The sequence below is a fragment of the Homalodisca vitripennis genome, unplaced genomic scaffold (genome assembly GCF_021130785.1).
Source record: "Homalodisca vitripennis isolate AUS2020 unplaced genomic scaffold, UT_GWSS_2.1 ScUCBcl_7178;HRSCAF=14743, whole genome shotgun sequence".
Classification (NCBI taxonomy): domain Eukaryota; kingdom Metazoa; phylum Arthropoda; class Insecta; order Hemiptera; family Cicadellidae; genus Homalodisca; species Homalodisca vitripennis.
The window spans coordinates 1-64,962 of record NW_025783297.1 but is presented as its reverse complement, the minus strand read 5'-3'; the positions used below and the strand labels follow the sequence as shown (position 1 = coordinate 64,962).

General features: G+C 34.5%; 2 protein-coding genes across 2 annotated transcripts; one reads left to right on the top strand and one right to left on the bottom strand.

Annotated features, from left to right (window-relative positions):
- The first annotated feature begins 9,661 nt into the window (after positions 1 to 9,661).
- Positions 9,662 to 43,322, top strand: LOC124374073 (regulator of chromosome condensation-like). Its single transcript, XM_046832369.1, has 11 exons — positions 9,662 to 9,861; positions 13,623 to 13,738; positions 15,741 to 15,946; positions 17,980 to 18,159; positions 32,268 to 32,342; positions 33,284 to 33,425; positions 35,148 to 35,297; positions 35,413 to 35,526; positions 38,503 to 38,661; positions 40,630 to 40,709; positions 42,946 to 43,322. Exons 2-11 carry the CDS (start codon positions 13,642 to 13,644, stop codon positions 43,036 to 43,038), a joined length of 1,296 nt encoding a protein of 431 aa, XP_046688325.1. The 5' UTR covers positions 9,662 to 9,861; positions 13,623 to 13,641; the 3' UTR covers positions 43,039 to 43,322.
- Positions 43,323 to 54,069: 10,747 nt separating this feature from the next.
- Positions 54,070 to 59,217, bottom strand: LOC124374071 (synaptotagmin 1-like). Its single transcript, XM_046832368.1, has 3 exons — positions 59,113 to 59,217; positions 58,002 to 58,207; positions 54,070 to 54,249 (listed from the first exon to the last, which is right to left on the bottom strand). Exons 1-2 carry the CDS (start codon positions 59,215 to 59,217, stop codon positions 58,016 to 58,018), a joined length of 297 nt encoding a protein of 98 aa, XP_046688324.1. The 3' UTR covers positions 54,070 to 54,249; positions 58,002 to 58,015.
- Positions 59,218 to 64,962: the final 5,745 nt, after the last annotated feature.

Genomic DNA, 64,962 nt, shown 5'->3' with positions numbered 1-64,962 from the left:
TAAAACTTGAAAATAGTGTTAATAAACACTATTGTTTTTATTTGTGGAACTAAAAGTTAATATGTTTACTAGGAGACTTACAAAATAAATCAATACCATACATTCCACAAAACATTACATAATTCACTATGAATCATGATTAACAAACCTGCATATCAAATTTATTTCAGATTTGACTTATTTAAATAATATCTGAAACCCTGATTTAAAATTAAATTAAAATTCAAACAACGTAAATAAATCTTGAAATACATACTGGGACATAACTTTTATAAAAGTACATGATTGTTGTTTAATGCATATAATAATAAATTTGCGAGTAATTTTCGTTTGTTTTCGGCTTTGTAAATTTGATTTTTACTATCTGTACTAGTAAACTACTTTGAGGACAAATAAATATATTTTGAATTGACGAATTTAATTGAACTTGATTAGAATTTACAGTGAATCTTTGTTAGTCATTTTCTTGCATTTGACAATGCTCAGTACAGCCCCTATCTTGGTCGTTGTCACTGCTGTTATCAGTGAACTCACGTAAGAACAAGAGGAGATATATTAGGAATAGTTATACTTGTCAGTGCTACAGGGGCAACAACTAGAGTTAGAAGCAGAAGTTGATAATGAACTAAGATATGTTACTAACAAGAACGGGGTAGTCTCTAATAATTTGGTCAGCACCTCTTCTTCTTCTTCTATATGGGGCGGCCTATCGCAGGACAGTCAAAGAGCAGGTGCTCAGCAGTTTCCTCCTGCTTCTCACACATTCTACAGAGCGGATCCTCCCGAAGATTACCGACTCTATGAAGGTGCTTCTTCAGGTGACCATGTCACGTAATCTGACCCATAACATGAGAAGACACGATCTATTTAGTGAGAGATCAGACGCCACCCTAGGGTTCAGCACCTCAGTGTCCAGGTTGGGCACCGAATGTTTACCTACTAAGTAATACAGTGGAACTTGTATAGTAAGAAAGCTCAAGGGACCGGTGAAAATTCGAATTAACCACAACTTTTAATCACACAATCCTCTTAACAACAGAATAATTTTAACTCCATTATGTATGTATTTATGTCTTATTATAAAATGAAATATTTCTTTCTTTGAGGCGAAATTAGGGCCTCATGGTCCTTTCTTACATTTAACCTCACATAGAAACTAGAACACAGTATTTTTATTTTAAAATAATAATAAAACTAAATATCTTACTGTAAAAATTTTCAATATGAACGAAGAAGTATTACTTTATTGAAGAATATATACTAAAAAAAATGCATAATGATAATAAGGTATATAAAACATATTTATAAACACATAACTCACAAAAAAATAATAACATGTACTTTTATATAATGAATATTAGAAACACAATATCCTCACACACTCTACTCATGCCAGTGCAACCACAGCGAAGACACCTATGCCGACCTCGCCCCAAATCATCCACCTCAGAGAGTGCTTCCTCAGCGACGCCATGAACCGAGGATGACTCTCTAAGGATGTTATGCTACGAGGAGGGGAATTCTACAAACGACATGCCGTTTGTACAATGGCATATATTTGTAATATTTTTGTAAGAAACATATCTAAAAACTTGTTATAATCATATTCAAGGCACTCTTAATATATGCAACACACAGTAAAAAACCAATGAATTCTTGTTCAATAATAAAATACACCACTTGACAGATGAATCACAATAATGACAGTTAAACAAAAACATTATAAGTAGGTTATTAGGTATTGAGTGGTAGAGGGGTAGGGCACTGACTGTAAAGCGAGGCACAGAGAGATCAGATCATTCACATATGTAAGTTTATGGCAAGCGAACAGACGCAGTGTGGTGGGAGGTGCTCTCTGCGACTCGCCCATCTCAGTCAAGTACGACAGCATATACATGGCCATTGTAGCAGCGATCAATTATAAAAACATTTGTAGATGAATTATTTAAAGTATAAGTTGAAGACGGAAGATAGTAGCGCACTCTCTACAGAATTTTCTGGTACTAGCACTAAGGTAGCAGTGTACTGGTGCGGAAGGTGCCCATGTGAGGAAATGGTGATAACACTATCTGTAGGTGTGAGAGAGATAGTGAATGGCACTGGTACGACTGTTGTCTGTTTCTGAATTCTCATTCCTACAAATGTACTGGCTGCTGTCCTTACATTATTGTTGTTACAAAAATGATCATTTACAGTGTACAGGTTGCAGCCTATGTGTATAGTAAAATCAGATATATCTTATAAATAATAAAGAATCAGTATGTATATTTTTTATTTCATTAGCGTAATTTCACAATTAATTGTGGTTGACAGGGCCTTGTAAGTATAAATAAAAACATTAATATAAGGATTATTACATGTTTACATTGCACTGCTTATTTTGTGGCCAATAACAAAACTTCCAGTGAAATTATTTGTTTTATTGATTTCATAGAAATATCAATATTAATTAATATAATTTAGTGATTTGATGTAATAGTTGTGTTATGAACATAATTGGTTATTAGTTTTCAATGTCTTTTAAAGCAAGGCTCTTTTAAAACGTTTTTATTAACTCATTGTCATATCTGCCTATTTCTGTTAAGTACAAATTTTGAAAGCGATTTTTAACTAACTTTGCAAGATAAACTTTACCAAAATTACCATAGTATCAGAATATAATGCTACAATACAATGGAAATAAGATATATATATATATATATATATATATAAATTTTTTAGGAGGAACAAAAATACAATTTTAAAATTTTGAAGAAAAACAGGATTTTTTCCAGACATTTTCCCATCATACAGTGATACAAAAAAAAGATCTGTTTACAGAATAAAATTTAGTTGCAATAGGGAATACATAGGTGAGACAAAAAAGACCATTAAGCGTAAGGATAAAAGAACACAAAGAAAATAAAAGAAATGGCGTAGCAGAAAAGTAAAAAATTGCACACCATTGTTGGTCCGAAGACCATCATATGAATTGGGATGAAGCCGACATAATAACATCGCGAACCTCATTTCTTTAAAAAGAAATTAATAAAGGTTGCATACATTAAATTGGCAGACAAACCAATCGGTCGAGATTAGGCCACTTTGATTGCCATTCTAAAAAATGAACTAAAAAGAAAACCAAAAGTATCAAACAGATAAGATATTTGTAATTAAACCAATGTGGAGTCACAGTATGGTTTTAAGAAGGTCATCTAGCATGAACCAATAATAACAAAAATTCCCACTCCTGTTCCCTTCCTTTTTTTGCTGTCATCTTGTTTCTGCCGTGACGATTGCCATTTGCTATTGGCCTCTGGTTGGTCGGCAATACAGACATATTGTGACCTGTATTTTGTAGTTCAGTTTTAATAATTAGTGTTGTGTTTAGTTTTTATTAAGTGAAAGTTTTAGAGTTAGTGCAGTGGCATTGGTCACGTTATGGAGCTTTTAAAGTAATTATCTTGGAAGTGTATTTTTGTAAACTACATTAAAAGCTTCATTTTCTATCACCGGTTTAGTTGAACAAATTTCTTAATTTACTGCGGCCGATGCCTGCTCGTTGGATCACACAAATCACCAGACTGCCAAGAGCGGTTTTGCCACAATTCTGTGTAGCCCTTGTGTCCTTGACTATAGGAGGAAGCTGTATTATGAATGTGGTAGTATTAAGACACAAATTTTCCTTAGCGCTACATCAAAATCTAAACTGTAGCAATTCACAAAGAAATTGCGGTACAATCAGTTCTAGTACCTAATTCTTCTTCTTCTATGGGGCTGCCTATTACTATGCACTTAATTCTCAAGGGCCTTTTGCGCACCTCAGAAGCACACCATGAGGCCAACCAGTTTACGGCTTCAGCAGTTCTACAAACCATAGTTCAATAGTTCTTTGCCTCCGTTTTTGGCCACCAAACATCAATGCAGATCTAAACACAGAGACATAAAGCCAATACAAGAGCCTCGGCTTAAGTCCACAAGGTCCACCTACCTCACATCTGCATTGCCATTAAAGACCATTTCCCTCTGGTGATAGCCCTTTCCAGATGGGTTCCCCAGTTCAGGATCTTATCAAGGATTATGCTCAGATACTTAATGTCGGAAGAGCCTCTCTGTAAGAATGGATCAATACCCTTCAACTGATGCTTCCTAAGGCAGCCTGGGCGGGATTGTAAGACCCATTACACCATGTTCATAGCAGCATTGGTCAGTTCCGTGACTTATGTTGAACTTGCCGCTCACAAGAATCACAGTGGCATCCACGTACTCCTGCAGACACCACTGTTGTTAAAAGACACGAGTAGGTCTCCGCAACTAGGTTCCACAGAAGAGGAGAAAGGACAGCCACTCGTAGTCCTTGCATTGATACTTGCTCCCATAAGAGTGGTGGTAACCACGTCTCAAGACCTCATTGACAATCGCCTGTAATGTCAAAAGCTCCTTCGATTTCCAGAAAGGCACTAATGGCAACTTATTTTGCTGCCACCGCCTTCTCAATCCTGTATACCAGTTAATGCAGGGCTAAGTCGCATGATCTTCATGGAGTGTAGGTATGCTGATTTGGATATAGAGGATGCTCCAGGCAAGATCTCCCCCAAACAAACCTAGCAACCATCTTCTTCATACTTTTGAGAAGAAAGGAGGGCAGACATATCGGCACAAAGGACTTAGGTCGATCCATGCTAGATCTCCCCTGCTTTGGTATAAACACTACCATGGATTCCCTCCAGGACAGAGGAATTTATCTGATGGCCACAGAGGTCCTGAAAAGCCTGCACAGCAGGGGAAGGAGAATTTTCAAAAACCCCTGCTGCAAGCAAACCGCTCTCTCCGTCTCCCCCAGGAGCTTTATAAAGCCTAAACGAGTTAATCGCCCATTCAATCCGGAAGGTTATTACATGACACGCCAAACTCCATTGTGAATGAGCAGCGCGCGCCGCAGGTGTCTTCCTCCACAGTCGAGTGGTTTGATCCTTTGTCATAAATGATACAGTCCGGGAAGTGTTTGACACGCTGAACTCCATTGTGAGTGAGCAGCGCGCCCCGCAGGTCTTCCTCCACAGTCGATTGGTTGATCCTTTGTCATAAATTATACAGTCCGGGAAGTGTTTGACACGCCGAACTCCATTGTGAGTGAGCAAACGCGCCCCGCAGGTCTTCCTCCACAGTCGAGTGGTTGATCCTTTGTCATAAATGATACAGTCCGGGAAGTGTTTGACACGCCGAACTCCATTGTGAGTGAGCAGCGCGCCCCGCAGGTCTTCTTCCACAGTCGAGTGGTTGATCCTTTGTCATAAATGATACAGTCCGGGAAGTGTTTGACACGCCGAACTCCATTGTGAGTGAGCAGCGCGCCCCGCAGGTCTTCCTCCACAGTCGAGTGGTTGATCCTTTGCCATAAATGATACAGTCCGGGAAGTGTTCCCATCATGACTTTTAGAACTCCCTCCTGTTTAGTAATATGTATACCTTGATCGTCCTTGAGTCACCAAGCGGCGAGATGGGAGTTTTTTGCTAATAGCTACTAAAACTTTACAACACTGTCAACGTCAGTGCAGAGTTTCTTCCGGACTAATCTCTTAGCCGTATGGACCTTGCGTTTGTACAGTGCAAGAACCTCGTGGTAGGTATCCCAAGTTTTTTCTCTCCTGAATAAAGCCCTGACTCTTTCTCAAAGAGACCAGTTCAGAGCTCCACCAGGCTACTTAGGATCTCCTTATGTTAATAACAGGACAGAGAGATCAAATGAATCCACAATTGCACATGGCACATTTGTCCAGCTGCACTGTAATGCGAATCCGTTTCCGGTTATTATCGCCAGATTCTAGTTTTATCCTTAGGGTTTCCTTGTACGAGTATGACACTCAGTTTGTGTTTTTCTGATTCATATACTGAACTTTTCCAAGTTCCAGTCTCCGATTTTAAAACCGATGTGAGCATGATCAAAGAGGGGGCTCTTTAGACATGCCAACTGTTTATCCGATTAACCATATCCCCCGTCACCATGGCCACATCTATCGCCTCCCTACGAGTCCATGTGCGAAACGTAGGAACATTACCCACATTTGCATTCACTAGACTGCGGGACCTTATATACTTTAGGAGCTACTTACGTCTGCTGTTTGTGTTGGTGCTGCCCTACGCCTCATTGTGTGAAATAGCGTTACAGCCAATCGCTAACTCAAAACAGCTCCTCCCAACATAATCTACCAAGGTAACCATATTATACGGGAGATATGATGATGTAATAGCAGGGTTCGTCAAGCATCAGCCTAATCAACCGGACTGTGGAGAGATCCCTGAAGCAAAATTCCAGAACAGGAATGTTGTTCACCTTGTTGCTTACAACAATACAAACTCTGGCATTAATGACATGGGTGCTAACAATTTTGATACCTGCCATGGAAAGCCCAGATTTTTTACCCTTACAAATCTAAGGTTTCTGTATCAAGGCTACATGAAATTGTTATGTTAAAAAGCGTCTGTAGGCCATAACTGCAGCAGCTTTACTGTGCCGCAGATTGACCTGAAGGACCTTGATTCTCAGTATCAGTTGCATCACCTCGCATCCTCAGCTGGTCTGTTTGACCTCTACATTAACACCACCAACTACTGATCTTCGTCGATGGTAGTTGAGCACTCAGGCAGAGACACTCAAAGCCAAACTGCCAGATGCCACTGCCTGCTGTAATTTTTTCTAGATCAAGATCTGGGTTCTTGATTTCAGGATCAATAAAAGTCCCACGGGTTCGGAGGAAGTAAAAGGTCCACCGAGTCAGAGCCCTCCACGTGATCAGGCAAGGCTATTTACGTTTGGGAGGGCGCCAAACCCCCAGGGCTCCGTTCGTGATGCACTACCCCTGTTTTAGTATAACATAAAAAAATAGATTACAATATGTAGGATGGGCCAGCTTCTTTCTCGGCGGTCCTGTTCAGTAGTATTGGTGAAACACTGTCTAGGTGAAATTGTACCTCCAATCTTGTATATAATGAACAGAAGTTTCTGTCAGGGTTTATTTACATCCAGTTTGAAATCTTCAAGTTATTCCGCTACAAAAGAAATGAGCACACAGAAGTCGGAAAATTTTAGACTTGTACCATTAGTGTTTACCCTTTCAAAAATCGTAGAAAGATTGCTCTCGAAATAATCTTTACGAATATCGTACTGAATCAACATCATGACTTCCTACAAAAGTTATTTAAGCAAACAGCTTTGGCGAATATGGTAGATCATATTTTATACTAACTTGAGGAAAGAAAGAATGTTACTTGTTTTTTGTGGACCTGAGTAAGTCATGCAATTGTCTCAGTCATAGCATAATCTTGAGTAATCCCACCTTTGTCGGGGTCCAGTAGAATGCTCGGTTTTTGTTTGACAGCTGTCTTAAGAGCCTCGGTCAACTGTTTAACGTCAATAACATAAAATCAACAACAGTGATATTTTAAATCTTAGTCATACGAGGCGTTACCTTCATACTTGACGGCCTATACTGAACAATACTGTATATCTGTAATGTATGCTGATTATACGGTTCTATTAGTATCAAACTCAGGGACAGATCGCCTACGAGACACACTAGGCTAGTTATGTGCTTAGAAGTGACACGTCCTGGGGAGTGGAGGTGCAAAGTCTGCCGAACATCGGTTGTCACAAACAGGTGTATGAACACTGGCTGTCAAAAAGTACTCAATCACTACAGTTTTCTCAAGTATTTACATTCATAGCATCATTTTACGAGACGTATCTTCATAAGATTGCGCTTATTACTTAGAAAAGATGCCTCCTAGTTTTTGTTTCAACTTTCTATTACAAATATAAATAAGTCACAAGCATTGAGTTAAGTAGCATTCAGTTTAGTAGAGTTGTAATTGAAGAGCGATATAGAGAAACTAACCTTGTAAAACATTTAAAAAGGGTTGTCAACTTTTTAAATATCTTGATAATATCAACGAAAGTGGAGAAATGTGCTCATCTTGGCAAACAATACAGTGTCACATCTAGTGGCCCAGAAATTAAAAATAGTGATGAGGAAGCAAGTCTCACTGGAAACAATTTTACACCGAGTTACAGTAAGGAACCTATCGCTGTTATACCACCAAGTGAAAATTCACATTTACGTGTTTTAGTTCACAACAAACTGATAAGACATCTTTTAGTTATAACTACACATACTCTAAACTCCTATGAACATCTTTTGGTTATAGCAAATAAGGATACTTTTCTGCTTGGGTTTATTGCTCGAACAAGTCAGGTTTTAGATCTCTATGTACACCGATTATCCTCTGTTCTGTACAAGTCTCTCGTGCCCCCTTGTTTGATTACTGCTCAGTTATTCGGGACCCCTTACCAGGCAGGTCATATTGAGCTATTCTACAAAATTCAGATGCATTTCGTTAGTCTCAGAGTCAAACCAGGCTGTAAATATTTTGACACCCCTGTAGTGGAGATTAAGAAGATTCTTGTTTTGGAACTATTGCTTAAATAAAAAAAAGAAGAAAATACATGTTTCTTCTCTTACATGGTTAATGGTTTCGTAGGCTGTCTTTTGCAATTGTCAGAATCGATTTCTCTATTCAAAGATAAACTCAATTAAAATCAATTTTCCGGAGAAGATTGGAACCAACTAGTTATTCCAAATTAGACCAAAGAGTTATGCCATTAATTATGATACAAGATTAGAAAATAACTGCTGGCATAGATTTTGTTGCTGAAACAACATATTTCTTGCTAATAAATTCTACCATTAATCATACAAAATCCATTTAAAATCAATTGGGGCTATATACTCTGACTTAGTGCGCAAATACTTGAATATGGCTTACCATTGTGGAATCCTCATCAGACATTCCTCATTGAGAAACTGGAGGATATTCAAAGAAGATTTGTCCGCGTGGAAGGTGTCAGGAAGGGCTATCCCTACCAGCAAGTTCCTATTGAGGACCTGTCTCGAGATCTAGGGCTCCATCCTCTTGTGAACAGCCGTTTTTCTGCTGATGTTGTGCTACTATATAAGATCATCAACGCAAGGTTTATTGTCCTGACTTATTGCATCTGGTCCATTTCGTGACTCCATCATCCACCCGATCCAGTGAACTATTCGTCAGGCAACACCGCCGCACTAACTATACAGCAAATGGTAAGATGGCCCGACTTCAAAGATTTGGAAACAATGATGCTTAAATAGGTGACTATTTTCACAGTGTAGCGGTGCACAAGACCAAAATCGCTGGACAATTATGTCGAAGGATATGTATGTGTGTATGTATGATACCCTTGCTCTATCTTTCATTATTTATTCATATTCATTGATTTTATTGTTTGTTCTATTTATTATGATGTATTCATATCAATTATTCACGATTTGAATTTCCATCTGCATTTTTAACTAATGGTTATAATTTTTTACATTGTTTATTCTGACTTAACGTTGTTACTACTATTGTTTTTGCAAATTTATAAACTTTATGAGTTTTTTTAGATTTTGCCAAATTAAGTCATTTTGATTCTTAGATTATGTGTTAGACATAGAAAATGATGAGACCGTTGTAATAAATACGTACAATCTTGTTCCTCTGTGTCGTGATTAGTTAAGGAAGCTGAAGCCGAAACTCCGAAACATCGTGTGGATTTATTTGGTTCTTTTCCGTTCCAGGTTGTAAATTCCAGAATCCAAAGTTCCTGTTCCAGTTAGTTAGTTGGATTTTTGCTTTGGCCTGAGTTGAACGTTGTCGGTTGAGCTGCTGTTTGGTAAATGCCGGCCGTATTAATTTTGGAATTTAAAATACTTGATATTTTTGTGGAGTGAACGATAGTGTATTATTTATTGAACTTGGTTTTGTTTATTTAGTTGTCATTTCGATCATATTTGTGCAGCACGAAAGGTAACTATGAGAAGTTCACATATAACCTCGCTTTTTGCTATTAAATCCTAACCTTTGAAGTGTCGAGTTGTGTAACGGTTTTTTAAAATTTATTCTACCCCAGATTTTTTTTGTTCTTACTAACTGTATTGTTAAAAATTAAAGAACAATTTTAGAATATACGAGAATATTTTTCTGTTAAACAAAACACACAGACATTAGATTCATAAATTAAAGTTGACTGCTTTTCTAAGCAGGAGGTAAAATTTTAACCCTAGCTTAATCATTTTCATGGAAATGGAGAACAAATATAATTATAAAATAAATTTGTCAGTATTAGATTAAATGTATGTTTAGCAATTAAAACATTGTCCAAACTTTCATCTATTTCTAATCAAAACCCACTGTGTAATTAAAATGAGACCAGATATTATAATTTTAATATTATGTTTAACTATGAAATATTCTTAAATTAAATGGGCATTTCTTGTGAAACAAAGAAATTTACAAGAGCAATTAAGAAAAGCATCCATAATATTTTATGGAATTAATACTTCTTTAGCTTGGTTACAATACGTAGGCTACATAACTGAGTTAACTCATACCCAGTTAGGGCAAGTTAGGCCATTATTCAATTGACAATACTCCATATATGTATGTTATGAGTATGTTGTGTAAATTTTGAAGGAGAAGTGTTACCTGAAAAATTTCTATGGCTGAAAAACAATCGTTGCCTTTATGTTATCAATATTGGGGTTTTTAGTTGCATTATATTTTATGTTTATTTCATTGGTTTTGTGTCAGGTGAAGGCTACAAAAGAACTATTTGTTATGCTGTTGTATCTATTGCACGATAGTGATTCTCTTCCCTTTTTTTGAAATTGATTATTAATCAATTTATTGCCTTAACCCTTTGCGATCGGTCGTCGACTATAGGTCGACCGCGGCAGTTTCGCTGAACGCTCGCATGTCGACAATAGGTCGACCGGATATTAACTAACAGAAATTAAATACGACCTGAGGACAGTCGAAGCAATTTTTATTGAGACCTCAAAGGGTTAATGAATAAAAAGTATTTATCAAACTTATTTGTATTAGGTGCTCTAATCAAAAGTTAACATTACATTAGGTTGTTATTTTACCTTTCCCTCATTACCGCACATTGAACAATTTAAAACTATGGTTAACAATTTAGATAGAGTACAATAAGTGGATCCAGTTTTTACTTAGCTTATTACAATCACCGATACTAATATATAGAATAACAGAACTATCAATCGATTTTAACATATTTGAAATACTAAATTAAAGTCACATGTTTCAAATTAATAGAAATAGTTTAAACAATTACATAATGCCATAAATAATATAGGAACCATAACCATTAAAATTTAGACTGGTGATAGGAAAAATTACATTTAAATATAAAGAAAACATAACAACAAAACAAACATCTTAAAACCGAGAAAGACACAGTAAATAATCTTTTAGTATTTAGTTGTATCTAAAGTTAACTATCTTTTTTATTTAAAAGAATTCACTTGTAGAAACAAATTGTGTTTGGAATATGAAAATGCATTCAAATTAATTACTTTTGGTTCATTATATTAGTGGATATATTAATAAAATACTGTTTGATAATATCAATATAAAAACCGTGTCCGCTTATCGTACTCTACCCAACAATTTGTTATAACAGTATAGTCTATGTTTAATTCCACAAACAATTATGTGCTACTCAAAACATTTTTTCCGATTTAAGGATTGTTGTGGCTGATACACCTTTAAAAAAGCATGTTGAAAAGTTTGTCTATCACACTGCTACTACAGGTAGCATATGCACCATTTTGAAGTACATTCAAACAACATAATTTGTGAATAGAAAGTATAGAGATTAGGCTTACATGCCATTTTATTTGTGAAGAAGTGCTGATATGAAGAGACCTATCCTCTGGCAGTTAAATAGGTTTCTAGGCTATTTGAGTAGTTTGACCCCTTGGTCAAACCATTAAATTACTCTTTGCAATATTTACCCTAAAGAGTGATTATTTTTTTAGAGACTAATTTAAGTGGTTGTATGAGTTAAAATGTAAGACAGACTTTTCAAGTTCTTAACTGTGTTTCATGAACTTAACTTTAGTAAAGACAAAAACCAGTACAATTATCTACATTACATTTTGTACTTGTTGTGGTTTTTAAAAATTGTAATTATTTTGTGGACAAAAATAGTAGCCTAATTTATATTTGGAAACCAATACCACGATTTGGTTACAGTAAAGTCTTGAAAATTTGAGGTAGATGGACCGAGTCTATCTCAAATTATGAAAAACTGGAATTACATGGAGCATCATGAGAAAAGGAGGGTGTTAATTAAAACCACTGTTTGTAGGTTAAGTAATTAATTATTAAATTTTATTAAAGTAAAATGAAGTATAAAAGAGAAAAGATAATCTAATGTTATATACAGTAGACAAGTTTTATTTAAAAAGTCTGCTAATAGATTTTTGTTTTCACCACATTGCAAAACTTGGAAGCAGCGATATCCCTCTAGCGTCGAAGTAATGTAGTGTTGGCTGCAGTTGCTTCTGCTTGTTGTCCTACGTAGCTTAAGCTGCATCTAGCCCAGCGTAGCCTTTACTGTGTGTGCCGGTACAGTCTCTTGCACAATTTTTTCATCATGTAAATCAGGAGTCAGTCACATAACAAACCATTCGCCCTACTTTGCAGGTTGAAGGCACTGTTTACAAGTGTTATTTATTGCTCTATATATTTTTTTTTTTACCATATAGAACCTCGAGTATCCCGTAAGCTCAACCTATTGAACTTACTAAGACTCTACTGTATATAGTTTATATAGCCTATTCACTTAGTACATATTTAGGTAAATATTAATTGGATTTTCTGGCTACCATTCCTGTTTCAGGAATTATTTTTTGATGGATTTTATGGACAATTTTAAGATACATGTCTTTCTTTTGTTTTCAGTGGGTTTGTATTTGTATTGTTTTATCAATGTCTAAGTATGGAAACAATGATCATCCAAATAAAATACAAGAAGAATGGCTCTTTGAATGTGTATAGTTTTCAAATTTAAATTCTTAATCTACCAGCCTTTAACTATTTGATTATGCTTGGCTGTACAAAATCAGCCTGTGCTGTATTATATCATATTTTTAAACACATTATATCTAGTTTTTAGAAATATAATTTGAAATTCAATAACTTGTTTATTCAACCAAAGTAACACAATTACATACATTGGTCATGTCAGATAACTTCTTACAACAGATTACAATTGTCAGTAAATTAACTAAAACAACTTGATCTCTTATGATATTATAAAGCTTCCAAGTTGTCCAATTATCCGTCAGTCAGGAATTCACGGACGCTGTAAAAACATTTACTTACTCTTACTCTTACTCCCAGGGCCATTTATATCGGAGGTTTAAGCCTTTTTCTAAATTTTAAATGGTTTGACTCTGCTTTGAGGTGCATATGGAGTTTGTTGAAACATGGAACCGATTCATCATCCAAATAAGACAAGAATAATATAATGCAGAAGAAAATAGCCATTGATTAAGGCTTTGAGAATTTCAATTTTAAAAGTAGCACCTAAAAATTGAAAGATCTATTCCTTCTACAATTGGACAATTATTCAAATAAAAAAAAACTAAAAATATGTTTCTGCAAAAAAACAATTTGTTGATTGTATGAATAAATTAAAACCTACAAAAAGATTTATACAGTTATTTATTTGTATTTCTTCTTTTGTTTTTTTTCAGAATTAATTTTTAATCAATAATGCCAGTTAAAAAATCAGGAATGAAGAGAAAATTAAAAACATCGACTGATAAATCAGCCGTACCTGTGAAGATCGGGAGGAGGGGTGTGTCTTTAGGTGAGTAGTGTTTTAAATTTTAATCTTCTGTGTAAAGTTTAAGAATAAATTAGCCTGAATGAACATTAGCCTGTATAGAAAGTATACTTTTGTATAAGATTTGAGATCAGAATTGAATACCTAAAAAGAAATGAGATAAATCCTACATTATTGAAAAATTGTTTTTGTTAGTTATTGTGTTTAATTACATAACAAGTAAGTTACATGTTAAACACGAGTAGGTAACAAAAGCCAGTAAATGTTAATAAAGCATAATTACTTCAACCCTCAATTCACAATAGTGGGGACCTCTCTATTCTGTCTAAAAATATCCCTATTAAACAATATATTCCACTAACAAGTACCTAATTTTATTCAGCTGTAATACATTTTGCTCTAATAAATTTTACTAAATACTTCTTTAGAAATTACCAAATCTGTAACTAATTACAAAGCAAATACCAATTTTTATATTAATTATCTTAATTACTACAAAATGCTCCAAAACATTTTCATTTTAAAAGTCTAACCTGTTTATTTATTTATTGTACGGTAAACATAGTTTTACAATAATTGACACTAACAGTAACATGACCCAGAAAATGCAAACAAGAGCAAGAACTAATAGAGAGTAATACATCTAATTATACAAAATAATTTTAATATGAATCTGTTTAAATTATAAATTTATATATTTTCCTATAGTTTATTTGAGAAAAATAAATGAGTCAGCATAAAAGTAATTTAAAGTAATAATAATATCTCATCACTTCCAATTTTCTATTTCATATAAGCACATAATAATACACAATATAATATAATACTACACAATAATACATTTCATATTATTATTATTTCATTAGTACATAATTTTACAGACAGTTTTACTGACAGCATTTAGTCAGTAGTGTGTTTTAAATGTAAGTTAGATTGCCATCTTCAGGTCAAACATATCATTGGTACATGTTTTTTAATTGACATCTAAGTTGTAAATACAATAATTGCACGTATAATGTGTGGTTTATAAATACTATCCAGTTGATATAATAATTTTGGGTTTTTACCCATATTTTGTATATAGTTTTCTATACAAACTATTTTTTTTTTTTTTTTTCTGTAACTTCCCTCTTCAGCTTTCTTCATGGTTTCTCAACTAAACCATCCATCTCTTCATCTCTTTTTGCTTGTAATACAATGACAGAAAAAATAGAATAGATGGATATAACTTGTTTATCATGCTGAACTAACTTTTATTAGATGTAGAATATCTAACATTGACACCATTCTTTGTATATGAAAATGCAATATATGAATAAAGATTATTTTCATTTTATTTCATAGATAGGTACTGCAAGGGGCAAATTAAGCAATATACAAGCACTTGTTTCCATCATAATTCCTGCCATTTTTCCTGTAAATCATTGCATTTTTCAATTGTACTAATTTCATTTGATATAAAATTATTAAAACATACACATGATGAGTCAGAAAGTACCAAATTTTGTCAAAGAAATTATAGTCAAATTGCCTTTATTTCTTATCATAGCCAGGTAATTTAGTCTTCTATTCTAGTACACAACACATGTCATAGGCATGATAGTAGACCTCATGAAGTGCAACATAATTTTAAGTAATTACACATTACCAAGAGATTCTCTAACGAGGTCTTGATACAGACAAGGCTGTGCGAACACAGTGTGTAGCTGTGTTTCATTCATCATATTGTCTTCTGGAAACAGTTGAACAATTGATGGCTTCATTTCATGCCCAGAAGGGATTTTTACGGATATTTACCATTGTTCACTGATTTTTTGCATCACTGAACAATGGCAAATGTCCAAAGAAATCCTGTTTCCTTCACAATCCTTCCATTGTCAAAAACACACTTCAAACAAAGAATCATCCTAGATGATAAAATAATATCATTGTGTCCAAATTAACAGTTATTGTTATATAACTTTAGACAGTTTTAATATAATTGTTCCATGTCAATCATACACTATACCCTTGTAAAATGGTGCAGGTGTAGATGAAATATTCGTAGCCAAGAGGGCACACGAAAGAGGGCCAGGCCAGGTGCTGACACTGGGTCAGAATCATGTTGGACAGTTGGGACTGGGTCCTGATGTGTTGGAGCGTGCACGGCCCGCCCTGGTCCCCGAGCTTGACAATATTGTGGAGGCATGTGCAGGTGGCATGCATACCATCTGTCTTACAAATGATGGAGAGGTAAGTGTTTCAAACTCCCCTCTGCTTTATTCATTTGTACAGTTTTATATCTAATCAGGCTAAATTATTCAGTTTAAATTAATTGAAATTTAAAGAGCTATTCAAATATTATAACTGGACAATTGTCTCAAAAAATTTAATTTTTATCCTAAAATGTAGTTTCATATTTAGTTCTATCTTTTTTATTGAAATGAAATATGCTTGATTTGTCAGTATTGTAGTATAGAATGCATTTATTATACATAATTAGTAATAAACAGATCACATTACCAACTGAAAGTTATAAAAAACCACTCTCATTATATAGGAAATGTACAAAATAGCTATATTGTACCTGAATATCTTGTCTGTACTACATTTTAATTGAAGATCCTGACTATTCATCTATAAGGGTGATTTGGATTATTTGAATTCATTAACATTCAAATTTGTTTAATGGGTTTTCCATCATAGTCTTTCAAGTATTGCTTGAATTTGATTGTTCTTCTATGTCTGATAAATTAAGGTAATGCATCAGCGAATTTACTCCCTTGATATGTAGGTTTTATGTAATACTTATAAATGTGTTGACAATCTTTCTCCTCAATTTATTTTGAAAGTGCCATACATGTCACAGTTGACAGATATCAGTGTTGTTTGTTGCTCCTGGGTTGTGCAAGTGTGTTTTTAAGTGGTTGTGCTTGCTTATGCGTTGATGGATTTCTTTAAACAAAATTTCATTGGAATTGTTAACAATATTTCAAAATAGTTAATATTTTGGAAATTTGTATGACCTATGTAAAACAGCTGATGCCTATCAAAAGACAACATTTAAAGTGGTTGTGCTCGCTTATGCATTGATGGATTTTGTTCAAACAAGTACCATTGAAATAGTAATGTAATTGTTCAACTAGTAAGTGTCTAGTAAATGTTTTGTAACTATACTGATTTTTTTTGTTATTTGACTACAAATTTTCAACAAACGCCGTCGTGTTAATATTAAAGAAAATACAACAATTATTTTTTAAATCTATCTTTTATCTATTTAAACCTATGCCCCAATTTTTGTTTCCTTAGTATAACTAGTTTTTAGAGATAATTAATATGTATTTAAAAAAAAAAAAATACAAAATGGTGCCTAGTGGCTAAACAAGACATTTCTCGACCAATGTTTTATATGACTGTTTTGTCTGAAATAATGAGTATTATCAGCTACAGAAATTTGTGACGCCTTTTTGTGAACTCTGTACATTTATACATACAGGACAAATGATAGAAATGGAGTTTTTTCTTCATAAGTGTATTTGAATTTTATTTTGCTAGAGCATATTTACTGTTTATGCCAAGATTTTCAATAATGGTTATTTGGAGACCATATGAAATTTATCCTGGAGGATTCAGACATGTCAAGTTATAGAAAGATAGATGAAACTCCCAATAACTAATGTATCACATCAGTGATGTTTGTTGACATTTTTGCCAATGATACAATTCGGCATGAAGATGTAGAAATACATTATAAGACCATGTTTGGTTATTTGATGACTTTACGTCATCTGTAAGTTGGGTGGACAGCATTGTTTTGTGTTAGATAATTTTATGTTCAGAATATTTGTAATTTTTTTGTTAATAACCATTACATATATAATTATACTATTCTTTTATTCCACCTTTACACCTTCATTATGAACATAAATTGCTACAAATTTATATTCAAATTAGGAGTTAACTAGTATAATTGAGTAAAACGTTTAAAAAATATTATCATTTAAAAAATATCTATGTAGTGTCTTCATCTCGAGTAGAACTTTCAGAAAAACTTAAATGTATGTTTAGAAGCCAAGTCTAAGTGTGGGTGAGTCAGCGTTAGACCATGAAGTGGACAGGGGTGACCCCGACATTTTAAAATAACATGCAAAATTCAATACAACGTTCGTGTTAATGTTGACTTACGTTGTAAAATTCAATACAACGTATGTGCTAATGTTGACTTACGCTGCAACATTCAATACAACGTATGTGCTAATGTTGACTTATGCTGGTTATATTTTTAGGTTATAACGTTTGGCTGTAACGATGAGGGTGCTCTCGGACGGTCAACGGCAGTGGAAGATAGTGAGACCAAACCAGGCAAGGTGAAACTGGATGCCAAGGCAGTTCAGGTATCAGCTGGGGATTCCCACTCTGCGGCTCTACTGGAGGACGGACGAGTCTTTGCCTGGGGAGCCTTCCGGGTAATTGCATGCTTAGTGTGTGTGTGTGTGTGTGTGTGTGTGTGTGTGTGTAAGGTTATCAGTGGAGCCCTGTACGATGCTTTCCATTATAGATGAACAATTCTTGGTACTATTTAATATTCCTACCGAGGCACCGTACTAAATTTATTCAACAGTTTACAATAGTACATGAATAAAACTCAATCTCGGACAGTACTTCTCTTGTAATTTTATTTACAGGACTCCCACATTCTAGTGTAATATGTTTAGAATGCATAGGATCTTTTTTAACTGTTGTAGGGTACATTATTTGGACAAAATTTTAAATAATTATAGGTAAATAGGGAACAGTAAATGTAAAATTAATTCTTTTTTCTCCAAGATATTTATAGGTACGATAAGGAATACAAAATGTGTCACTTAATAGGTTTCTTTGAGGATCCATGTAAAATATCTAATCAGTAGCCCATTCAGCATTAGTACATTAGGCTACATGTGTTGCTATGTCATATATTTTACTCAGTTTTTTTTTGTACAAATTTATTCATTCTATGATTTTATCATTGGCATTGTGGTTACCCAAAATGCTCAGCCAAATTCTGTTGAACTACATGCACTATCATTGAATTCAAAAGTGCTTATACAGAAATAAATCGTCATTCAAATTGTGTCGGTTGATACTATATGCCCTACTCTCTCTATTACTTTTCTACCCAAATAAAGCCACTGGAGTAATAGGTGTGATAATTTTTAGTGGAGTACGAATTAATATTATCCTCCTAGAGACAGTGGACAGTCTACAGTATAACTTCTGTGTCCGTTGATAAAACACATTATTAATATTCTTATAAGAATTTCGTTGTCAAAGTCAAAGTCAAAGTCAAAGTCAAAAATATCTTTATTAACATAATCTTCAAGATTAGTAACAGAGTCATTAACATTAGAATAGTGTTAGTTATCATTTTTCCAATTAAAAAATTCAGTCAAGGAGTAGAATGGTCGGTCCTGCAGCCAGTTCTTGAGTTGTCGTCCAAATTGTGAATGTTCAGTTCTCTTGAGTTCGTCCGGGAGTATATTCCATATCTTGGCACCGATATAGCTTGGTTTCTTTTCAGTGGAGGAAAGTCTGTGAGCAGGAAGATGGTAGTCGTGTGAAAATCTGGTATTGTAGTAGTGAGTTTGTGCTCCGGTCTTTACTGTTTCTATTGCCCTGATATGAGTGTAGAGTACTACTTCCAGAACATATAAATCTATCACTGTCAGGATCCGGAGGTCTTTAAAGGCTTGCCTGCAAGATTCTCTGGGCTGTAGGTTTTTTAGGAGTCTAATGGCTCTTTTTTGTAATACAAGAATACGCTGCAAGTTGCCTGCAGCTGTGCCGCCCCAAACTGCAATCCCATATTTTAAGTGAGACTCAAAAATGGCGTAATATGCTGTTTTTGAGGTTGTCAAGTCACTTATACTTTTCATCCGTCGTATCACGAACAGTCCGGTGCTAAGTTTACTGCATAAGTGGTCGATGTGTGATGTCCAAGAGAGTTTGTTGTCAAAAGTAATTCCAAGATACTTTGCGGATGAGGTTTCGTCTAGGCCCGGAAGTGTTTCAATGCTTTTGCCATGTCTTCCCAATATCAGATGTTTTGTTTTATTTTCATTAACAACAAGTTCATGTTTGTGGCAGTATTGTATTGCCATATTTAGTGCTACAAAACTATCCACTTCTAGTTGTTCTGGTTTTTGACCACCCAAAAGAAGGACAGTGTCGTCGGCATACATAAGAGTTTTACTGTAACCTTGCATGAACTCGGGGAAGTCATTTGTAAATAATATAAAAAGAACAGGTCCCAGCACTGATCCTTGAGGCACTCCTCGCGTGATTGATTTTGGATCAGAATTCACCGTGTTGGTTCTTCCATGTCCTGTGTGATTGATTTCTACTATTTGACTCCTTCCAGTCAGGTAGCTGGTGAACCATGCCTTTGCAGTTCCTCGTATTCCAAGGCTTGTTAGTTTGTTCAGAAGGTGCTTGTGATCCAGACAATCAAACGCCTTGCTGTAATCAAGAAAGATGGCTGCTGCGTTGCTTCCGCTCTCTCGTTGGTCCAACAAAAACTCAGCGAGGCTTATAAGGGCGGTTGTTGTGGACCTTCCTGCTATAAAGCCATGCTGATGTGGTGTTAGCAGATGGTTAGAGGAAAGGTGTTCGAGAAGTCGGGCAAGTACTAGTTTTTCAATTATTTTGGATATAGTTGGAATTAGTGAAATGGGTCGGTAGTTTGCTGCATCAGTTGTTAGGCCCTGTTTGAATTTTGGATAAACCTTTGCTATCTTCAATGCTGCAGGGAACATTCCTGAACTAAGTGATTTGTTTGTAATGTCAATCAATGGGTCTCTTATTTCATCTTCACACAGCTTTATTAATTTGGATGAGATGTCATCATATCCTTTTGAGGTTTTTGTTTGTATTGACCTGATGGTTTTGGTCATTTCTTGCCTGGATGTCGGTGTTAGAACCAAATTTGGACAGTTTCTGTTGGATTCAGGTAGTGCTGGCGTAGGGTTTACAGTTCCTATTTCCCTTATTGTTCTTTCTGCAATGGAGGTAAAGAATTCATTCAAGTAGTCTGATATTTCTTTAGGGTTTATAAGCTCCTGGTCTTGAATTATGAGTTTATTTAATTGAATGGTTTTCTTCTTTCTTCTTCCTCTCATCGTTGATAACGTTCCAGATTGCTTTGGATTTATTGTTTGCTTCTTGGATTTTATTTACATTAGCTTGTTTTCTTAATTGCCGGAGCTGCAGGTCGTAATCTTTTTTCAAAGATAGTGCCCTTATTTTGTGCTCTTCTTGACCGGTTGTTTGGTAGGTATTTTGGGCTTTAAGAAACTCTTGTTTTATTTGAGTTACTACAGGGTTGCATAAGACTGTGTAGTTCTTTTTCTTTCTTCGTGTAGAAGTAATGTGAGGGCAACAGTGGTTGAGGGCTCGTTGTAAGGTATTGTTGAACTTGATATAGGCTTCATTAGCATTTTCAGTGTTGTAAACTTCTTCCCAGTTTTCCTGCTTGAGTAGGTCTTTTAGTTTATGTAGGTTTCTGTCATTCATGTTTCTTCTTTTAGAGGTTGACTGAAGAGTAGTGGGTCCTGTGTCTCTTTGGATTCTGCACATCTGTCCTGTATGGTCAGATATTCCTGCATCTATAATTTCCACTTTGATCTCTTCTTCTTCCATGTTTGTACACACGCTGTCAATTGATGACATTGATGTTGGTGTTATTCGAGTTGGCGGCAGATCTACTCTATACATGCTGTGGCAATTTAATGTATCTCGTAGTCTATAGTAGTCATTCCCCTTGTCAAGACAATCAATGTTGATATCACCCACGAGAATTGTAGGATGTTTTTCTGCACATATGTTGTCAAGTGAATCATAGATTGCTTCCAGTCCTTCTTCAAGGTTGCCATCTGTTCTGTAGACTCCCATAACAAATAGAGATGTTTTACCGGTTTTAACTTTTACTGTCGCTAGCTCACATGTCATTTCGATACTAACATCCTCACTGTCAATTGTTTCTATCTTCCCATCCATTGAATCATGAGCGTAAATGGCCACTCCACCTTTGCGATGTGACTTTCGGCAGTATGCTGCTTTTAGACTATATCCAATGAGTCTAGTGTTGGCAAGGGTTTCTTCTTTTTGTCCATGCTCTGTGATAATTACTAGGTTGGGTTTTAAGGTATCAAGAAGAGCATTGAGTCTATCAATTTTGTTGGCTATGGTGTCTGCGTTTTGGTGAAAGATGGTTAAAGGCATTCTATTTAATGGGTTTCTGATGAGTTCAAAGTTTCCTTCGTTTTCATTTTGGTTTTGATCGTCTTGGCGTTGTCTAAAAAATTAGTTTGCTGTAGTTGATTTGATGGCTCTGAGGTGGATTCATTGGCTGGTAAAAGCTCTCTGTTCTCCCTGAAGTTATAATGTTGCTTCATGTGTTCTCTATAAAAGTTGATATTGTTTAGAAAGAAGTCATCATAACTTTCATCCCTCTCCTTTATTTTAGCATTTAGTGGTGGAGATTTTTTACTTTTCACTATCTGTGGTATAGAACTGGGGATGGTTCTCTTATATTGCCTTATTTTTGGTGGTGGTGAGTTACTTGATCGAGGTAGTTCTTGAGAACGGGGTTGCCCGTTATGTATATCCCAGTTGATGTTTTCACTTTTTTCCTCAAAATGGTTATTTGGCGTGGGTTTTCTTGCTTGTTGCGCATTTGAGGGGGATTGAGATGTATTGGTTATGAACACTTTTAAAAATGCTTTAGCAGCAATTTCTTGTTCTTTTAGTTTTACTAAGGTTTTTTTCGTTCTCCCACTTAGCTTTATTAGCCACTTCATTTACTCTTTCTAGTTCATTTTTCAGTTCAGCATTAGAGATAACGAGTTTTTCATTTTCGTTTTTGAGTGATTCATTTTCGTAACCCTTCTTTTTCAGAGTAGCATCAATTTGATCAAATCTGTCTCTCAGTTGTGTGTTGAGTAATATAAGATTGTTTAGCTGGTCTGTGAAGTTTGTTCTCTCATCTTCGGCTTGTCGAATGAAATCATCTCTTATTTTCTTCTCATTTTCGAGCTTTTTGGTCATGAATGTAATTTCACTTTTTAGCTGATTGTTTTCTTCAAGCTGGTCTTTAATAATGCTTTTTGTGTTCTCCAGGGTATCTTCTAGTTCTAATTCATGCAGTGATTTACTTGATTGTATGTCTTGTATTTTTTTGTTTAAGTGTGTTGTTTTCAGACAGAAGGGCGGTTCCAATTTCAGCAGCTAATGTTTTTTTTTTTTTTTTTTTTTTTTTTCCTTTGGGATATTGGGGTGGATTCATAGATCCTCACACGTCAACCTGAGCTTATTGTGTGCCCCTTTGATGTTAGAGGGGTAAGCCTATCTTCGTGCCCTTAGTTAGGCTAAGAAGCTTTTCCCCGATACTAGCATCTGGTTCGTCGCCTGGTTGTTTGTCACCGAAAAGAGCCCTTCTCCTTGCTCCCAGTCTCTCACAGTCCAGTATTATGTGTTTTGCAGTCTCTTCAGACTTATTGCAGAGTCTACACTCCGAGGCCTCATTTCGTAAACCTAGAGTGTTTAGGTGTTTCCTGAAGTGGCCGTGTCCAGTGATCAAGGCAATCACTTGCTTAAACCCGATCCCTGCCCAGCCCCATCAGCCATCTGGTGAATCCGGAGCTAGAATCGGCAAGCAGTCTTTTGCCGAGTGCTTGTCCTTGGTGACTCTGCCACCGCACGCGGTGTGTCTTCCTGGACCATTTGTTTATATTTTGGTAAGCGGCTGACTTGCTTATACCACAACTCGGTTTCTGGACCGGTGTATGGCATGCTTGCTCCGCTTTTGGCAAGCCTGTCGGCGCATTCGTTGCCACCTATGCCTGTGTGGCCCGGTACCCAACCAAGACGCACACAGTTGCGTGATCCAAGCTTGCAGAGAGTGTTAAAGCACTCCCACACAAGCCTGGATGAAATGCTGTTGGAGTCAAGAGCTTTAAGAGCTGCCTGACTGTCTGACATTATACAGATGTTCATTCCCTGGTACCTTCTGGTGAGGCCTAGGTTGGCACAGGCTAGGATACCATAGATTTCGGCTTGAAATATGGAGCAGTTCCGACCCAAACTGCCGCTAAGGGCAGTTCTAGGGGATTGACTAAACACTCCATATCCAGTTCTACCCTTAATAAGCGAGCCATCCGTGTACCAGACAAAGCTCTTTCTTATTGTTGGGATGTTATCTTGCGATTTCCACTCATCTCTGGAGTAGAAGTCAACAGAGAATGGCTTATTGAATACGAACTCCGTTCTCATTGTGTCGGAGACCATTTCGAGAATAGCGCTTGGGTTTACAGCTTCAGTGATGGCGCCATGGCTCGCGTTAGACGCGCCATTCCTCCACAAGCCAGCAACCATCAGCCGATAAGCTGACTTACGCGCTTCAGCTTTTATATGGACATCAAGAGGTAGAAGTCCTAAAGCCACCTCGAGGGTCGCTGAGGGACTGCTCCTGAATGCTCCGGTTACAAAGATTGTGCCAAGCCTTTGTAAGCTTTCAAGCTTGGCTTTGGCAGTTACCTGATTCACCTTTGTCCACCAGACTAATGAACCATAAGTGATTTGAGGCCTTACAACTGCTTTGTAAAGCCATAGTGCTATGTGGGGTTTTACGCCCCATGAGAATCCTGCAAGTCTCCTGGACGTCATGAGCGCCCACTTTGCTTTGTGCAGGATATTATTAAGATGATCATTCCACGTAAGCTTATGATCTAGAGTCAGTCCTAAATATTTGACTGTCTTTGACCACTCCAGCTGAGTGGATGCGAGTTTCAGCCTAGAAAGAGACTCTAGGTTCTTTTTCCTAGTGAATGGTACAACTACTGTCTTAGAGGGATTTACTTTCAGTCCCTCTCCCTGACACCAGTTGTGTACATGTTGAAGGTTGGTATTCATGATATCAACAACAACATTTGTATATTTTCCCTGTACCATAAGGACTATGTCGTCTGCATATCCTTGGACATAGATTCCGTTGTTAGTAAGGTCCTCAAGTAGACCATCTACTACTAGGTTCCACAGTAGAGGTGACAGGATGCCTCCTTGAGGACATCCCCTTGTGGGTGCGATCACAAGCGATACTTCATTAAGATCGGCCCTGATCCGTCTGGAGCACAGCATGGCCCTAAGCCACCGGCACAGAGCTGGCTCGAGGCCACGTCGCTGTGCTCCACTTACCATTGCAGTGAATTTGGCATTGTCGAAAGCTCCTTCAATGTCTTTGAAGGTGCACAATGCCAATTCCTTGGCGGACAGGCTATCCTCAATCCTACTGACTAGTTGGTGCAGTGCTGATTCACAGGATTTGCCTTGCTGGTATGCATGTTGGTTGCGATGAAGGGGAGTGTCTGAGAGAACTCCCTTTCTCAGGTGCCTCTCCACCAGTCTTTCTAATGTTTTCAGTAGAAACGAAGATAAACTGATGGGACGAAAAGATTTAGGGACAGAGTAGTCCGCTCTCCCTTTTTTAGGGATGAAGACCACCCTGTTGAGACGCCAGACTTGTGGTATGTACCCATAGGCTAGGCTCGCCCTGAATAGTTCACATAGAAGGGTAAGGAGATTCTCCGGCCCTTGTTGAAGCAGGGCCGGAAAGATTCCATCCCCTCCTGCAGATTTGAAAGGGGCAAATTTAGAAATTGCCCATTTGGCTTTAGAGAGAGTGACAATCCTTCTGGCAATGGCCCAGCTACCACGACAAGCTCTTGGCCGTGAGCCTGCCTCGCGGTTACCAGACGTTCCAGTGTCGTCATTCTCAAAGATACAGTCAGGGAAGTGAGTCTCAAGGAGAAGTTTGAGGCTATCACTAGACCCGGAAGTGTGTTGACCTCCCTGGGACCTTAAAGATCCCAAGTGACCGGTTGGACTTGAGGCTAGTAAGCGTTGCAGTCTAGCTGCCGCGCTTAACTCATTTACCTTCTGTGTAAACTGCCTCCAGGAACTTTGTTTTGCTTTTTTAATCGCTAGGCTGTATTCTGTAAGAGCTCTATGATAGGACTCCCAGATACGGCTCCTTTTGCATTGATTGTACAGCTTCCTGACATTAGCCCTTTTGCGAGCGAGGTCCGCAGTCCACCACTTAGTATTGGTTCGACTCTTCCCCCGTCGCAATGGGCAATTGTCGTGGAAGCTATTGATTCTAGCATTCTGCAGGTCAGAAGCTATCTGATCTATGTCTGTGAAGCATCGCACCCTTCCGCCTACCGATCCCAACTGTGACTGAAGGTCAGACTTATATCCCAACCAGTCAGTCCTCCTGGGATTGCGATAGAGGACCTCTGCAGCCTCATCTTGCAGGTTAAAGCGGATATACCTGTGATCCGATAATGAGGCCTCTTCGCTTACGTGCCACTTATCAACCATTCCAAGTATACCTTGTGTGCAGATTGTTATGTCAATAACTTCTTGTCTAATTCGTGTTGCGAACGTAGGGCGGTTACCTTTATTACATATAAATAGGTCCCTACTTAGAAGAAATTGTAAAAGTGCCTCACCTCTGGGGTTAGTGTTTGTGCTGCCCCATCCAGCAGAGTGATGGGCGTTGGCGTCACAACCTAGAAGAAGTTGTTGACGTCTGGCTTGTGCTTCTTCCACCAGGAGCTCTAGGTCTCTTGATGGAGGGAGTTCCCTGGCATCATATGGCAGGTATACGGAGCCTACAATTGTGCTCTGCACTGTGCCTCCATTCTTCCAGGTCAGTGTGCCCACAGTAAGATCTCTGGAGCAGAATTCGTTGAGGGTTAGAAAATCCAAGCCTCTCCTCAACAGGATGCAGGTTCTGACATTCCTTAGAGAGGTGCAGTAAATTAACTTACCTTTGGTTTCATTTAGGCCCGCCACTCTCCCTTGGTGAAGCCATGGTTCTTGTATCAATGCCAGATCAAATCCCTCTTGGAGGAAGAACTGGCAGAAGGCTGCCGAGGCAGCTCTACTGTGCTGGAGGTTGATTTGTAGAACTCGTGGCATTGTCCTTGACTGTCGAGGAGACAATTGAGACCTGCCAGAGTCCTAAGTTGGCTCTACAGTTGGAAGCCTTCACAGCCTTGTAGCAGACCTCGTCCAGGAAGCAGACGAATCCGTAACCTTTCGGGTCTGGCTTGGATGGAAGGATTTTCCACTCGTTTACATTCAGGTTGGGGTTCTGCTTATTAAACATCTCAAGTACCTTTTCAGGTGTCTTCTTCAGAAGCTTCGGGTGAGCTCTGAAAAACACCCTAGTAGACCTCAAGATGTCCTTACGCAGTCCCAATCTCAGAGAGATGTCATCTCCCAGAGGTTTTATCCTTTGAATAACTTCTTCCAGCCAACGTTTGGTGTGTTCGTTGATGCAGGAAGCAATTAAAACACCTTTCTCTAGGTAGGTGCCCGCAAACGATGGAACGGAACCATCCTCCAGGGGTTGGATTTCTTCCATAATTGCGTCCTCGATGGCTTCTCCTTGCTCTGCACTTAGCTTCGCTTCCGGGTAGCCTTCGAGGGCTATGGCCATTTTGATTGCTGCGACCTCTCTGTAGGTAGCCTTGGGTGTGCTACCAGAGGCCTCGGGATCGTGGGCTTCGGGCTTTTGGGTTTCCCTCCTAGCCTTCTTTGCGGGTCCCTCCGCGGAGGGCGGGGTGACCAAAGTGCCTCTGGGGCGCCTGGCCGACCCCACCCCCGCCTTGGCACCCGCAGTTGGGCCCGGAGTTGAGACCTCCTGCCGTTCTTGATTCTTTTTCCTCTTCTTTTTCCCCCTCCTCCACTTGGAAGGGTCAAAAGCTTCACCCTTTTCGAGAAGTTTAGCCTTTAGTGCTTCTCTTCTTTGAGCAGTGGTGAGATTGGGCCTCTTCATTCTAAGGTTGCGGAGTTGCTCTGTGGCATCATCCAGCGTACCTGTAGACTTGGGAGTGCTTGGGCTGTTGAGGAGCTGATCTTCTATATCTTGAAGGGATTTTGCTTCCTCAGCGCTTGTGCTGCCTTCCTCAGATAAAGCCTTGCCATGTATGGGAGCTTCAGTGTGCAATGGAACCTCCTGTGTTCCTAAGGCACTTTGTTGAGGAGAAGGTAGGGATGTTGGCATAACAACCTCTTGAGTTGTGTTGCCAGGTGGTGGTATGTGCGAGGTAGCTTCAGGAGCTACCTCAGCAGGAAGAGGTAGGTTTGAAACAGCTTCAGGAACTGTTTCAAGGGTTGGTTTGTTTTGATTTTTGTGTTTGTTTTTTTTTTCCATGTTGTTCCCACGAGAAGCTAGGGAATGGAAGGTCCACCCAGACAGAGCCCCGCATGCCTGGGTAAGCTGCTTTTAAACTGGAGGGTCGCCGGTGTCCAGAGTCCGCATAGTAAAGACTGGTTTGCCACCAGCCATTCAGCCCTGGCCTATGCTGTTCCACCGTGGCTTGGCCCCTAGTGGGAGAAATGAAAGGGAAACTAGATCGAAGAGTTGAGGAACTTTACCTCAGATAGAAGAGAGTGAAGAAGAGAGATAGGCTGACACATAGAAAAGTGTGCCAGCCATAGGCCTCCAGAACAAGAAGAGAAGGGATCTGGAGCATTAGCTAGGGTACCTCGGGGTCGCCATTACCCGTACGGCCTTGAAAGTAAGACCGCCCCTGAGGGACAGCTAATGTTAAAGATGTTTCATGGTTGAAGTTTTCTTCCAAGGACAAGTTCTGTATTTTTGTTTGTATGTCTTTCACGTTTGATGAAGTATCATCAAGTGCACAGTTACTGCATTTCCACCTTTTAATGTGTTCTTCTGTCAAATTTTTATGATATTTGTCAGTCCAGTTTAGGCATTTTGAGTGGTACCAATATTTACAGTCTCCAGTGCAAAGTATTCCCTTATACCTTACACCTATGCCACACACACCGCATGGGTATTTAGACATGATTAAAGTTGGTCAAGAGGTCCGATTGTTACGGTGAAAAAGCTAGCCAAGATATCAGTTTTTAAGATTTTGGCTGGTTGTCGGTCAATCTTGAGGTCTGATAAGTCAGTCAAATATAAGAATTAGATTAAGTCTGACAGTTCTTAGTGTTTGGTCATTCACTATGTCATGAATCATGAATTTCTTGTCCTTTCTTGAGTGTCCCTTGTCCCTTAGCCGTGAGCAGGATTTTTATTTCCCCAGATTATTGGGGTTACCTGCTCTTCGTTCCCAGCTGCGCCTGTGTGGGAGGGGGACACCACAGAGGGACCTGTGCAGTCTTTCGGGCCGGGGTGCTGCGGAGCGCCCTGATACTCTTTATTAAACCAGGGACGCTTCCAGAGTAGTTTGCCCTAGACTATTGAGATTGCTTTTTATGAGCTTCAGATTCAGCAGAATCAGCTTTAGAAAGCACCGATATAAGCATGCACAACAATATACTACTCTGTGGCCGCAGCCTACCATGTCAGTTTTTAGGACCACCTAAGCCTATACACATTGCCTAATAGTTTTCGTAAACCTGACATTTCATACATTTTTGTCTAGTATTACTTTAAATATGTTTATAATTTATAAAACTTAAGGTAGATGAAATTAATTCTGTAACAATTGTGACAAAATGTGAAAGAACTGTGAATATAATCAAATAGAAGTAACTGCAAAGCATTAACTACAATAAACTGGAAATAAAACTACATCACATTTAAAAAATATGATTTAAATGAAAACGGGACCAAATGATGAATGACAAAACTAACTTGTACAAAAGCAAATATTACATATTGTGTAAATTATTAATAATACAAGGAGAAACCGGACCACCCAGAACACGAATAAATTAAGCCTGGTACACCTAACACTGTGGTTCTAATTGGGGGTGTATCATTGTCACTGAGTGACTTATCCCTTGACATTCAATAACAGACAATATGTTACGTTTGTATCTGTTATTCTGGCTGAATAACTTGGATATTCAGAAACAAAAGTTTTAAAAGATTGTAAATACAGGAAAACCTTAGTTAACCGAAATAAACAGTGGCAACCATTTCAGATAACTTGTATTTCAGTTAACCCAATTATTATAAGTGGCCTTTTAGAAAGGATGCATAGGAGAAATGTTCTTTTGTTTGGATCTTGGCAAAATTTTGAATTGAACATATCCAGCTTCAGTAAGATATATAGACAACTTGAATGTGTACGAAATTATTAAAATTTGTACCAAAAATCTGTAAAAAATAGTTATGTATAAACCCAAGTATCTTAAATGTTTTACTAAAAATGAATTAATGTCTTCAGGGATAATGTTAGCTTCTTAACATTAGTGCTGTTAGGGCAATAACAGAGCCAGGAATAATCATATTAAGTTGTGAACTTTAACTTTATTCACTTCATTTGTCTGAAAAGTGCCAGGCGGCAAAATATTGCTGTCGGTGACATATGCGAAAAGTGCCAGGCGGCAATATATTGTCTCCTTGATATTCGTCGTTTTCTTAAATAAATACGACGTCAAATGATTAAAGTTTTATGTTTTTTTTAATTCCCTGAATATCATTTTTATTTTGGAGGTCTATGCATTTTTATTTCGTAATTTTCACGTGACATTACCAGCTGACTCAATCTTTCGTTGTTAATTCTTTATGCTTTAGTGTAATCGTATTATTGTATGCTAGATTCTTCTTCATTATTTTATTTTGTGGTTGTAAATATTAGTAGTTTTAGTTGTTACGTGCTTAGCTATTGTGTGTAGTAGTGTTACATTGACTGACAATTTGCGATCTCACAGTAGTGAAATTGTAAATAGTACATTTGTAAATAGAAAAAGTGTAAATAAATTTCAAATAAAATTGTGTAAATAATTCTTGGTAAATAGTGTTTTTTAACTGTATTGAAACTGTTTATGGATTCTACAATCATCCGTTTACCGGTACATCCATAATGTGAATGTTTATTTTAAGTTTCTTGCAATGTAAGCGTCAGTTGCTTTAACACTTATAAAGTGTTGCGAAGTACAATTATGCTTATTTATACAAAATGTGTCCTAAAAAATTTATTTATGAGAGAAATAACACAAACTTTTGTATGGTTGTTCCTTTCTAAATGTATAATATAATACAGGTGCTTCCCACGGTAAAATTATTTTTCTTTTTTTTAGTTATTTGCAAAGGAAATTAAAAAATAATTTTTTTATGTAATCTATTAAAATTTTTTTTTTTAATTTTAAATTACTTAAAACTACATCTATATATATATATAATTTTTTGATAGTATATATCTATACGAGTAATTTGGTGCAACTTTTAGGTCATTCTCTAATTTTTATGAAAACTTATAAATTTTAATCTAAGAAACTGCAAAATCACCAATTTTAGCCTGGCACTTTTGACTAGTCACAAGGGGATATGAGATGAGAAAAAATTTTGCAACATCTCATATTGGCTCTTGGCCCTGAAATGGTTAATTAACTTGTTTTGACCACTCCCAAGTTTGAAGGTTAGGCCATTCCTTTATCGTCATTTTCACTCAAAATTTTGTCATCAAACTTACCATCACTCACTTCATTTTTATTTTATTTGAGTATGTACAAAGTGACTAAAACTTTCAGAAAAGACAACACCATTTTACTGCGATGTCATTTCAGATAGCAACTAATCAAAACAAACAATCAACAGATGAAATGGTAAACAACAATCGATTTCGAGAAAGAAGTCAACCAGCTTCAAAATTTTAAATGTTACATTTGAACACACCGATATAACAATACAAACAAATGCCTAAGTAATCACTATCGAGAATATTTTTCAACTGCAAAATTATGAAGTAGCGTGATGGGACAAAGCCTGTCATAATAATACCAGTTTGTTCCCTTGAAAAAATATCTAGTCTGTATACGTTCCCTTTGTACTGCTTGAGTGAGGTAAAATAAACCACTTTCTGTAGTTTTTACCATAAGTGTGGTAACAGTTTTTGTTCAAAAAGTGTCTATAAATGAAAGATGTGAAATATTTTTGTATATATCTAATAGTTTGAGCACAAGACCCATCCTTATAGGAGAGTCCTAAAATCTAGCTTATTAGGTGGTGCGTAATTTGTATCAGTGAGCCAGTAAGTCGTGGACAAGCCTTTGGTTCACTGCGGCTTTGCCCTCAGACCCACGGAGAGATATTATTCTGAATTTTATAATGTATTGTCAAATAAGAATTGTCCATAATTTTTCTGGATGTATGTGAATTGGTTTTAATGTTGGTATGTGTGACATGTGATCACATACTACAATTCAGTATATTTAATAGCTATTTTCTATTGCACTTTTGTTTCTGTTGTATTCCTTCCACTTGTAAACAAGATGCGTCATTTTCATGTCATTGCGAGACTGTTATTGTGTGGACATGAGAGAGCATATATGAGAGTATGTGCATATTTATGTGTTTGATGAGTTATGTAGTATTGCATATTTTTTTAATTTTTGGGACATTGCATAATGAATATAAATTTAGATTTCTAATGTAAAAAAATGATATTTATTTTATAATGTCAGAAGTGTTTTAAGAGTTCATTAATGAAAGATAATACTATCAAATCTTTATAATGATATCTATAAAATTGTTATTTCTTCTGTTCAGGATTCTCATGGAACCATGGGTTTGACCATAGATGGTATCATGCAAACCCCTACTCTTATGGGAGTCAGTGATAAGGTATGTACTCAGATATTACATTACTGTAGAAACTTGTGAAAGTGTTTGAAGTTTAACATTGTTCTTGGCATGTTGGGTGGGCTATGTTATAATGACTGACAATAATTAGCTAAGTGTTCAGTGTCACTGTATCGTAACCAAACATTATCGACCTATTTTAATTCTAAGACATCTTGTTCCCTGAATACTTCTCTGATGCTAAATTTGAGTTTAACACTTCCAGCTTTTCTAACAACTGCAATAAGTTTTTTAAGCTGCTGTAACTTTGGTCTACTGAAAAAAAACCTTTTAATTCTTTTAAATGGCAGTTTTAAATTTCCTGCGCTGACGAGTCTTTATGTTTGGGTTATTTGTATCCTCTGCTTTAAAATATTTTTAATAATACATATATAATTTTAAAAAAAAACATGTATGTTATATTATATAATTTATATGCATATATATATATATATATATACTTAAAAACATGTAGATTATAATAGTTTAAAATATTATCCCTTTTCAATTATTATGTTTCAGGATTCTTTTGGACTAAATGGTTTATTAAAGATGAAGGAGGAAAATGAATATTGCATAGAACGATTTTTTACTAATCATAAACTTTAAAAATAGTCAAAAATTTCCAAAAAAGAATTGCCTCAATTTGTGATAGTATATTAATTGTGATTTGATTAATCCATCCTCAGGACTACTACTTCCTGCTTATCTTAACAGCAGAGGGGAGTGATTGATGTTTTTTTTCTACTCAGTCAAATTGAGCATTTAATACCTTAACAATTCTATTGGCCATTCTAATAGGCAGTACCCAGTAAGCTCTTGGTGAGAAGCGGTTAGAATCTAAATAAGTGGTTAGAATCTAAATAATTGGTTAGAATCTAAATAAGTGGTTAGAATCGAAATAAGTGGTTAGAATCGAAATAAGTGGTTCTGTGTTGTAACAGGTGATGAGGATAGCGTCAGGCACAGACCACCTGCTAATGCTGACGAGACAAGGTCAACTGTATACCTGTGGCTGTGGGGAGCAAGGCCAACTGGGGAGACTGTCAGAAAGAGGAGCCAACCGGAGTAGTCGGCAAGGTTTGAGTAAGTACCGAATTGCTTCATAATATTGTAGTTGGGATGTTTTTTAGGAGTGGAGTAGTTTTTAAAATCAAGGCAAGACGGTTGGTTATTTTTTCTTTCCAAAATTTGGAAGTAGACATGGGTAAGATTTTTTAACCATTTAAATTCTTTAAAGTCTGTTTCTTGAGTAGAAAAAGAGGAATTGCAATTGTAAGTAATTAAATTTTGCATTGGTACATTATTTTAGACTTGCCCAGGGTCAGCATTAGGTAATTCTCAGCGCCATGCAAAAAATTGTAAATAATTGCATGGTTGGTTACAAAGAAGCTCAAGATGAACTCTTGTAGAAGTTTATTTACAAATAATGTTATAAAATATTTAGTACCATTTATGGTGATTTAAAACGTATCTAGGAACAACAATACCAATGTGATAATTGGAACAATAGTCATTTTATGGTTGTTTGTGCTTCAATTTGCCTTGAGTTTCAGTTGTACTGCTACGGTTCAGTTAAAATTAAACTGCACTATGTTGTTTGTTAACGTTATGCAGTTTAAAAATTTACTTATTTATTGAACTGTTATTAACAAAATAAGAAATAAAAATTTACATATTTTTGCACATGTAAAAGCTCTGTGATTCTATTGTGGATGTCATAACATTGTTGATACTTAAGAGACTTGAAGTTGTTGATACTTGAAGTTTTTGATGTGCAATTATTATTCTACGGATTTTAGGATCTTGTGTTAGGTTTTATTGTTAAAATCATGAAGCATCAATCATATATGTATTGTGAAACTATTCATAATACTTGTTATGAATTTTTTTTATAACTGAAGGAGGTAAAAGTTACACAATTTAACTCTTAGCGAGCCACAAATAAATAACCAAAACTACTCCTAAGAGCCATACACCTTAAAAATAAAAAAATTCCCACATACCAAAACCAATTTTTTTAAATAATTCTTATAACATAAGAGGTACCGTAACAAAAACAACAAAATATTTTTTTTCACACTTTATTGTTAATTTACAGTCAAAAAATGGTAAAATCATAATTTCACTGAAAAAATTTTATTTTGACATTCTGACATCACGATAATAATATATAAACTACACTGTACATTGATTAAAAATATTGATTAACATCAAAATTGAAAAGATAAATACGCGGATCGAAAATGGAAGGGCGAATAAACACCTAACCTCACGGAAGGCTACAGGCAGACTGAGCGCTCGTCAGTAGACGTCGTTGGCTCTGCGGTAGACTATGAACATTCAGCTGCCCGCCATTTTGTCGCTCAAACAAGATCCGTGACCTTCAAAATAGACACAAATGGTTGTCCCTTGTTTAAGTAAACATTGTTTAACAGTTTTTACTAAGTTTGTTACCCAGAAATGCTTTTAAATAGTATTAAAAAAATTGATTTTGGGTCAGTGGACGTCGTTTGCTTTTAGCGCTAGTTTAGGCATGACGTCTAGTAACGTCATTGGCTCTTAAAGTGTTAATGGAATAAGATTCAAAAGTTTTGAATTTGCTAACACATTATAACCAAAACTACACACACTTACACAAATATGTACGTTTAAAAATATAGCATAATAATTAGTGCTTTATTTACTAAAGTTTTGGTATTTAATTCAAAATTTATTTTACAACTTGAGTCAATTAAATGATATTGTATGCTTTCCACTAGGGGAAAAATGTATGATGATGAAGTAATATGATGGAGTATGTTTTAGATCAACTTCTGATGCCAGCCCTCGTCAAGTTCAACATCAAGTCTCGGTTAGAATTTGACCAAATCTGGACTGGAGCATACTGCACGTTTGTCCGAGAGAAAGAAAAGGGGAAAATCTTTGTGTTTGGACTCAACAACTATAAACAATTGGGTAAGTCCTAAACTAAGATTTGAAAAAGCTAAGTATTGGTAGTGACCAAGTCTACTGCAATCGGTTCAGTTTCAGATTTGATGTAATTTTAACCTTTATTCGATGTTCTCCACAGGTCTGGATCACACACAGGTCTACTTCCATCCATCGCTGTCAGAAGCTTTCTCAGACAAGAATTGGCTGAAGGTCTGCGGAGGCCAACATCATACTCTGGCACTTGACTCAAACGGTAACTCTTCACTGATACTGTATTGTGCTTAAAGTGGAGTTTATTTAATGTGACAAATGTAATAATGTGAATATTCCTAGGGAGGATGTAGGACTTGTATATTACATTCTGGCCTTAATGTAGATTGGTCTACTAGTCCATCTCAACTGGACTGGTTTTTGTAAATTATTTTAGATTGTGCAAATTTTTGAGAATGAAATTGTTTTCTAAAAAGTATATATATATATAGTCTCTTTAAAGCAGTTCAAACAAACTATGTATTCGAACTATATATAACGAACTATATGTATATACATGTGAATATTAATTGACATCAATTTTATATTGTTGTTTAACTGTTAAAACCATGTATCGGTTAGGTATCTGTAACCATCAAAGTTAAGCAAGTTCAGCAAACTTGTAAAGACATTTTATTTATCCTTCAGCATGTTACATACATTACATGGATATTGTCATGTTGTTTAAACAATCATTCTCAAAGTTTTTACGTTTGAGAGTACACACACATTAAAAAAAAATACAAATACTAACTATTCAGGTTAAATTGCGTAGGTTACAACTTCATATCACATCTTATATACCTTTATAATATTTGTCCAATTAATGGAATGGATTTTTTTGATAGCCAGTCGTGTAACACTATGGTAAACCTTTTCTATGTCAGATTTCGCCATGAAGCAAGTAGAATTTTATACATTTTTAAGCCTTTGATGGTAATTTTATGGTTTGTGTTAACCTATACCGTGGTAATTCGAGCTTATTACTATTTCTAGTATGTTTCTTAAAAGGTATTTGTTAAATTCTTTCTTATTTACAATGGGTAAAATACTGATTTTTACAAAAAGAGGTCTACTATGAGTTAATGGCTCGGATGCCTACCCATTCCCCCATATCACCAATACCTTATAATACTTTCAAAAAATGAGAAATAGGCCATTTGTACATAACTAATAGCAAATATATATACAAATATATGCAAATTCAGCTAGAAAATACTGTTGTCTAAACAATGCTGCACATGAATTAATTATTAACTAATAGACTACAAAAAAGTCCTAGAATGAAACAAGTATATTCACATAAAATTTTTTTAGAAGCATTCAAAATTTACTACTTTAGTAATAAATTTAATTTTTAACCCATTACCATAAGTATTTACATAGGAAATAAAGGTACCACAATACCATAAAACTTTGATGTATCTGTACTGTTGTCTGTTACAGAGCAGCACTAAACATACTGAGAATTCTTCCTAATCCATCATATCGTTTGCCCCAAACAAGAAGTGGACAGAATTTTAATTTTTAACTAACTGCTTTAATTTTAAAACAATGAACAATGAATCTGAAAAAAGATTAATTACATGATGTAAATATGCATTTAATAGTTTACATATTTGTGTTGTTATAAGTTTTTATGATAAATTTAACCCTTCGACGCACCGCGACGTACGCCGTACGTCTAGTGTTTACCGCTTAAATCGGCCCTCGACGTACGCTGTACGCATCGCGCAGTCCGATCTTATAATGAATATATTTCAGTTATTTTCGGTGTAATACATTCGAGTTATACATCGTTGGAAAGAAGATGAAATGAACTATCGGTGTATCGATACCTATGTATCGAAAGCCGTTCAACATGTAGTTTATAGTAGAAGAAAAACATCGATCAAGGTGGCGCTTGCTGTCTCTAACTACGCAATTGACTGTGAAACGACTTTGTCTGCTGGCATGACGATGTTATTGTTTGTGTTTAGCTGTTTATTTGTTTGGTTATGTTTGGTATTGTAATAGAATATAATAAGAATATGGGGTGTGGACCTTAGAGATCAAATGCTAGATAACTATCTACTGGAAAGGAAAAGAGGTACTAAATGGTAGATGAAAGTCTTCAAGCGAATGCTAAACATTACAATTATGAACTCATACATCATTTGGAAGTCAGAACACAACAATATTGATCACTTAACATTTAGATTAGGGCTAGTAAAAGAAATTTGGAAAGATTTCAACAAGAGGTACCAAGAACAGTTCAAGGCAGACCATCCACTGAGCCTCCACCAATGCGCCTAACTGAAAAACATTTTATTGAAAAGATTCCACCAACTGGGAAAAAAGCAAAGCCTCAAAGATGTGTGGTTTGCTACAAACATGGCAGAAGAAGGGACACAATCTACTGGTGTCCCCAATGTGAGGCTGGCCTATGCCTAGAGGACTGCTTCAAGACATATCACACAGTTGCAAATTTCTAATATAAGTACAGCAAATAACTTCCAGTAAACATGTCTTAGTAAATTTTGTAATGGTATTTTGTACATGTTTGTATGGGTATACTTATATTTTAGCAATATAATCACTTTTACAAGTATAGGCTTAACAGAAAATCATTTAATATATGTATAGGTAATGTTGTCACAAAACTATGAAAAACGAGAAATTAAGTGGACCACTTAGGGGGTGTTCAGTTCAAATTAAATAATGCGTTGAAGGGTTAAAAGAAATAACTTTAATTTGGTTTATGTTTCATAACAATATCTTCTATAGGACTCAAGTTATTGTAATTTGTTTTTGAAACCAGCCAAACCATGAAAAAATATAAATTTCTAGGTGCTAATGTCACTAAAAATAACATACAAATGGGTTAATAAAGTAAAATATGTTCTCTAGAAAATTACATTAAGCAGTCAGTTCTCAGTTTCCTAAAAAAAAACAAACTTCTGTCCATTATCTTATACTGTGTATAGCATTATAAGTAATTCAATTTAAACATTGTAAAACTAAAATGTCTTACTTGCGACACAACCTGGAGGCAAGAGCTGCAGCTAGGCCTGGTTGCAAAACTTAATAAATTAGAAATCCCTAAGAAGAAAACTCATTTGTCGTCTCTCCCTGTATGGTGTCCTAAAGCTATGTCATAACAGTATAATCCTTAGTTACTGGTATAGCCTACTACAGCAATATATTATGTGGTTTACAGGGGTGGTGTACAGTATGGGCAGGAAGGAGTACGGAATGCTGGGTCTAGGTGAAAAATGTACTGACATGGATAGACCCACTCCGATCCCAGCGTTACAAGGCAAGAAGTGTATCGATATCTCCTGCGGAAGCTCTGTATCGTTTGCAGTTACAGAAGATGGTGAGTGCTTAGTTCGTACTTAAGAGCAGCTTGTTAATGGTTTGTTGCTCTACAGTGGTTTTGTAATATGTCAAGAATATGTAAAAGTAAAAATTAGAACTTAAAAATCGAAATGTTTAAATATTATATTTTTTTTTCAGCAAAGGCTACATATAATAATTACAATTACTTACCATTAAATGTTGCATAATTGAAAACTGTGTTTTAGAGATGAATTATATGTTTACTTTTTTCACATTTACTTAGCACTTCAAACTCACTCAAATGAAAACCCAAAAAATACAAAATAAAGACATTGAATTTTCAACTTGTACGTTTACTTTTTAGAAAAAGGCACATTAACCTAAATGTGTTGTTAGTTCCACTGAAGACCTAAAATTCTGGCAGTCAAATAATTTATGCAACAGGTGAGTTTTATAGCACTCAAAAAGAGTCCATGTTGGTATTTTACATATTTTTGACCTGTATAATCAAATTAAGCTTAAAATCTCATTCTAAGTTCTAAATAATATATTAGTTATCAACAATAACAAAATAACTCATGTAAAGACAACAAACAATAACGATTCCAGTTGACATTACTCATAGCTAAAATCATCTGTAGTCTGGCGACAGATAGAGATGACATGTGGATGAATTAATAGCGTTGTTTTTGAAGATCATTGCTATATCAAATATATTGTAAAATGTCATCATTTACGGATGCTACGTTTTTGTCTAAAATGTGACCTCTTGTCTTAGTAGTGTAATATTAGCACTACTAACTGGCGTTTGGTAGTTTGGATCACGAAACATCTCTAACTCTGACTGCAGAAGTTGGGAATGCACTACTAAATGAAATGTCCTACACCCTGACAAAGTTGACGAAGTATATAATAACTTTGGTAATACCATTGTAAGAGCTTTGGTTCTGCACATGCAAATTCAGAAAATCGTGAATTACCCAGAGAAGAATGTACAAAAAGATAGTCTACAACAAAGAAAACAAAGATCCTGAAATAAGAATTTCTTAAGGCACAGGAAAAGTATAGACTAATAGGATGTTGAAGCTGCTAATAAAAAGAGAAACTATGATGAAACTTAAACAAGTTGCACGTGAAACAAGGACTGAAAATATTGCACAGGCAGTGTTATTGACAGATGTTACAATTAATGTAAACGGTTTTAACACTTTTTTCAGAGATTGCAGAAAAGACACTCAGTAAACAAATTAGGTGTAATTACTTGCAGGAGGGTCTCAAAATTGGAAACCATCTATCTGTGTATAATCCTGCAATAGTCGAAGAGATACAAACCATTATAAATTCCATTAAACATCTGTAACATGGCCCTTATTTAATGCATTTTCCCTTTCAGATTTAAATTAGCGAAAATATACCCTAAATTCACAGAGTAAGAAAGATGAACCAGCCAGCTACTGACCAATCTCCCTCTTACCCACTGCTTCAAAAATTATTGAAAAAGTAGTTCTTTGAAGACTACTCACTCATCTCCAACAAAATGAACTCTTAACAGACAAACATGGCTTTACAAAGGGGAAATCAACAACAACTGATTACTGGCTATATAGAGTTCATTATAGAAAACATTGAATCTGGCAAAACCGCATCAAGTGTGTACCTTGACCTGAGTAAGGCATTTGATTACCTTGGCCATGACCTTATTGACATGTATTCTAATCTTGGGAATTATAACTAAAGAATCTCTGATTTCTATGCGGCTCACTGATATCGCTTAAGGTGGGCACTTATAGGTTAAGAATTTTAGAAACTATTTTTAATTGATTCTTTATATGTATTCAATGATCAAAATAGGTCATAAGAAAATTATTAACCCAAATGTTTTACACTGGTGAGTGATAAAAACAAATGGCATCTATTTATTATCTAATTGGTCATGCACATGATTAATTTTTAAAGTCCAAAAAAATAAAAGTAGCTATTGAGATGCTTTATGTTTTTGTTGCAGGGGAGGTGTATGCCTGGGGGATGGGCACCAATGGACAACTGGGTACAGGAGAGGAAGATGACCAATTTGAACCTGCGAAGGTACAATCAGATTAACAATACTAGGGCTGTATAGACTTGTTTTAGTTTATGGATAGGTCGATTCCTATACTTGATACTCCATTCCGATTTGTTGTGGTATCAAAGGTTCTTCCACTAGATTCCAACAACAATATTTTTCAGAAAAGTGTACTACACAATAATGAATAAAATCAGCAGAAGGGCTTAAAATACACTTGGTCTCATGTTCATAATATCAGAATGTGCGTTGTTGCATTTAAGCATAGATTTCTGCTTCTCAGTGTAAGCAAACAGATGTTTGATAATTTTGGTATTATGAAGGTGCTAATATTTTCTTGAGGGCAATGAAAACCGTAGCGTTTTTTCGCATTGGTATCACGAATAAAATGTTTTTGGTAATGGTTGATGCCTAATAAAAATGCTGATAGTTATTTTAAGACCGGTCTAAATCTTATTTTTAGTAACACATAACATAGAAATTGGAATCAAGAATTAATACTAAAATTTTAATATCTGTTTCTGAATACAGCTTTTTTGTAATCTCTAAATTCGTATAGTTGTAATAACTCCCCACTTTTTTCTTACAAATCTTTGTCCTAAATTTTTTACATTTCTCAAAAAGCCGTGTACTGTAATAAGTGTATGTAATATGTTAAGTGAACTGTCTGATATATTTGTGTGAGTGTTTAAAAAATTAAATACCATTATGAAATTATATTAATTATAAAGATGTTTTCATAGAGATAAAATAACAAATCTATAAATATAATAAAATAAAATATAAAATAAAAATATTTTTATTATAAAAAATATCAAGTTTTAAAATCCCGTTAGATAAAGTAGTATATAATTTAAGTACAAATATTTAAGTTTGTCACAATTTGTAAGTCTTCTTTTAATAAGCTTGTTGAGTGTATAAGAAGGATTATTATTGACCAACCAAGTAGTAAGAGCAGTCTTCAATCATCTGTTGGTTATTAAAACATCTGGTATACAGATGAATCAATGGGAGATTTGGCCCTGGGTTCCATCCCGACTCTTTTGAGCAGAACTGCCTGCATTGCATGTGTTTGCTTGGATCAACTTATCAAGAAAACCGAAGGGTGCTAATATCTATAGACAGTCAAGCAGTATTGAGATCACTCATTTTTGTATCTCAAGTTTGAGATTGTGCGGAATGAGACAAAAGACTGATTGGCGAGGAATGCTCTGTAAAGGCGTCTCCACCTAGTCAAGGCAATCCTTCATTATCACAGTTGACGTGTATGGTAGTTTCTATGGAGTCCTTACAGAAGTGACATATGTCCGACCCAGAGACTTCTTAAAAGGTTATAGTTAATGTCTAGTCAACGAATTTAAGATTAAACTGATGTCTAGTCGTCGGAAGTCCAAGAATAGCTTTGCTACCTATCAATTTAGATTCTAGGACAGCTTTTGCTTTTCTCAGATATGGAAGACTTTTCCACAAGTGAGAAGTCTCTGCAGTCACCCATTTTGTGACACAATTGTTACTTGAAACATAGCTGACCCAAAAAAGGGTTCCAGACTTATAAGTTGTGAATACTTCTACCCCATAAGCTGCTGAGGTTGGAATTTTAGCTCTTAGGGACGTCTTGAGGTTTATCAAGAGCCTCAAGATGTCCTGGGTTCTATAGATGTCACGGTTAAGTTACAATAAAGCCTCAGGGTGGCAGTGACAGGGATATTTTTTCTTGTCTGATTGACCGTATTGTATTGTATCGTAGTTGAAGCCAGCAGTTGACTAAACAAAAGGTTTGTCGTAATATTTTCTAGGAATGTGTATACATACGTTTTAAAATAGTTCAACGTAACATTTTTATTACGTTATGACTAAATAATACTTTAATCACACACAAATATCATATACAAATACATAAAATGGAGCTGCAAAATTAACAGCTAACTTCATTGTGTTCAAATTGTTTTAATTTATTGAATGATTTATGTGTGCTGTTGCTGAAAAGTAAATTTTTATATAAATAAATATTTTATTGAAAGTCATAGCACAATGTGAATTATGAATATAGATTTTTGTTGTTTAATAATATAAAAAAAGAAAACCTGCAGACCTAATTATTTAGTTACTCTGGATCCAGTTTTATGTTTGCTGTAACTAAAATTAGATCTGGACCTAGTTAGCTGATTTTGCCATTAGTGATAGGAATTGTTCAAAATTTGTACCAGTTAATGGAACACGTATTGCTTTGAGTATTGAGTTCCTGTATTTGCTTTGCAGATGGGAGGTAAGCAGCTGGAGGGCAGATCTGTCTTATCAGTGTCTGGAGGGGGACAACATACAGTAATGCTCGTAACTTCTAAACAAAGCTGACTGGCAAAACTCTTTTAATGTTTTTTTAGCATTACGATCTGTCAGGGTTTTCTGATATTTGTTTGTTTTAGTTTTAGCTGTACTTGATTGTATTTATCAGTTTGTTTCTTGGATGTTGCGTAGTATAAAGAATTATTGTACAGGGTTTCTGATTTCTTATGTGAAAACCAGAGAAAGTTCGGGACGTGATGATTTTCGTTTATGAGGAATTCAATTATGAGTAAAGTACTGAATATTATATAACTAAATTGCTTTGACATTAAAATTAATAGTATGTTCTTGTAGAGTTGTGATGTGTTTTATCATGCTTTCAATATTTTTTCCCGGACGTAAATATAAACATTGTTTAATAAGGTCTTTGAAAAGAGTAAGTTATGATATATCAGTGAATGTGAACATCAATATTTTGGAAGCAATTGAGACTCTTTGTTCACTAAGTAAATAAAAAAAACAATTAATTTTTTTAACATAAAAAAAAAAAACACTTTATAATTAATATTTGATTTTCATAGTAACGACAATAAAGAACAAGATTTTTAGTTAATGATATAAGATGTTTAGGTCGCATTTGCTTAGATTGAATAATTGTATATAGTTTCTATTGAATCATATAGATCCTAAAATTAAGCCTTATAGTAATTCCAAGAGTGTGGTAAATGAATCAATGTGAAAATAATAATGTGTTATTTGGTCATTTATTTTGCTCACATATTTGTCTATTTTTATTGCAAATAATGTGGAAATTAAAATTAACTGCAAACACAATATTTCTTGTTTATAGTAAACGAAAATTTAACCTGTTTTAATCTTAATTGTTTGATTTTAAAGTAGATATTACATCATGATAACAAAAGTAAACATTGAATAATTTACATTGTTTTGACTTCTTATTTTAACTCTCAACTTTTGTACTTAAATTAATTGTTTGTGTAATGCTAATTATCCATTTCAAATTACTAGTAAATATACTTAGATTACAACTTAACTGTTGTCAGCTGTTTAGTGGAAATTACATAAAAATTGTGTTTTAATTTATTCTGAATAGTTGTGATAATGAGGCCATCACCATTAGTCACTGTTATGATCAAACCATGCCGTAATCGTAACATCAGTTGCAGTACATGCCACAAGATGACTCATATCTTGGCATTTTAGTGTTGTTACCTAGAGGATATCCTCAGTCGATTTGTCAAACAAGATTATCATATATCAAAGTACTGCTCTCAGTTAGGATGTTTGATAAGTTCAGAGTGAAGGCTAAGACACGATGGGGTGAAATATTCATTCCCTGTCGTAAGAATTGGTAGTATAACCGATTAGTTAAATCTGTTGTTATTTATCCATAATTTGTTAATATTTTATACAAATTGGATTTTCATTGGAATTTCATTAAAATTATTTTATTATGAAAAATTGTTTATACAATCTATTTATTTTCAAAGTCAGTATTTTCATGTATTGTTAAAAAACTAACATTAGTGCATAGCATAAGCAGTATTGAAATATATTTTAATTTATTACACTTCATTTTAAATATATTTTTGATTACTGTTCTGAAATGTTTTTATAAACTATAAAAATGATAACAATTTAAATTTAATGTAAATAGAGGAACAGTCAGTATACAAATATTACATACCTGATCAATATGTTTCTATGCTCTTTTACATGAAATTAGTCATATAAATAATGCCTATAACAAACGTTTGTGGCCATATTTAATAAATAAAATATCGGATTGTTGAAAGTGAAATATCCCCTCTTCAGTTTCAGATTTTTTGCTGTTTCTCGTCAAACATTTTTATGTGGAAATCATGTTCTGCTTTTGTTTATAATTCATAACTGGGCTTGATTCTTCCTTTACTCAGAGGACTATAACTTCTGTGTCAAAGGACAATTGTTTATAGATTTTGAATGTTGACAACAACACCAAGGCTAGAGAATTAATGTTTGTGTTTATTCCTACATTAACATCCAATCTATAATCAGAAAACAGCATTTTTGTTATCAGCTAATAATTATTCCAGATATCCATAGTTATAAATAATGTTACAGTTAGGCATATTTTATTATCGATCCCAAAAGAGATAACTTTGAAACGCCTATATTTCTTATTACAGAATTCTCATAAAAAACAGATTTGTCTGGTTTTTTAAAGCACCACGTAGCTCTGAAAACTTAACTTCTGTGAAATGACTAACATCAGCTTCTCAAAAAACATTGTTCGGGAATATAAGATCCCTTTTCCCTGACTTGTCACACACTTCGTGGTCCTAAGTGAAGGTTTGAATGAACTCGGGCGCTGGCTCAGTTTGTTGTTAGAGACCTCCTAGAATTTACACTGTCCATTATAAACGTAGTAATATTTATTGATATTGTAAAAAACTATTCTGTATACCTTTTTTGTTACACATTGATAGAAGTAAATTCAATTTTTGGTAATAATAGCTTAGATTTGAAAAGTCATTGTGGTTTTAGTGTTTTTACATGTTACATGACCAAAAGATGTCAATAAAATATTGCAAATATTCTTGTTGCTGTGCTAAAACTGTCAAGTTCTTTATAGAAAAATCATAACCTGTTCTGGAGGATCAATATATTGGACGTTTTATTTTCGTGACAATAATTGAGTTAGAAAAATTGTATATTAAATGATGTTTTGGTTATTTAATTGCAACTAGTAGTTTGTACTTTGTGTAGGCAATGTAGGCTTTTTTTTAGATTTTTATTTCCATTGTTTTGTATAGTTTTTATTCAGAACACGTGCCTTCAAATGTTGAAACTTCATACTGTACAGTTGTAGCAAAAGGTTGGAGATGGTTCTTGTGTACAGCTTTAGTTGTTAATTTTTGATAATTGATATTAACGAATAAATAATTGTATTGGTACAGAATATATTTGTATTTTGTTCAATAACTGTATTGTTAAAGTTGGATTTGCATGAACTTTTATTTATTTCAATTACTTAAAAAATATGTTTACATTGGCTTACAGATATAAAATCTGTAAATTAATGTTATACTGAGATCATCTGTGAAAAATTTCAAAAACAGACTGCAACGTCTGTAATATCCTAAGATATTTTTGTATATTTTGTTATGTATTTCATTGTTGATTGATTATTTCTATACTATTAACAATAACAATGTGATCATTTAAACATAATTACGTAAGTTGTGATGAAACTTATCATTATTGTTAAGTAATTTACTATGTTAACTAACATTTGTTATAATAATGTGGAGAAATCAAATTGAAGTAAAAGTTTTTAATGTTAGTATTTAAATATATTTGGGCATTGTGTAAGTTCTCTTTAACGATTACTTTTAATGTACATATTTGTGAGTTTAGCTGCTGCAGATTTCATTAATTTGGCTTAATAGGATTATTAATTTAACTGAAATTCTTAAATATTTCTAGTGTACTACTATGATAAGAACAATGTTCAAAGTACAGTATTAAATTCGATTGTACTCTGGTAGTTTTCTGTTGTTTTACTTTTTGTAATCTAAAATGAATAGTGATTACATGATTTAGCAGAAAACTGGATTCTTTATTTACTTTTTCCATTTCATCAAATACACGCTTTTTGCATGCTAGGATTAGACTATACTCTTTATTAAACAATATCATTGAGTTCATCTAGCATGAACCAATAATTTTTTATAAAGGGCCAATTCCTGTTCCCCTTCCTTTTTATTGCCGCCATCTTGTTTCTGCCGTCATGATCGCCTTTTGCTATTGGCCTCTGGTCAGTCGTTGCTGGTTGGTCGACGAATGCAGGAGTATTGTGACCTATATTCTGTAGTTCTGTTTTAATAATTAGTGTTGTGTTTAGTTTTTTTTATTAAGTACATGTTTTAGAGTTAGTGAAGTTGACACACAACATGGTGGTTGTGATTCCTGACTTAGGCGTGTCATAATGCTCTGGTATGGTTTGTTTATTTTAACCTAGTTTGTAATTATGTGTTAGGTTAGTTATTTACCTGAAGAAGAGATCAGATTGCAGATCTTGAAACGTAGTGTTACTGATTTGTTGTTTCACTGAACAATGGCAAATGTCCGGAACAATCCTGTTTCCTTCACTACCCTTCCATCATCAAAAATAAACTTCAAACAAAGAATCATCGATATATGTTACAGTCAAAAGTATTTATACATATAGCAGAAAATTATACGTTTCAGAATGATGCGTCTACTCAAGTCGAAGATTGTTATTCTATGAATAGAATTCCCCAAGTGTGTAGAAGGCCAAGTGTTCTGTAGCCAATGGTGAAGGATTCTCACCATAGTTCTTGGGTTGTCATATTTCAGATAGTTAAGCAGCTGGTTGGACAGCTTCATTCTAGCGTAGGATGGCTTTTTAAAATAAGGCAGTTTGGTGAATATTCTCCTGCTTGTCTGGTGAAGTGATTGTGCAGATGCCTTTGTTTAGGAGTATCCTTAGTTCTGCAGTGTATAATGGTTTCCAGGATGTAGATGGAAGTCACCATAAATATTTTCTAGTCTTGTAATATGTTTCTGCAGTTCTCTATGAGTCCCATTCCTACCATTATTGTGCTTGGAGGCCTGGTAGTTCACTTGTGAGCTTTTTTGATGCCAAATGATATTGGTTTTGTTTTATTGTCGTTTAGAACAAGATTATTTTTAACTGTATATTCTTGGTCCAAACTGAAGGTAATGAACAAGTCTGTTTCTAGTTGATTTGTATCCTTATTGGCTGTGACTAGCACAGAGTCATCCAAGTACATCAGCATTTTACAATATTCTCCTAAATCTTCAGGGAAGTCGTTTATGAATAATATGAATAGAACTGGCCTTGTGGAATCCCTCTTTTGACTGGCAGAAGTTTAGCTAAACTATATTTATGAGTCCGTTGACTGTTTCCTTTAGTTCCACTGTCTGACTTCGTCCCTTGAGGTAGCTGACGAATACCAGAGTGCTGTTTGTTGGTTTCCCAAGTTTCAAGAGTTTAGTCAGTATGAGATCATGACCTAGGCAGTCAAAAACCTCGCTAAGGTCAAGGAGTAGAGTAGTTACGGTGTTGCCAGTTTCGATGTTGTCATTTAAGAGCTCAACAAGGTCAGTAATTGCAGTTGTAGTGGATTTACCAGAGATAAAGCCATGCTGCTAGTCGGTAATTTACTACTTCTCCAAAAGTCTAGTGATTATAATTTTTTCTACGGGATCTTGGTCTATAGTTACTAATGTTCTGGGGGTCCCTTTGTTTGAGTTTTTGATTGATTTTATCTATTTTTAGTTTAGATGGGGAAATATCCTGCTCCATGGACTTGTTTGAGATTGTGCATTAAGTCTTGCTATTAGTCAATTTCTTGAGAACTGTAACTACAGTCTAATCACAAAATCATATAGAGACAAAGCTGCTATAATATAAAGATAAAAAGTTACAAAATTGAAGTGATCTGTGCTAAATATATACCAAACAGGCACTTATATATATGACACTTCTAGTAAACAAGCTATGATCAGTTGCACTCGGAACATATTAATACACTTAACTGTGTGATGAAGGTACAGTTTTTAAGGTTTAAAACAGATTGCAAACAACTGAGGAAGCAACCTTTAATAATGTAGAGCATTAATAATCTGAACATCAAAAATCTGAATGCATGCTTTAAATATGTGAACTGTATTTTGTACGTCTGTGAGAGGACAATGGCCTTGGAAGTGTTTTGGACCATCCACACTGCCTCTCTCCCCGGTGGGCGAGTCTGTTTTTAACCCTGTTGGCGTAGCCACTGTCACCAGTCAGTTTGGTTGCTTCACTTGTTAACCCTGGAACTGGCCATCATTTTTCCCAAAATGGCAGGCACTTTTTGGTGATTTTGTAAGGGTTTTGTATTTTAATCACTGCTCATCTATTTTTTAAGATACAAACATTTTAAAAAACATCAATGTCTTTAGAAATAAATGCAGTTTCTCAAAAAAATATTAAAGTTTGAATCATTGAATATATTTTTATTTTTTTACAGGTTAACGTAAAAATATTAGTAAAGAATAAATTTTTCTCAAAATGTATAGCACCCTCTTAGGTAATATGAAAGTTTTTAGAATAATTCTAAAATATACAAAAGTTTTCTTATATACCTCAATTACAAATTACAAAAAAATATTTAGGTAAAAGAAGTTTATTGGTACTTTTGGATAATATATCTATAAAAATTACAAAATCTGAAAAAAGTTTGTATAGCACTATTATGTATACCATTGTGACATTTTGGAATCTATTGGATGAACAAATATTTTTTTCTAAGAGATAAATATATGTAGAAGAGAAAAATATGATATTTATAGAAGTTTACATTGTATAAGATATTTTTATATGGCAACAATTTTTTTTTCTATTTTTACAAAAGTCAAAATTGTGAAATAAATGCCTAACTTTTTTAGCTAACAATTTTCATTTCATCCAAATATTATTTATAAAGATAGAACGTTTATTGAAGTTTACAAAAATGTACAACAATGTATTTTTATCTCTATTATTTTTTTGTTAAAAAAATAAAACAAGCGATGGTCATAGAAATAAAACGCTAATACCTTCAGAAAAAGTAAAAAAAATTTACTTTTATAATAAATACCTTTGCATGAATTTAAATCAAAATTTTATTTTAATTAAAATTAAATTGTCTACAAAATAATAAAACACTGAACCTACGTGAACATAGGCTTATTTTCAGTTTCACAAAAATCCAACCTATTCGCTAAAACTTAACCTAACCTCTACATTTTTCACTTCACTAATTAAAAACAAAAACAATAAACAAAATTTTATTTATACACACTAAATAACGAGAAGTCTAAAATATCCAAATAAATAGCAAGCAATACACTAATACCGGCAATGACGTAATAACAACAAAGAAATCAACACGGCAACCATGCGATGCGTTGTTCTTCTCTACTGGCTGAGTCGGTGATTGCGCAATAGAACAAAAATAAAATACTAGTTCATAGTCTTCGTTGTCTATTATACTGTTGCTTAGAGCAATTCTTCTTCTTTGTTTTGATATGATTTTCACTATTTCCAGACAACGATAAAGTAACAAAAATAACAAAATTTAATGAAGCTATTTTCGACGCATTAGGCATTTTGAGATTTTACAAAACACGAGCTTTTCAAACGCTTATTTTATAAACATTTATTTTCCTACTGGCTTTTGAAAAGATGTTTCTGAAAGCCAAGAATACACTGTTTTCAATGACGACACTTACGATCGTGTAGAACGTAAACTCACGACAGGGAATTTTTACAAACATACGGTAATTTTAGCGTGTTCGGAAATTACGCAAACAAATGGCGATCGGAAATGCGAACATCCAAGTTTAGAATTTTATAATGAAAGATTTAACTTAACTATAGAGCGTTTTATGATATAATATGAAACCTTGAATCTTTATCTTTATATTTACGTATGTTTTACTTCAAACAAAGTAAAAATAGACTTGCTGTGAGAGATCATATTACGACATAGTTAATGCGTCGAAAATAGCTTAGTGCCATTTTGAAACTGTAGTTAATGCGTCGATAATCGCTTAAAAGCCAGTTGCAGGGTTAAGTAGTGTAGTCGTAGTTGCGTGTTGTGGTTCATAGTGCGTACATAATTTATACTTTAATTACATACTGTGTGGGTGTGTCTTGTGCAGTGTCGTATTATGGCGTCATCAGGGACTCTGAAGAGGAAACATACATTTCTAATTACAGAAACCAAACTCGAAATATAAATAGACTCGAAAGAGGTGAAAGTGGCTTGTCTTGGTCAAAATATTATGTAGTGGGTAAAGCTGCCACTTTGGACATTAAAAAGAAAAAGGTAGCATTCTGACTTTTTCTTCTAAGTTTGACTATAATTATGGATCTAAAATCAGGAACAGAAGTTTACTAGAAAATGCAGTTTTTATGGTTTTCTCAGAGGCGAAGTTTAGGGAAACCCATATCAGGACCTTTGATCTGTGAAAAGGCTCTTAAGTTAAATGAAAGGTTAGGTAGTCCAAGTAACTTTAAAGCCAGCATAGTTTGACTAAACACATTTTTAATCTCGACACAGGATAAAGGAACTTTAATGTTTAAGGGGAGCGTTTATCTTTTGACAGGTGAATTTTTTTTGTAAAATGTGTACTTTTTACAAATAAATCAAAGTACAATATGTATGTGCATAGTGTTTATTTTTATTTATCTATCATTTTTATCTAAACATTTTACACAACCATTGTGTAAAATCCAAACAAATCAGAAATCCGAACTCCTTCATCCAAATTAGTTCGGATTTTGACGCTCTACTGTATCACTATACTGATCTCCACTCCAGATTGTCTCAATTGCCCCACATCACTGATTATATCTTATTCAAAGAATATATCTCTACTTGGTGTTATGTCCTAAATAATTTCATGTCATATTATACTAGGGCTATCCAGAAAGTAGATTACGTTTTGATATAAACAAGAAACAAAGTGCAAGAAAAAATTGCATTATGTACATTTGAAAGTGACACTAAAATACTATTTTTCAACATAGTCACCATACAATTTAGGCACTTATCATAGAGGTGAACTAGTTTTGAAATTCCAACGTTATAAAATTCTGCCACCTGAGACTTCCACCAGGTAGTCACACCCTCCTGCAGTTCCACGTTGTCATCAAACTTCACCACTCCATAGACTGTAATTTGGTTTCATAATTCACATTTCTTACCCAAGTCTCGTTCGTCTCTTGTAATGATTCAATCGAGCAGCGAGTCACCACCTTTTCACAAGTGACCAAATATTTAAATAAAGCAGCCATACTCTGATTTTTATGGATTTCTGTTAAGATTTTCAGTACCCATCTTACACAAAATTTATGATAACCTAACTTCTGTGTAACAATTTCGGGTAACAAACTCCTTGAAATTTGAGGAAAACTCAGTGAGAGTCCTGTTATTGTGAATCAGAGGTCTTCTTTAATCTTCTTCAATCTTCAACTTTAGAGACAATTTCATCAGTCACAATGCTTGCCCGTCCACTTCGTTCATCTTCATGCATATTAGTTCAGCCATTTTTAAACCTATTGCACCACTAACGCACTCCACCTTCAGTAATCACATTGGTTCCATAAACTTCATAGACTTGGCAAAAAATCTCAATTTGATTATTGAGCTTGGCCAACAAAAACCATATTAGTGACCACACTTCTCAACTTGCAGGATTTTAAATTGCGTCATACATTTTAAACTTTTATTGTAAAACAACAAGGAGCAACAGTAACATCTCCCTGGCACTGCTGGATAGCCACTGAACAGAGAAACACTCTGACATCAAAATGGAAGCGATGGTCCCGCTCCTAGCAGCTACAGAGCAAAACGTGATCTACTTTCCGGTTAGCCCTCGGTTTATATAGTTTTAACATGGTTTAAGGGAGAAATTAATAAAAGGCCACATTCCTGGCAACATCTTTATTACATAACAGCCCAGTCAAGGTTCAGCCAGGCAACACACTTATCATCAATTTGGAAATAAACTCTGAGAATACCAACGTTATACAGGAGCAACAATAAAGTATGGTACATTGATAATGATAAGTGGGGTACACTTCTCCTGGCTGCTAGGATAACAATAGGAGTTGAACATTAGAACAGAATTGGCCATGGCAGAGTAGAACTGTTCTTTAAGACAAGGATATATACAGTTTGAAAATGAATGTTAAGTTTCAGGCTGAAAGCAACTACTGTAATTGAAAAATTATAATTCTAAACGTATGATCTCATTAAAACCTGACTGTCCTTAACATATTTCTGGCTAAAATAAATTACATACTCTTTGAAGAAGCCAGGTTTAATTCACTTGCATCACTCATTTTTTGTGCTTCACAAATGAATGATGCATTATCTAAAAGAACAGTCCACTCTGCGACTCATTATGTTAGGGAGAGTTGTGCTAAAATGGCCAACTGATATGGTAAGGTTTAGGCCTATACAATAAGAGAGCTTGGACTCGGTTGATCTGGTTAGAGTGTAAGTAAACCAACAAAAGCTGCAGCATACTTGATAAATACATGGTTAAATCCGGTGCATAAATACATCACTAATGAGTACACGCTACTTCAAAAACTTTATTTACACCTCAAAATACGATTTTGGTGAAATCTATTTTTTAATACTGACTAATTTACTCAGCTAAAGAACATATATCCATTCTGACATATTGGAATGGCAAAATAAATTTTTCATGTACAACTCTCTTTACAAAGTTTTTACACAATCCATTTTATTTGCTTCAGCGATTTAAATTTGAAAAAAGAAAAACACAACTGATAATTTGAAATATTTCTACCTACTCTGTTTACTTCTTAAACATGTAATTTTTGTTATAAAAAAGATTGCAAATAGCTCAATAAACATACGAGTACATACTCAACTACGGTACGTAACAGTTCCATTCAGTTATCTCTCGAATTTCACTGTCTTCTTTCTAACTTACCAAGCATCTAACAAAAAACAGATGCATTTTTAAGGTAGCAGTAAAAAAGGAGTAAATAAAAAATCATGGAATGTTTTACACTTCATTAGTAGACAATATTGATTTTATACACAATCCATTAAGTTATAAGCAGTTACATTAGTTACCTAATGAGTTATAATATAAAAGATATTAACATTATACAACATTAATATAATGATAATAATAATACTTGTCTATATATCTTAATAGTAGACTATTACACTGACTGAATCAACAAAACAAACGAGGTCAGGTCTAAACTAACTATACAATCGAGAGAGACTCGTGTGACAGGAGAGCATGCAGAAGTGAAGGCAATATATGTTTATAGTTTAAAATATTACAAACACTCTTACCCCCAAGTAGCACACTGCCCAGGTAATCAAGCTAATCTATAGTGTTTGAAATTTTACAATTTTATTGTCGTCATCTAACTGTTATATAGCCCTAACTTTTTCTCCGGAAATGTTTCTTTGTAAGCCTGGAAGCTCTAAGGGTTACGGTAATGTCGGTTTGTTTGTTTGTTTTGTACATTTACATGGACTAGCATCTCTGTACAGGAAGCGAAAGTACCCTTTCGCTTCTCAACTCAGTACCAATCGATATTTTGCTAAAAATAATGATTGACACTAAAATATATTTTTATATACAGGATTGCACAAATGGAGAGAGTAGGGGATTCAGCCTCATGGCGATCTGGCTTCAAGCAATCTGTAAACATGGAAAAAAGTCAGTACAATCAAAGGGATAAGTAAAAGATGGAAATTACACAATAAATCAGTGGAACTATTTCGCTTGTCTTAAAATGTATCTCCCAACTCGTTTTGACAAACAAAACAGACACTTGAAATAAAAAATAAACATTATTTATATACCTTATATTCTTGTTGAGGTTTATTATGAAACTGGCTGAATTAGTGTTTGTTCCAGCATGTGTAACTGTGTTTTTGTGGTGTGTATCAGATTATTTTAAGTTCCTCTTCAGATGATTATCTATAGTATATTTATTGGTTTTGAATGCTAACAGCCCTGTAGTGACTAAAATTTAAACATTTAAAAAATCTAAAAAGTACACCAATTTTTCTATATCAAGCTAATTTCAACACAGACAACGTTTAATATTTAACCCTAAAAAATTGTGTAAGGTAAGCACAGAGTAATTTGTGCTGTGGTTTGGATATGGCCCGATCTTGTCTAAACATGAACCTGCCTGCATCGACTAGATGGGAAGGTCGGTAACTATTATTTTACTTTACGATTGGAGGCATAGATGGATGCAGAAAGCTGAACAGAGGGTGGAAGATTGCTTGCCAGTATTTCCATCATTCAAACTCATTAAAATCACTTAGTCCTGCTTCAGACTAGAGAAAAACAGCTCTCTGATACCTTTGTCAAAGTGTAATCTAAAGCACTGAGTTTTGTTGGATGTTTTTAGGTTTTACAGTATAATTTTATTTAAATTCATGTAGGCTCAGGACCGTACTCAGCTTTGGAGGGCCCCGGAAAAGATATTCGGCCGGACTCTATCATGTTCTGCGCCACACCGTCTGTTGACAGGGTCCCTTCAAATAGACGTGTGGCACCAGACCTCAGTAAAATTGTTCAAAAAATGGGTCTGAGTACGGGCCTGTCTAGGCTTAGTTATTTTCTAAAAAAAATTAATTGTTTCAGGATCATCCATTGTAGACTACATCATAGTTTGTTTTATAATTAGATTAAAATTATTTAAGTTCAACTAAGTATTAATCTAGTTATGTATGAACATCAAGTGTTTGAAAAGAAAACTTTGATTACAAACTAAAGATGAATAGAAAGTTATATTGTTATATACTCTATTCTCTGCTGTCCACACCTGACTTTATTATGTAATTTATTATTTTACTAAATGTGATACTTTATTGACCAGCTATATTTTTGCTACATCGCTCTAAAACTCATACCACTGGGAAGAGGAAAAGAAGTTCTCATTCTAAAATGCCAACTTCTGCTTTTGCTATCTTCTCTATCTTGTCATATTTTCATAATGTCAGTTTATAACATTGTACAGCTTAAACACGTCTTCTTATACGTTTCATGTGTTTCTAAATATAGTTTCCTATGATTTTACTTTTGAACAAATTTTAAATGAAATTTATATTTTCAAAATATAACTCTATTTAACGTTTTTAGATTTAAAGAACTCTGGAATCTTGTGGTCTAAAAGAAAGTTCTCACCAGTAGTGTGTCTATCTTCTCTCCACTGGACCTTATGGCATTATTGACAACTACAACTCCACATTTGTTAAAGCGCTTATGTATTTAACATTGTTCTCAGTCGTTTTATTAGTTAGCCGGGGTAATCAGCTGTTTGTTAGTTTTGCGATATCTTGCTATGGATGTTTCTGAGGTCTATTCTCCAAGATGCGAATTTTGATATTTAGAAATGGCTAAATAATTTGATTTTAGCTAATGATCTCTAGTGTAGTAAATCAGAATATGATAACTCTAGATCAATTGGAACAAATGGTATCAACACTAAGACTTGCTTTAAAGTCTGGCTTGGTGTAGTGTTTTACGTCGTCTCCTGGACTGTAAAATTAAGAAAGCATAAAAAATGCAGCTTTATTCATCTCAGTAATAAGCACACTTATACCCCCGAATGTCAGATTTTGGTAAATGTCATTACTACAGCATGGACTTCAAAATCAAGTCTTGGCCAAAAACAGTGGCTGGGTACATTCAAAATCAAATAATAAAGGAAACTTTGAAGTACTAGCAATGCTAAATATTATGTGGTACTTTATAAACATGATACTGAAACGAAGTACAGTAGCATATTCAAAAAGTATTACTGTTACAGAAAAAGGCTATTAGAATTTTAGCAGGTGTCTCCTCCTTAACTACATGTACGTAAATCTATTTTTGCAGAGGAAGGTATTCTAACTGTTATCAACCTTTATATTTATTCATGTCTGATTAAATTAAAACAGAATCTTGGTGTCTTTTCTCTTAGAAATTACATTCATCACTATCCTACTAGATGCAGCTTATATTTAGATCAGCCCTACTGCAGATTAAGTAAAACACAATCTATGTATTCTTTTATTGGTATCCGTTTGTTTAATAAACTACCTCTTACCAGTCATAACATTAGTCTTAGTAAATTCAAATCAGTGATGTATAGATGGCTGTTAACTAGACCTTTTTATAGTATAGATGAATACCTGGCACTGTCTGTGATAGATGTTTCTTTTTAATTTTTAAACCTATCTGTATTGTAGCCCACATAAATGTTTTAAATGTAACTGTTTTAAATTGTCTGTTATTGTACTATTTATTTATTTATTATTGAATGTTTTACCATTTATTACAATGTTATTAATTTATTTTCTCTAAAATCTTTTAATACATGTATTTATTGTTGATTGTCTATGCTTAGTTATATGTAGGATACTGTTATTTCATCTGGCCAGTTAAGTTTTCACAGGAATTAACATTTAATGTAATATATCTAGATTTAATATTTTATTGAAGCTCTGGTGACGATGGCAATGCATTTTAATAATGTTATTATGACCAATAAAGATTCCTGATTCTAGCTTGAATTAAAAGATTATCTAGAATATAATTTGTATAAATCTTTGAAGGTAGAATATTGTTGTTTCCAAAATAGAACTGGGTTTTTTTATCAGCTACAAAGTGGCCAAGTCAGGACCTGAAAACAGCTGATTTACAGTTGCAACTTTTGCAGCAGCAGCTTGTCCAGAAGAATAGTTCAATTGAAAATTATAACATCTTTAAAACTGACCTTTCAAAATCTTCAACATCTCACTAATGCAGAAGGATAATATATTATGGTGGTTTTCCAGACTGTCCCTACAAAGCACTTTTTATCAGTCACCCATACTGTAGATCAAGAAAATAACAATTCGGGTTAAACATTATCAACATTTTTTTGTCCCCATATCTTATGACGAGTTTGATTGTCTGAACTATCTCAGAACATTTACAAAATTGATTGGCCTAATGTTGATATCACAATCATCTATATAATATGAATGAAAATATTTACAACCAGAAGGGTTTAAGTACGTATGAACTCTCGAAGAGTTACGCTTGATGGCAAATATAAACAATTCTGATTCACTGCTCAGTACAGACTCCTTGCTAATGTATCAGATTCTAGTAAGGAATCTATAGTATCTGTATCGAGGTAATGGTAGTTATCTTGCCTCTTTGTTGTTCATTGGCTTTTGGATTCTACTTCTATATTACAATGTAATACATTACAATAAAATTGTAATGATTAGAACCTAACTTATCGCTTTAAAAAACTAGTCCCCAAGTTTTAAAAGAATATCATATGAAATTTCACAAACTTGACTATGATAAACAGAAAATACAAATGAAAAATATAGTTTCAGCTAAAACTAAGAAATATGACAAACTTAAAGATAATATAGATTTAGGTGACATGAACTGACCTGATGGTACCATTTTAGTCTTTCTTATCGTCTTCAGGGTCCTTGAGGGTGTGCCATTGGGCGATGGGGCGGCGCGGAGAGGCCAGCATGTCGGACCAATGACGCAGTTCGGTGCCACTCGCATTATAACCTAACACGACCTTGCCGATAGGCTCAGACGTACCGATACGATCGTAGTCCACCACCGTTACCACCAGCTGTACTTTCTGTTACAGGCATTTATGTATCATTATTAACGGTTCTGTAACTACAAACTTGGTTACTACTCATAAGAGATGTTCAAAATAACAAATAAGAAGGCTCAAAAATACTCATTGAGTATAATTAGTCATTTTATGATGACCTCCTTTGTTGTGTAAGGCCAAATCTTGCTTTAAAAGTTGTTCCCTTAAACTTGCAGTACGTTATTGGTATTTTATACATTACGTTAACAATAAAATCTCTAAAAAGGGTCTCCCTGACATTTTTACAGGTTTAGCTAGTGTGAACATAAAATTTAAAGAGTATACATTAAATCAATCATCAACATGATTACAGTACGAGAAACAAAAACAAGTTCCAGTAGTACCCTTCTCATCATCTCACTCTTTTAGAAACTGGACCATTTTATAAAGGTATTAAATTATTTAACAACTTGCCTCCAAATATAAGAGAAGACAATTGTAGTATTTTTAGAAAGCGACTTGAAAAAATTGTTTACTAAAGTGTGTAATTATAAATTTTCAGATTTTTATCCTGATTTCACTGTATAAAACCGAATTTTATTATTTTAATTGTTGTTGTAATTTGTCAAAAATACTGTAATACTACATTTTGTATTAGATACTAAAAATGACATGTTATAATATGTTACAGTTTCATTGCAACATTCTATTGTAAACCTATGTAACAAATAAATAATAATAATAATCACATTAAATTTTCATGTTTATCTATGATATAATGTAAATTGTATACATCAGATAATTTTTGAACAGGATATTTTTTATTGCTTAGTGGTCTGACATGGGCAAATTCATAGTAGTTGCTGAAAGAGAATGACTGCAAGTGAAAAAAATATTTGAATTTTTTTGTATAAGAACAAAATATGTTGAATTATTAGTAGACTTGCCTGAATCTGTTCAAACGGAACCTCAAACGAGAACGATTCGTTGTAGTATGGATTCAGGGTGCACTTCTTGATGCTGGTCTTCTTCTTCTTTAGTCGTTTTCCCATTTTGCATTATAGCAATCTTCACATATGGATCTAGAGAGGAGTAACAACAAAGACATTACACATCAACCTTTTAAAAATGTAGTCTGCAATATTTACAAATTGATTCACCATAAAAATTATTCAGCATGTCAAACCTCTAAAAAATCATGCTATGATGATAGAACGTGCTAAGCAATAGATGTGATCAACGGATTAAACACAATAAGTTGGTGCTTATTCATGTGTATGTTATAATAAAGAATAAAATTACTAATATTTACTCAGTAACGTTTTAAATAGATATTCACACTGGACAGCCAATCACTAGCAAGTAAAGATTTTATTGACTCATACAGTACTATAAAATCTTGTAGAATGACAATGTAGTTATGACAGTTGATAACTGCAATCTTAAAATGTTTTAATTTTCCAACATTCTTTTATATTCTGGCAGTTTGTTATATACAGAGTACCATGTAAATAACAATGAACTCTTGTATAACGCAGTGGTATATCCTGGAGCAAGAATGTAGCCAGGAAGAAATTTAGGGAGGGTTTCAGACAACTGATGTTTCCCGTAGTGCACAGAGAGTAAGGCCCCATTTTGTTCCTTAAAAAGTTCTTGACCCGTTTATTTTTTGAGAAAGAACTTTCAGCAGTACATGTCAGTAATACTGAATCATTTACATAATAATAATCGTTGACTAAAAAGTAATCGAACAATTGAAAATTCGGGGGGTTGGATCTCTTGGACCCCCTTGCGGGCTACGTCCTTGTACTGGAGTTTAATAAATAGCTTAGTAAAATAATGGCAAAGTAATATTTTGAATCTTATGGAATAGTTATTGTTTGTCACCTGTTGTAATATAGTGAAGGTTTATTATAAAAAAAGAAGACGTTAACTATTTTTGCTTGTATTAAATCTGCATTCTTCCTTGAGCGGTGCAACATACTTATGCAACAACAAACCTGGCATTTTAATAAACCAAAACCCAAAAGGAGATTCCCAGTCAGTCTTGTTCTCCTCTTAAGATTTGCATCCACAGTGAAATTTGGCTGAAGAATTCACCTGGCTTGAAATTAATCCCTCTCTATGTGGTAATGACTTGAGTTTATGCTCCTTTTTTATTCACTCTGTAGGTGCATCTTTTAACTCGATGATTATATTACGCCAATGAGAAATAACATAATTCCCATATAATACACTCATGAAAAAGAGAAAATATTTCATGTATCATACCCTAAAGTGGTTTTAGTCAAATTTGCTAAAGCAAAAGGGTTTTGCTCATAACAAAATTTAAGTAGTTTGGAGTTATTGGAGCTATGAATAACTATGCATTGTATTGAGGCTTTTGGTAAAAGTAGAGCTGAATCAAAGCAGAAGGCAGTATTCTAAAACCATTGAAAATAACTTTAAAACTAAAGAATCAACATATGGAAATAGGTTAATCAATTTCAGGAGACTGTAGTTGTCAATATTGATGACAGTGTTGTTACTGATACAGCTGTTTTGTGTTCAATTTATTCAGAGTTCTTCGCTTCTGTACAGCTATCTTTTGATGAAGAGCATTGTCGAGTATGTATTATTTAAGTATATTCATAACGGTTTTGTTTAAAAAGCTACGAGGAATTTCTGTCTTGTGATGTGAAATTCCTGATCTTTAACAATAAAGATTTTTGTACAATATTCTTACGCATTACAAATCAGTGTTCTTAAGCTTAAGGCATCTTGAATATGCCAGCATTGTCTGGAGGAGAGACAAAGCTAACGTAGATATTGAAATCACGACTGTGGAGATTCCTTTCATAGATGGTCTGGAAGATTCCTAAATCTGTTAGAGTAGCTTTTTCAGTTTGTTTTACTGTGGAAGACTGTTTTTATATATAATTCTGCATGGTCACAAACTATTAGGAGAAAATATAAGTATAAGAGTTCCAAGGTATATATTTTGCATGAGAGAGTATTTATTTTTGAGTATGTGTTGTAATAATAAGATGCACTGAAATCTATACTACTAACAATTTCAATTTTATTCAAGAACAACCCTATTATTTTATTACTTCTATTTCACATGGGAATTGTAAAAAATACCAAGTATCCAATGCTATTAAATAATTTAAAACATATTTTACTCAATTTATGTCATGAGACAACTTTCTACTTATTTTTGAATAACTACCTTTATATTTTAAATGTAAAGCTCATTAAACAACAATTTGGCATTATTGTAACTATTTTTTTTTTTAAATCGTTAACTATTTAAAAGATTTTAGCAAAAAATGAAACAAATATAAAAATGCATGAACATCCAGCATTTCACCATTTAAACACACATTTATTCATCAGCAAATGTGTTCAAAGTTAACTAAATTTAGTACACAAAGATAAGAATAAGAATATCTTGTTCTAGAGTTAGATCCTCATATATTGTCCCTCCAATTGAAGAACCCCTCAAGGCTATAGAAGACTTTCCTGAAGCCAGATTAGAGGTTTCTTTTTCAGGTTCTGTGGGCTGTTGCTCTTCAAGTCTACAGGTAAATGCATTGTACATCTTGATGCTACATACAATGGTTTTAATGTGTAAGTGGCTGCTCTGTGTGCAGGAAGGTGGAAGTTGCTTGAAAGTTTTGTGTTGTGTCCATGTACATCCCTATCCCTTATTAAATCTCTAGTAACACAAAAGAGAATGGTTGCAAATATACTTATAGGAATAACAGGAACAATAGTTAAAATCTTTAGATGTATTTCTGTAAACTTTCTTTTAGGGCCTTTGCCAGTCATTATTCTGAAGACTCTCTTTTATAATTTCAGTAAGCTCTGCAGGTTGACACCTGAAGATCTCCTCTCCCCCCACCAAAACAACTATTCTGTATTGTATGTGGCTCTGAAAAAGTACATGATGTACTATTTTTCTAGCTTCTAGTGAACTGATGCTGAAGTTCTCTTTATAGCAAATATTTACAGAGGTTAGTTTTGTCATAGATTGTCTACATGACTGTCCAATGACTTCATAATTGTCAAGTAATTACCCCTAGAGACTTTCTCAGCCTGTTCATGCTCTGAAGTTCAGGGAATTCTGTTAAGATATTACTATTTCATCCAAAACACATCTATTTAGTTTTATTTTTATTAAAAACAAAGGTCATTATTGTTGTTGCCATGTTAACAGATATGTATGTGTTATTTTCCAAAAGCTTGGAGTTATTATTTACTAGTAGAAGCACAGTGTCGTCGTAAGCATACATAATTTATTGTTTCACTGTATGGTTACATGTATCTTGGTAGAAAATTTTTAAATAAAATAAATAGTTTTCGCAATAAGATTGATCCTTCGGGTACGCCTCCTGTTCTTGGTATTGGATAGCACAGTACTTGTTGGCTCATGTTCAATTTTTAACCCCTACTACTTGGGTTCGTCCCTTCAGGTAGCTATCAAACCATTTTTAGGGTTGTTTCTGTAATGCCTAGACTTATTAATTTAGCCAAAATGACATCATGGCCTAGGCAATCAAATGCCGTTAGAATCAAATGTCTAGAACAACGGTGTTGCCAAACCTTTATGTTCTCTGTTAGATTGGAGTTAGAGGAGTTTTCCACAGATTTTGATGAATTTTGAACATATTATCGTTATTACCAGCTGATTATTTTGATTTCACGGATTTGATAATTGTCTGTATCACTTCATTGGAAATTGAAAACCCTCTATATATCCTTTTTCCTGCAACAGCTGAAGAGTTACAGACAATCACAAAATCCACAAAATCAAAATAATTAGCTGGGTACTGACGATATATCTTAAAAAATCATCAAAATGTGTGGGAAAACTCCAAGTCCAATTTACAGAGAACATAGAATTCAGCAAACAACATTAAAATTGTAACTCCTAGAACAGATTAACGCATTTGATCGCTTTACCACGTTCTGATTTTGGTTAAATTAATAAGGCTAGATATTACAGAAACAACTCTAAAATAGTTTGAAAGCTACCTGAAGAGACGAGGTACTGTGTGATCCAATACCAACAAGAAGAGCAATACTCGAAGGGTCAGTCCTATTGCCAGTACTAATTATTTTATTAAAAAATGTTCTACCAAGGCACATGGAACCATGCAGTGAGGACAATTAATTATGTATGCTGACGACACCTGTACTTCTACTAGCAAGCAATAACTTATAATCTGTCACCATGGCACAACAATAATGACCTTGTTTTTAATAAAACTAAAAACTAAGCAGATAAACTTTGGATGACATAGAATTATCTTATCAAAACTCCTTGAACTTAAAAACATGAACAGGCTTTAAGTTACTCCCTAGGTGAATGCTTGACAATGATATGTCATGGGACAGTTGTGTAGACAATCTAAGCTTTGCAATATTTGCTTTACAGATAACTTCAGCAGTTAGTTCACCAGAAGTTACAAAAATAGCATGCAAAAAAATATGGAAAGTTGTTAGGGGATCTTCAAGTGTCAACCTGCAAAGCTTACTGAAATTATAAAAGAGAGCTTTCAGATTAATGATTGGTAAAAGTCCTAAAGTAAGTTACAGAAATACAATCAAGGATTTAAACATCCTCACCGTTATTTCCATATGTATATTGGAATCTGTTAATTTTTGTGTTATTAGACATTTTACAAGGTGTAGAGATGTGCATGGATAAAACCCAAAACTTTTTAAGTATCTTGACCTTCCTGCTATTAGAACAGTCACCAATGGAATAAAAACCATTGTATGCTGGAATCAAGATATATACATATGACATATACAATGAACTTAAAGAAAACTACCTGAAGACTTAAAGAGCAACAGCCTACCTGAAGAAGAAACCTAGGACCTGGCTTCAGGAAAAAGTCTTCTACAGCCTGAAGGAGTTCTTCAGTTGGAGTGACAAGCAGGAAGACCTAACTTCTTGAAACAATATATTCTTGTCTTTGTATATTAAATTTAATTAACTTTTAACATGTTCGCTGATGAATAAATATGCGTCTCAATGGAGAATGCTGGATGTTTCATACATTTTTATTTACGTTTTATCTTTGCTTAAATTTATTTAAATCTATGTTCTATTTTATAGTTTACGATTTTTAAATAGTAATAATAATGCCAATATATTGGTGCCATTAGAATATTTCATTATTGATACAGCAACATGCAGGTTTCACCAAATTAAGGTGTAATGAGCTTTATATGTAAAATAAAAGGTGTAACATAAATGTATGACATGAATAAAATGTAAACATTCCAAAATAAGTGAAAACTACAAAGTCACACAAATTGAGCAAAATATGTTTTGAATAGTTTAATAGTATTGCAAGTGTATTTTGACCATTACCATGTGAAATAGAAGTCCTAAAATTAGATTTTTTAAATTCAGGCCAATTTTATATCAATTTCCATTAATTTATACAGAAAATAATGCTAGGCACCAGAAGACATTAATTACTTCTTTCTGCAATTAGGCATTATGTGTAATTTATAATATACTTGAAAAAATGACTGATTACAGATTTGGATGGGAAAATAATCAATAGGGGCATGTTGTGATCCTGGACATCGGGAAACATGTAATCCAGTAAGGTGATTTAATTATTTAAAAAAAAAATGTCTATCACTGGATCATCATCTCTGTATTAATTGTGAACAAGGAGTATACTTTTATTGGTCCCAATTTTGGCCAGCTCTGATTGTTTGGATTCGGGGCCAAGAGGATAGGGAAGTAAATGATTCCATTGACATGTCTGGGCTGCAATTCACATCATCAA

Excerpts from the sequence above, each read along its gene's own strand:
- LOC124374073 (XM_046832369.1), top strand. The coding sequence starts at position 13,642 with ATGCCAGTTAAAAAATCAGGAATGAAGAGAAAATTAAAAACATCGACT. Across the intron at positions 35,298-35,412 it reads CAACAACTATAAACAATTGG|GTCTGGATCACACACAGGTC; the intron begins GTAAGTCCTAAA and ends TGTTCTCCACAG. Across the intron at positions 38,662-40,629 it reads GTTTGCAGTTACAGAAGATG|GGGAGGTGTATGCCTGGGGG; the intron begins GTGAGTGCTTAG and ends TTTTTGTTGCAG.
- LOC124374071 (XM_046832368.1), bottom strand. The coding sequence starts at position 59,217 with ATGGGAAAACGACTAAAGAAGAAGAAGACCAGCATCAAGAAGTGCACC. Across the intron at positions 58,208-59,112 it reads TTCCGTTTGAACAGATTCAG|AAAGTACAGCTGGTGGTAAC; the intron begins GCAAGTCTACTA and ends TGCCTGTAACAG.